Source organism: Hordeum vulgare, chromosome 3H, assembly GCF_904849725.1.
Source record: "Hordeum vulgare subsp. vulgare chromosome 3H, MorexV3_pseudomolecules_assembly, whole genome shotgun sequence".
Lineage (NCBI taxonomy): Eukaryota > Viridiplantae > Streptophyta > Magnoliopsida > Poales > Poaceae > Hordeum > Hordeum vulgare.
The window spans coordinates 589445176-589517264 of record NC_058520.1 but is presented as its reverse complement, the minus strand read 5'-3'; the positions used below and the strand labels follow the sequence as shown (position 1 = coordinate 589517264).

Genomic DNA, 72089 nt, shown 5'->3' with positions numbered 1-72089 from the left:
TGACTGTTGTTGTGGGGGTCGCTTTTCCTTCTTCTCCTTGTGCTAGATATTTGTTATGCACAAGGGGAAGAAGGAGTAGCGACCATCATCGATGGTCGAAAAATCAGTGAGGGAGTGTCCATCATATATGAGAGAAGAAGAATGCCGACTGTTGTTGTGGGGGTCGTTTCTCCTTCTTCTCTTTGTGCTAGATATTTGTTATACACTAGGGGAAGAAGGAGAGCGACCATCATCGTCGATCAAAATATCAGGTGAGGGAGTGTCCATCATATATGAGAGAAGAAGAATGCCGACTGTTGTTGTGGGGGTCGCTTCTCCTTCTTCTCTCCGTGCTAGATATTTTTTATGCACTAGGGGAAGACGGAGTAGCGCCCATCGTCGATGGTCGAAAAATCAGGTGAGGGAGTGTCCACCATATATGAGACAAGAAGAATGCTGACTGTTGTTGTGGGGGTCGCTTTTCCTTCTTCTCCTTGTGCTAGATATTTGTTATGCACAAGGGGAAGAAGGAGTAGCGGCCATCATCAACGGTCGAAAAATCAGTGAGGGAGTGTCCATCATATATGAGAGAAGAAGAATGCCGACTGTTGTTGTGGAGGTCGTTTCTCCTTCTTCTCTTTGTGCTATATATTTGTTATATACTAGGGGAAGAAGGAGTAGTGACCATCATCGACGGTTAAAAAATCAGGTAAGGGAGTGTCCACCATATATGAGAGAAGAAGAATGTCGATTGTTGTTTTGGGGGTTGCCTCTCCTTCTTCTCTTTGTGCTAGATATTTGTTATGCACTAGGGGAAGAAGGATTATCGACCATCATCGACGATCGAAAAATCAGGTGAAGAAGTGTCCATCATATATGAGAGAAGAAGAATGCCGACTGTTGTTGTGGGGGGTCGCTTCTCCTTCTTCTCTTTGTGCTAGATATTTGTTATGCACTAGGGGAAGAAGGAGTAGCGGCCATCATCAACGGTCGAAAAATCAGGTAAAGGAGTGTCCACCATATATAAGAGAAGAAGAATGCCGACTGTTGTTGTGGGGGTCGCTCAACCGAACCGGGACTAAAGGCCCTTTTTTTACTAGTGTGCATGCCCGTCTAGCTAGCTAATGCAATGCACACGCGGACTAACGCCGCCAAATTCGAACTAGACCTAGTCATGTACACCACGGAGGCGTGGTTTATTTCTAACAGAATACGAAGCTGCTATACAATGAACGTGTCCAAATGTCCTCGACTTCACCAATTATTCTCAAAATGCAGCGACCCCGGCTCTGCCGCCAGTATTGACCCTGAGAGAATGAATATGTGGTTGCACAGCGACTGCGCCGACCGTGTCAAATAAGAGTGGCCCCAGACGTCGCTCACAAGGACGAGAGATTTCAACGTCCAGCAATGGATCGTTCCCCGATGCCTCATAATCCAAGCAGCAAAGTACATATCACACTTCTCGTTATTGGGCTTTCTCTCTTTATCTAGTATTCTATCCACGGGTGAAACTATTCCGGAGCGTTACAACAACTAGGGAATGGTAAGCAGCCTACAAGCATGCCAACCGAATATATTGGACTAAGGCAAGATCCAATGCTCTTAAATAAGGAAAATATGGTTGGTTGCATTTGGTATCCATCCAACAAACGTCAAAACCTGTCTATTGAACCAGGCCGGATCCCACCATCCTTGTACTTTGATTTAACGTTCTCTGGATGCCCCTGGCCTAAGCAGAAGAGTTATATTTTAAGTAACATGTGATACAAGTTAACGTGTGAATCGAAGCTAGTCAACTAACAAAAAATATGTTTAACGCTTCACATTCATATGGTGTGAAATAGATTAAAGCCGTGTAAATTAGGAATAATAAAAAACAGTAGAACAATATCGATTTGGGGACAGTTCAACTGTTAGACCTCAAAGTATGCCTAACGGCAAGACAAGGTGTTGTATTCTATGGCTTCACCTTTTTGTATTGCATGAACAATAAAAGTTAGAAGATGGGTTGATGACATGTGTTAAGACTGTTATGCTCATTTAGATCTTATAAGTGTGAGGTTAACATGAATGGTATTTTGGCTAGTATGTTGGTAAGACATTGAATTTGAGATATCTTGACTCTAAAACCATACTAAAGATTTTAATACATCAACAACCAGTTTACACATACCAGATAATGTACTTAGTGTCATGCATACACTTGTGAAACCTCATCAGAATCTAAATATTTTCTTAACAGGTCTAAACACTAAGGATCGGGTACGGAATGACGATATACGAGAGAGACTTGGGGTAGCACCGATTGAAGAGAAGCTGGTCCAGCATCGTCTCAGATGGTTTGGACATATTCAACGGAGGCCACCAGAAGCGCCGGTGCATAGCGGACGGATAAAGCGTGCTGAGAATGTTAAGAGGGGTCGTGGTAGACCAAACTTGACATGGGAGGAGTCCGTTAAGAGAGACCTGAAGGTTTGGAATATCGACAAAGACTTAGCCATGGACAGGGGTGCGTGAAAGTTAGCTATCCACGTTCCAGAGCCATGACTTGGCTTCGAAATCTTATGGGTTTCAACTCTAGCCTACCCCAACTTGTTTGGGACTGAAAGACTTGGTTGTTGTTGTTGTTGTTGTTGTCTAAAAACTAGATTGATATACTTGGACGGCCATTGCAACTAGTAATATATGCCGGCAATGTCAGTGGTCAGCTCAACCATTCTTTCGTGAGAAGTTAGCAAGAGAGCTACGAAAATTTCATTGGCCCATAGACTAGAAAGTACAGAAGGAAACAAAACCATATCTAGATGATGCATAGGTAGTTAACTCTTGAAGGAAAGAAATCAGTTCTCACTTTTGCTCCTTCGGCACATCACTGGACTTGCGACTATTCAGGTCAGGTTAGAGCAGGTAGCTGAGTAGTTCTCCAATAGCCATTCAGCAAGTCTGCTGCATGTTCAGAACTGTTTCAATCTTGCTGCAGAGTGAGTCATTGCCATCTGCAACATTGTAACCGCAATGACCGAGAGGATCCCTTTGTCACCTGAGTGATCCCTCTGCTAGATACAGTCATTGAGTTTCCCTACTCCGTTTCTGAATTGTATTGTTAAAATAATCTTGACATGTGATGCACGCATGCGTGTGTGGATGATCGGTATGTTCGTGTATGGTTAGTGGCCGAGTGATTTGGCTAAGTTGGTTAGACGCTGGAGTGGCTTTGCATGCGTAGAATTATTAGCTACATGCATGGAGTTAAGTTGTTAGTAGTGGACGGTCAAGTTAGTGGCCGAGCCATCTGGATCTGGAGTGATTCTAGGAGAAGTGGTCATGTTGTTAATGGTAAGTGCAACGTGGCGTGAGAGCCGGCAAGTTGTGACGTCCAAGTTGTGCGTGAGTGCCTTGTCCCTTGTATATATACTACTACTGGAGAACGAAATAGAAGAGGCCGTGAGGGCGAGCTCTTGGCAAAGCTGGTGCTGGTTTCTTCCTTGGGTGTGTGTGTGTGTGTGTGTGGAGTTCTTCTCCCCCCTTGTGTGTTCTTGTGTGAGACAACGCATGAGAGGGAGAGATTGTGAGGAAGAAGAAGAAGCGTCGCTGCGAGATGGGGCGCCAACACCATGAGCATGAACACCCAATATACGGAATCTGAACCATGTACCAGCTGATTGTTCCTGGATGCCTCCTAGTCCAAGCAACAATGCAAGTATCCTATTTCCCGTAATTGGGACTTATTTCTTTATCAAGAGTATCATCTATGGTCAACTATTCTCACAACAGATATGACAAGTAGGTGGTATATATGATAAACATACTACATGCATATCGAGTGAAAATATTGAGGTAAGGCAAGATGTCATTTTTTTAAAAAGGGATGCGGGAGGCAGGGCCATGTGGTTGCATTAGCTATCCATCCACCACACATTAAAATCTTTACATAAGAAAGAACTCGAATCTCACCATCCATGTGTTTCGATTAATTCCAACAGTCTGCTCTCTACATCTGCTGGAAGCCAAAGAGCTATATTTTAATGAAAACCAAAGCTACTGATATGAGTACATGATTACATTAGAGCTTACTGCATGACATTCATATGGTATAATGTAGATTAAAGAAAGGTCAAGTGTACTTTTTTTCCGGGTCAAGTGTTAACTATGAGTTACTAGAAAGTAAAACAAGACATCCTTAAACCAATTCAGCATGTAGAGCTCAAAGGATACAAGTAAAATAAGACATTCTTATAACGATTGAGATTGTAGAGCTCAAAGGATACCCCAATTCACCCGCAAAAAAATATATTCATACACCACCTGCAAGATCAAGTGTTGCACACCCTATAGGCTGAATTATTGAATTGCATAAACAAAAAATTTAAGAAGGGTGGACGATATGTGTTAATACATTAAGCTCATTTATTAGTTCTAAATATATTATCTACTATCTGTCTATACCTCCATACCTTATACTAATTAGAGACCATCTACTCCCTCGGTCTCATATTATAAGAGCGATTTTGACACTACACTATTGTAAAAGATGCTCTTATATCATGCTATAGAGGGAGTACAACTTAATTACCATGTTAAATAGAAATTATTAGCTAGTCATCTGGTGGACGGAGTTCTTATGATGGAGATTAACCGATATAATTTTTGCTTAATTGCATGCTTAATTCGGCCACACAAAATAACCCTTAAGGCCCACCTTCTTTTCACCATTATTGTACAAAAATAATCCCTTTGCCTTAAGGTTGTCTAAAAAAAGGCCTTTCATCACGGTTGCTAAAAAAAAGAAGTCGTTCACCTGTATCCGTTAGCTAGTGTCACATGTACGGATTTACATGGAGTCATAGGGTTTGCACAGGGGAAGAGAGAAAAAGCTGAGCAAAGAAAGACCCAAATAATTAATCTCCCCACTCAAAATCACAAAACATATAAAAGGCTATCGAGTGATCCCTGGGAAACAATTTATCAGGTAAGCTATGAAATTTACAAAAGACTACTGTAAACTTTTCAGTAATAAGTTGTGCATCCAAATCCAGCCCAGCCGAACGACCAACCTAGTAGCCAACTTTCCCCTGCACGCCTGAGGCCTCATGGATTCCAACTGCTGTCCATCATCTCTAGTCCAACCACATGGCGGCCACGAGCCCCACGGCCGCCACCCTCTCTTGTATTCACATCCTGGGCACATCACCTCCAACGCCATGTATCTCAGCGTGTGGCAGGAGTATGAGATCAAGAAAGACAACACTAACATTAAGAGCGCTTGGTGCCAACTCAGTATCGACAAGGAGAGATTCTGTGTCTACAAGAGCGTGCGGAAGGAGGAGATGGAGCAGAGGGAGAAGAAGAACAAGGAGTGGCTGGAGGAGATTGAGTCGGAGGAGCAGGAGATTGTGTCCAAGGAGCAGGAGCTTCTGGAGCTTCACGCGAGAGAGGTAGAGCTCACTCAGCATGATAAGCGTCTTGTGGAGCGGGAGTCAGCTCTGCTCAAGGACAACGAGGAGAGGGAGGATCTCACCAGGCAGGAGAAGGAGGTGGAGAAGACGCTGGAGTAGCTTAGGGCGAGGAACACAGAGCTTGAGGTGGAGGAGGACTTGAAGGCATGGGAGAAGGAGCTCACCAAACGGTTGAAGCGTCACTCGAAGCTGGAGAAGGAGGGTCAAGCCTATCTGTGTTCGAAGGGCAAGGGAAAGAAGCTCTAGGAACATATCTCGTATTCGGCCAACCCGAGTTTCCCAACTCATACCCTCAGAACACATACCCCTGAAACTGGATATTCCCTGGAAGAACCAACTGTGGAGACTCCTACACAAATGAAGTCACCGAGCATTCTTTAGACACAGAGACCCCTGTTTCACACAGAACACTAGCCATCAGCCCGCATGTGTTGTTCCACGAGAGCTGCGTCGGCCTTCTAAAAGAAGCGCACCAAAACACACCCAAGGCCAGGCGGTTTAATTTTGAGACCTGGCAGCAGATTGTTCGTGGATGCCTCCTAATCTAAGCAGCACAACACGGTTCCAACTTGTCGCGATTGTTATTTCTCTCTTTATCGGGTACTCCATCTACGGGTGAAACTACCCTGACGAACACGAGCTACGACAAGTAGGAAATAGTAAGCAGGCAGGACACAAGCATGCCAAGCAAATATAGAGAGCTAAGGCAAACATCCAATTATCTTAAAACAAAGGAAGGATGGTGGTTGCATTAGGTACCAGTCGAATAAATGTTAAGAGCATTTACGTTTTGTTTGAAAGAATGAACCCGGCAGGATGCCATCATCCATGTACTTTGATTCAAAAGTATCTAAATGCTCCTCGTGGAGCAGAAGAGCTACACTGTAATTTTGAATGAAATGTTAGTCGAAGCTAATGAAATAACAAAACTTAAGTTTACCGCTTGACATTCACATTGTGTGAACTAGATTAAATTAATGTAAACTACAAGTAACTAACAAAAATAAAACAATATAAATTTGGGACCTCAAAGGATGCCTGACTGCAAGACCAAGTGGCGCATATTCTCTCGCAGCACGTTATCGAATTGTATGCTGAATAGTAATGATTAAAAGATGAGTGTATTGCATGTGTTAAGACTTTTATGATCATTTAGTTCTTATAAGTATGAGGTTAATGTGAACCATGATTTTTAATGGTATATTAGTAGGACATTGCACTATTGAAAAATGGCTTATAGGTGAATACAAATGACTGAAGGATGGGACTTGCCACACGCCACAACTATTTTGAAAACCTAGCAGTGGCGGGCAATTATATGTGACCGCCATTACTATTTCATCAGCTATGGCGGGCTTATCTCCTCGCCCACCACACCTAATGTCTTTCGAAAGTTTAAACTTTTCTGCATATCATACCCGTGAGAGCAAGAATAGACATCCGCCAGAAGTATGTGTCACATGACTGGTGGGCATCTCGTCTCATACGCCACTAGTTGTCCTTTTGCCCGGTTGCCATTGTATTCAGAATATAGTTGTGGCGGGTTCCTAGATGCGCCCGCGACAGCTAGACTCGTATTATTAGTTCCCCCCCCCCCCCCAAACTACCCCTTTCCTCCTAGCGAAAAGTCAGTTTCCAAATTCTCCATTCTTCCCCGCCCTCGCCGGTGAACACCGTTCCTCACCGCCGCAGTGCCCCTCCTCCCACGTCGCATCCTCCTACGATGCGTCTGCCCTCACCACCACCCGTCGTGTCCCCCTCTTGCCGCGTGGACCTGCCCTAAACCCTAGTTGAGAACCTCCTCTGCCGCACCTCCCACATTGTCGGAAACCTCCTCTGCCACCCGCCGTGTCCCGTTCTTGCCGCTGTGGCCCTGCCCTAAACCCTAGTTGGGAACCTCCTCTACCGCACACCCTCATTGCCGAGAACCTCCTCTGCCCCCCCCCCCTCGTTGTCGGGGCCCTCCTTTGCCGCATCCAACTCATCACCGTGGCCGTCTAGTCGTTAGGCATCTCCTTCGCTGGCAAAACCACACCATGGATTCCTCCGCCAGCAGCGGGGGCATGACACCTCCGCCTTTAACCGACTCCTCAACCTCTGAGGCTACTACTCATCCATCCTCCGCCTTGCGCTAAAGCAGTGCACACGTAAACTAGCCGAAAATGTGTCTTATATTTTGAGACAGAGGTAGTAAGATATGTTTTCTTTTTATTGTTGATTTAATGACCATAAATTAAGTAGTACAAAATAACTTCAGAGTTGAATTTGTAGCTTCTCATTTTTCCCGAAACAATGAAAAAATGTGATGAGTTAATTCGAGAAACCTAAATTAAGTACCAGCAAACCTCCATGCCCCCCAAGTCACATGCATTTTATAGTCTCTCCTTTCGAATTTTCATCATCTAACAAGTATCAAACATTACATCCTTATTAATGGTACTTACCAATATCAACAAATTGGTCCAAATTGGCGAACATTTGATGGTTCATAAATTGTTAATGTAAGTGCAAAGTTTAGGTCCAATGCTATCCAATATTTTTAATCACTATCCCAACACTAGTAGAAAACAGGGCTTCAGTCCCGGTTTCAAAGGTCCTTTAGTCCCTGTGCTGCAACCGAGACTAAACAATCAAGGCAAATGGCCGAAAGTTTTAGTCCCGATTGTGTTACTAACCGGGACAAACAGTGGTTCGCATGGCCGCCATGGAGCGCGAGGGAAGGAGGACATTTAGTCCTGGTTTGTAACAACAACCAGGACTAAAAGGCAACCACGCTTCACCAACTGCTAGACGCTGGGGTCATTGATTTTTTGGAAGGAGAGGTTTAGTGGTTTCATATTGTGTTTTACCTTTTTATTTTTGTGTTTACCCATTAATTATTTTACATTTATGATTTCATTTCATTTTATGTTGTTCATTCAACTCAAGGCTAGGTACTACATATAGCAATGAAGGGACCATTAATTACACAACATCGCCATGAACATATATAGAAAGAAGTCACATCTCTTTCTCCATGCTTGGTCGAAAAACTTGACGGTACTACATATAATACACGATCATGCATATATACAATATATAACATCTTTGCGATCCCTAACTAGCTAATATCTATCCACCAAAATCGATAGGGAAATCCTTATGATATTCCCCGTTTGTACGTATGGCATGCTCAACAAAGAATACCGTCAATTCCTCTTGAATTTCTCATATGCGATCAGTTGGTATGGATTCTTCCAGCTTCCACATAATCTAATTGAAATAAGGGAGTCAATATATACATATGAATGAAATTCAACACAATTGATGGTAATAAAATAAAAATATGAATATTGTTTATGTACGTCAAGTTCTTTAAAAGATCTGTCGTTCTCACAGGTCGTGTGGTGAATCCACTCGCAAACGTAGTATCAACATAAATTATTTCCGGCTTCCTTCCTCAAGCAGTACTTTATGAGAATAGAGTTCAATCAAAATAATAATCAAGCATGGTAATAGTATTGAAACTAGAATGAATGAGAGATGCGCGGAACTAGGTAGTATTACTTACTTTGAAGAAGGAAAATGGCAACTCTTTATTCTAGTTACCGCCAGCGGTGTGGGTGAACTTTTTCCAAACCCTGCATGACAAAGAAAATGATTACTTGATATTAGGAGATGAATGAAAGTTGCCGATATGGAGCAATAATGATTGAACTTACTTCCGGAGCATTTCAATAATAGCCGCCAACTCTGTATGGTATTTACGTAGCGAGTCCAAGACAATTACTAGTCCCTCGTCAAGCCTAATGATTAGCAGAATAAAGTGAAACTTGCGCATGCATAACTTATCAATTACACTTAATCTCGAGTAAGTGAAACAGAATATACAGAAGACAACTAGTAACACTCACCCTATAAGTTGTAAGGAAATAGTATTTTCCTTCTGTCATGTTGTCGAAGTAACGCAGTTAGCAACGATTTCAATGTATCCGCGGGCATATTACGTACCGTATGTGCATTTACGGTATTTGGATTAATGAACCCAATGTCATATATTTATCCTCTTTTGCATTCAAGGATCTTCAATCTGCATAATATAGTAAGGATAATTGTACATGCTATGAATGAGCTGAGCTAGAGACATAATTACAAAAATAATACTTAAAGACAATAGCAACTGACGAGCGTCCTGTCGAGGGCGTCTTGATTGTATAACTGAAAGAATTCATCAAATTCAATGTACAACGACGCATCTCCATTGAAATAGTGGTCATCTTTAGTTCCCACGTAGATACTGTTGGTCCCATCCTTGCAGGTTTTCAAATACCAGTCATGTAGTCTTCACGTCATCGTTGATAGTTCCGTCAACTGCTCAGGTTTGACGAGAGGCTTCCTGCACTCATATCTGAGGGCTACTACCGGGGCAGTTTCGAACTGTACATCATCGCTTAAGAAATCACCAAGAGTGAAACCAGAATTAGAGGCCACTACCCCCATATCAATATTAGGGACATTGGTAAACACCTTGAGCGGGGGCACGATTGCTTCTCCTGTTCGTCGAGCTGTGGAATTGTTTTCCCGCTTCTCGCCCCATTGGCATTTAAGCTTCCCGACTGCTTCGCCTGAGCATATGTCTTTTGAATAGTTTGCTCATAGTGTGATTGCAGCAGAGGAGGTGGTGGCTACTTAAGGGCATCCAGACAACAACGCTTTGCTTTTATCGAATCAACTTTCTCCTTTGGAGGTGAACGTTTTGGAAAAAAGACCTTATTATAGTCATCCACGATTTGCACGTTTCCTGCTTAGTCATGTCGTAGGGTCCCTTGGGAAGAGACTTATGGACTCTTGGGAGTGCTTTGTATTTCTTTCTTGTTGTACTGCTAGCCGCCAGTGCGGCGGCGGGTCTCTTCGGTTGTTGCTGATGAGGCGGAGGAGGCGGAGTCTGCTGACACGGCGGGGATAGCTCAGGCAAAGGAGGATTCTGCTGAGGGGACTCCTCCGGCCGAGTCTGTTGACGTGGTGGAGACAGTCGGGTCTCCTCCACCTGAGTTTGTTGACGCGGCAGAGACAACCGAGCGGCCTCCTCCGGGTGAGTCTGCTAACGCGGCAGAGACTTTTCAGTTAATCAATCCACGTTTTACCTAAAACAAAATTATCCATATCTTTTAGACCGTAACTCCGATTTTAACATGTTATATATAAAATTTGATTCAAAAATGTGTAGAATCTAAATAGGATGTTATTTTTAGTTGTTGAATACTTCTTAAATATTATTTTTGGTGCAAACTTAATCTGTAGTGTACGATCCTTTTTTTCTCCCTTTCCGGCGATGATACGAATTGCAATAAACATCCATTAAATTAAAACCAAATTGAGTGGAAAGAAAACATCGTTAACCACACGTGCACACCTTTGAAAAACCTCATGGGGAGAAACAACATATTTCTCATCTTATTCCGAGTGACTCATTCAAACGCGTTTTCGTTGTGTGAGCACTGAGGCCATCGTCGGCAACATAAATGTGGTGCCATGTGAAAATATATTGCGTTCAGAGCGCGCGTTATTTCCTTTTCCGTTGCAACGCACGGGTTCTTTTGCTAGTATACAATAAAGAGCTTGAACAAAGAAGAAGCAAGATACAAAGGCGCTCGAAAGAAGCTAACTAAGCTTCGAGCACTTCACGCAGAACACATAGCTGAAGAAATTGAAATCCTCCACCGCAACTACACATGGTCGGAAGGAATGACGACTCTGGAGAAGGAATAAAGCTGCACCTACATGACCTGCCTTCACCATACCGTAAGGGCATCGACACGACAGATCCATTGAACCCCATCTTCAAAGAAAGCCACAACCTTCTGGCCAGGATCGCAAGGCCCTGAACTATTGAAGAACGGGAAGTTCCCCCGAATATGAATGAAAGCCGCTGGAATTCACGACGGATTGCAGCTATAGTCAATCATCCACACATCCACTACACCAAGAACATTGTGTCCACGAGCGCCACGGCTGGCAGGGCCGCCCACGCCATGCGCGGCGCTGTCGCAGAGGGCTGGGACCGACGGCGGTAACGGGTGCGATGGAGCCAAAGGGCGTGGACACGGAGGTCGCTGGGGTTGGTCAGGCACTTAGGATCGCGCTACATGGGATGGTGCCACTGCGTTATACACCGCCGGTGGATCGTCGCCCAGGCCCAAGAGCAGCGACATTATATCCGGGGAAGCAAGAGCGACAAAAGGAGCACAGAGGGGGCGCTCGGGTGGCCTTCTTCAACAACTGGTACGGCGACGGCCACGGGGAACATCAACACCCACAGCGCGCCTGCTTCTGCCACAGACGTGCATGCGACGAGTACGAGGACATGGCGCCGACCGCTCCATTTGTTGCCATCGTGAGCTGTGTGTGTGCACGCGGATTGGGGTCAATAGCCCCTGTGCGACGTATTTGATGCGGAATGAAAGCAGTGGGACGTTGTTGATCAAAATTGCTCTGGTGCGACATCTTTGAAGCAAACAATAGCTGCAATGCGACCCGGCTCTGTTTAACCATGAAATGCAAAACTCAAGGGGTTAAGTTATGACACGCGGGACCCACCAGTTATCCACGTCAACATGAGACCCACCACTTACTCGAATGTGTGCGAGACCCACAACTTATCTGTTGGAGTTAACCACGATGATGTGGTGTCCGTACGCGGAGGCAATTACCGTCTAGGACTTTGTATATGGAGTAGGACTGCCATAGCTAGCTATTAGTGCTCCTATATATATACTTGTAACCTGCCCCTGTAATCAACTAAGCAAGATCAAAGCAAACACGCACCTGGTTTAGCCAACAAATCGTCTGCGTATTTGTGCTGTTCCGCCAACATCAATCCATCGAGTCACCACGTACATATTGTAGCTAGCTAGCTTTTGCGTATCCATCCAGCTGCTTGTCTGCTTGCTTATTACCACTGTTAAGTGTGTCTACATCCTCGACGGAAAGTACTTGTACGAGGTATGTCGTACGGACCAGTGCCAACAATTGGTATCTAGAGCTTGGTTTATTGGCGTGATTTTCGGAAAGCAATCGAAGAATCATGTCAAACCCGGGCAAGGAGATCGTTGTGGCAGGAGCGGGAGCACCGATGCCGATGGTGGGGGTGTCGCAGTTCCCCCAGCTGGATCGAGAGGACTACGCACTATGGGCGATGAACATGGAGGTCGCGATGGAGGGAGCGGAGTTCTGGGAAGCTGTCGACCCCGGCGGCGCCGAGTACGCGAAGGGTGCGGCAAAGTACCGGACGGATCGTCGGGCGTTAACGGCGATCTACTCCGCCATGCCGAAGGATGTGCTGCAACACCTCGTCGGAAAGAAATCGGCGAAGGAGGCATGGGAGACCATCAAGATCCTGCACCAGGGTCATGAACGTGTCAAGGAAGCACACCTTCAGTCCTTGATGAGAAGCTACGAATGCCTGAAGATGGAGGAAAGCGAGACGGTTGATCAGTTTGCCTCCCGTCTTAAGACCCTCGTCAATGGCATACGGGGCTATGGTTCAACCCTAGAAGAAGTTGCGATCGTTCGACGATTTTTGCGCTCCGCCGGCACGCTACATCCAGATCGTCACGTCGATCGAGCAATGTCTCGACCTAAAGACTCTCACGGTCGAGGATCTCGTCGGAAGGTTCAAGGCCCACGATGAGAGAATTCGTCTCTGTTTCGGCGACGCAGAGGCGAGTGAGCACCTGATGCTGACAAAGGCACAATGGATTGCCCTGTCAAAAGAACAACAAGGCGGATCCACGAGCAGCAGCAAGAAGAAGGGGAAGGGGAAGCAGCGCTCGGCGAGAAAGAACTTCGCCGACTCGGATGACAAGGATGCGCCTGCACCACCGAGGAGGAAGTTTGACATCAGGAAAGTGAGATGTCATAAGTGTGGCCTCCTCGGTCACTTCAAGGCTGACTGCGAGGAAGCACCGAAGCAACAGGCGCTCATGGCTGAGGAAGGAGACGACGGGGATATGATTCTGATGTGCGAACTAGTGGACGAAGATGATCCAGATGATCATGATCTGGACATGAGTCCGGTGAGTGCACCCACATCAGTACACCCAGGCGAAGTCGTGGCACCAGAAGTCCATGACACAGGACGTGATGGTGTGGTCACGCAAGAAGGCGAAGACATGGCGCCTAAAGACCATGACACGGGGCGTGATGGTGTGGTCACGCTAGAAACAGGTGACGTTATGACGCCAGAATACCATAACATAAGGTGTGGCAGTGTGATCACGCTGGAAGACGGCGAAGATGTGTCGCCAGAAGAACACGGCGTGGGATGTGATGGAGTCGTCGCGACAGAAGAACATGAAATGTCGCGACCTTCACTTAGCCCACACGAACTTGGCACATACGTGATGTTGGAAAATGCAACTTCGTGTTGTGCGGACATCCTGAGCACGGACGCATCTATTGCATTAGAAGATCGACCGGACGAGGAGAGCCCATGTGGACAGCATGCCCGAGCGCACGGAGCCGACGTTGTACCGAACAAGCAAGTTGATGCGGCTATTGGTCGAGCATCGAACAGAGGTGGGAGCAACCCAAGTTGTGCAGGCACGAAAGCGGCTGATTTGCTCACTAGCTTGTGTTGCACAGTGGAGAAGCCAGATGGTGTTGGCCAGTACGAGCTGTATACAGCAGCTCCAGGGCTAGGGCTAGAAGGGAAGCAAATCCTAGAAATTTTGCAAGGGGCACTCCGCCTAGAAAGCAGCGTTGGAGGAGGGGCAAGTGTGTTCTCTGAAAGTCTTGAAACGCCAGAAATTAGAACTTTGGCAAGTTTAAAAGAATATGTGGCTTCTCCAGTAGCACATGAACGACGCGTATTTAATCTCTATCCAGAGGAAGTGCTTCAAATAAATTCAGTGAAGATGAAAAGTAAAGGGCAACGATGCTTGCACATCGAGGAACCGGAAAATTTTGAAGAAGCAATTATGGAAGGGTGTTGGCGTCATGCTATGGATGAAGAGTTGAGGTCGATCCGAGACAACAAAGTATGTGAGCTCGTGGATCTTCCCAACGGACATAGTGCCATAGAGCTCAAGTGGGTGTACAAAGTAAAGAAGGATGCCAAAGGGAACTTGGTGAAGCATAAAGCAAGGCTCGTGGCTAAAGCAAACGTGCAAGAGCAAGGTGTGGAAATCAAAGAAGTGTTTTCTCCGGTTGCAAGGATGGACTCGGTGAGGCTACTTATTGCTCTCGCGGCTCAAGAATGTAGGACGATACATCACATGGATGTGAACTTCACGTTTTTGGTTGGGGAGTTAGAAGAAGAATTGTATGTGAAGCAACCACCGGGATATATCAAAGAAGCAGAGCAACACAAGGTATTGAAGCTACACAAGGCGTTGTACGGGCTACGACAAGCTTATCAGGCATGGAGCATCAAGCTTGACAGTACATTGATTTCTCTAGGTTTTGAGAAGAGTCCACTCGAGCATACGATGTATAAGCAAGGTAATGAAAAGGATCGTCTCTTAGTGGGCATCTATGTGGATGATCTGTTGATAACTGGAGCTGACGAAGAGGTGATTGCAAACTTCAAGCTACAAATGAAGGAGCTATTCAAGATGACTGATCTAGGGCTCTTGTGTTACTACCTTGGAATCGAGGTACAACAAAAGCCGGACGAGATCACACTATGCCAGCATGCATATACAAAGAAGATACTTGAAAGCAGTAGCATGGAAGATTGCAACCCAAGTTATGTTCCAATGAAGCCTCGTCTTATACTAAGCAAGAAAAGTGAAGCACCCGTGGTTGATGCAACGGAGTATAGAAGTGTGGTCCGAAAGTTGAGGTATCTCACGAATACAAGACCAGACTTGGCCTATTCCGTTGACATAGTGAGTCACTTCATGGAAGCACCCACGACGAAATACTGGACAGCTGTGGAAAATATACTCAGGTACATCAAAGAGACAACAAACTTCGGTTGTGTCTATTTGAGAGAGAAGAAGAAGGAGATGATGAAGCTACTGGGCTACAGTGATAGTGACATGTCAGGAGATGTGGATGACCGTAAAAGTACCTCGGGCGTGGTATATTTCTTGGGAGGAAATATAGTGAGTTCGCTATCACAAAAGCAGAAAGTGGTCGCATTATCCTGCCGTGAAGAAGAGTATATTGCAGCTGCAACCGTGCTGTGTCAAGGTGTGTGCCTAGGAAGACTACTCGGTGACCTCACAGGTAAGGAACCGGAACGAGTGGTGCTCAACATTGACGACAAGTCTACAATCTCTCGGTGGAAGAATCCAGTGCGTCATGATAGACGCAAATACATCGATACAAGGTATCGGTACCTACGAGAGTGCGTGGAAGAAAGCAAGATTGACGTCAACTACGTTTGCACTGATGACCAGCTTGCAGATATCCTAACCAGATCTTTGGGACGATAGAAGTTTATGGAGATGCGGAGAAGGATCGGTGTCCAAGCTGTAAAGTGAGGACATCGTGTTTAGGGGGGTGATTGTTGGAGTTAACCACGATGATGTGGTGTCCGTGTTCGACTAGTACGCGGAGGCAATTACCGTCTAGGACTTTGTATATGGACTAGGACTGCCATAGCTAGCTATTAGTGCTCCTATATATATACTTGTAACCTGGGCATGTAATCAACTAAGCAAGATCAAAGCAATACACAAACAGGTGCGACACGCACCTGGTTTAGCCAACAAATCGTCTGCGTATTTGTGCTGTTCCGCCAACATCAATCCATCGAGTCACCACGTACATATTGTAGCTAGCTAGCTTTTGCGTATCCATCCAGCTGCTTGTCTGCTTGCTTATTACCACTGTTACGTGTGTCTACATCCTCGACGGAAAGTACTTGTACGAGGTGTGTCGTACGGACCAGTGCCAACATTATCCACATCAGCATGGCCGTGCTCATCTGCGTGCCCGGACCCGAGCCAGCCCATCCTCCCCCCATTGCTTGCCCTTCCTCCTTTCCCCCACCTTCTTCTTCCTCTTCTCCGGCGAGGAAGCGCGTCGCCGGCGAGTGATGTCCAGCTCGAGCTCGGCCTCCCGTCAATGGAGGAAGTACGGTCCAGTGCCGCTAACAAGATGCCCCGATTGCCCACGCATGGAGCCTCTGAAGCGTCTGACTTGTATGAGGAAAGAAAATGGCACCGTGGGCGCGACTTCGTGAAATGCTTGAGCAGGCCACAGTCGGGGCAGGTTAGATCTGTCTACTTCACCAATCATATGGTCTATTTCTCCCAATTTTTTCTTTTTTCGTCAGATTTGGGCGATGGAGCTAGGGTTGGATCTAGAGTTCATGTGTTGCCGACCCCTGTTTTTCAGGTTCTGCAGAAATGCGGGTATTTTGAGTGGCTCGATGAGTACATTGAGAGGTTGAAACTGGAGGGATCAACCGAAGGGCTCAATTTTGGGGCACCGCTTGCTGTGAAACACGCCCCCCATTTGGCGGACAAATCAGGTCATTGTTATGGGCAAGCTGAACTGGGGTGTGAATTGAAGAAAATTGGCAAGCAACTAAAGCAACTGATCGATTTGAAGCAGCAAGCAAATATGATGGCTGGAGCATTTTATTGTTGTGTCATTGTTATGGGTTTCTTTTACTTGATGTTCATCAATCGCTAGAAATTGTTAGAATTTCAGTCAGTGTGTCAATCTAGTTTCATTTGTTAGCTGAATTTGAATTTATATGAAGCAAAACCTGCCTGTGTTTGTAATGGATTATTTTAAAATGCAGCAATTGATGAAAAAAATGCAGCAACTCATAATGTGCAGCAATTCTTCAGTTAACAGAGTGAAGGTGCATCTCGTTCAAAAAAAACAGAGTGAAGGTGCAGAGTTCATGGTAAAAAAAACGTTATTGGGTCATGGGCTGATGAGGACTGTGAGAAGAAAAAGCAGACCCAAATAGAAAACAGGCCTATCCGCTTGGTGCAACCATGTTGCTTCGATAAAAAATAGTCGTGCCCATTTTGTGATGGATCATTTTTTGAGACACAGATGTAAATCGATTGTTGCTTCGATAAAAAATAGTTCATCCAACAATAGATAGCAACAGATAACAGATAGCAACAGATAGCACCAGAAATTTAGCTTAGCTTACATCCATACCTGCAGCAAATAGATGAAAAATAGTTCATCCAACAACAGATAGCAACAGATAACAGATAGCACAGATAGCACCAACAAATAGCTGCAACATCAGTTCATACAGGGGTCATTCATACAGCCAACACTAGCAACAGAAATTTAGATTACATCCATATCAAAAGTAGTTCTAACTTATATGCAATTTAGATTACATCCATACCAAAAGTAGTTCTAACTTATATGCTGACATATAGCAGCATACCTAACCAGTAACAGCCCCTGACGGCGCACTTCAGTTGTTCTTGAGGTTCTTCAGGCGCTCTGAGCGGCGCACCACTGGCTTCTTCTTCTTGTTTCCGCCAGTGAAGACTGGCGGACTGATCTGCACTTCAGGGTCGAGGACGGCGGCCGACAGCGTGAGGACAGCATCGGTCACCCTCTCCGTCCTCGAGGCAAGACGGGTAGGATCCGGCTGCGGTGCCGTCATCCTGGATGAGCGGTACATCCACCATCTTGCGCGCTGCGTCGGGTCGGTGGTACGCTGCACCTCCCTCATTGCCTAAAGGAGGACAGAGGAAGGTGGGACGCAGTAGACGGGGGGGGGGGGGAGGCACGGAGCTTCTCGTCCTCTCGCATCACCTTGATCAGGCCACGGGCGTGGTTCCGCATCATCTCAATGCTTGGGAACCAGCCCGTGATTTCACGAAGCTGCTCATGGATCTCTTGGTTGTTGCCGGCGAGATCTTGCACGACCTTCTGCCAGGCAATGCTCTGGTCCACGGCGCCGGCGGTTGCGTCGTGTGGGAGAGAGGAGATGGGGGAGAGCGAAGAGATGGAGGGCGGCGGTTTCTGTGTAGGAGGAGATGGAGGAGTGGTGCGAAGAGACGGTGGGTGGGTGTGTGGTCTTTTAATCAATTACACCAGCCTGCCTCGAAAACCGAAATGGCCACCACTTGCAAAACACGCTAACACTAAAGACAGAGGGTACCCAAATACACAAGTAGTATTTTTTTACGGGAACGCGAGCATTTAGTTGCATGCACTAGATAGAACTAGATAGGACATATATGAACTAGATAGAACATAGATAAATAAGCACGACCCATAGATATATAGAACATATATGAACACGACATATATAGTACCATTACATAGATAAATAAGCAAGACATAGACATATAGTACGATTACATAGATAGATAAGACCATAAACCCTAACTAGATAAACTCCTCCTCCTCCCCATGGCACCACGGGGTGCTCCAAGCTCCAAGGCAAACTCCTCCTCCTTCACTCGTCGTCGCCGTCGGTGCGGTACGGGAGAGTGTGCATGCTGTCGTTGGGGAAGATGCTGTCCAGATCCATGAAGATGTTGTATGTTGTGAATGCGATAAATTCGCATCCACACCAAAAAAACACAACCGAGGAGGTTGTAAGCATCGATGTGGTTGGTGAACCTCACAGTAAGGCCGATAGGATAGCCATTGTTGGTCAGCTCCTCCACGTGGAACATCACCGGAGAACCCCTGGGGAGGTGGCGGTAGCCGGCGGAGAGGAAGAACTCGGTGAGCGCCCTTGCACCCCTCCACCTCGAGATCGCCCACACCCGTAGGGTGTTCTCCACCTGGACTTGGGAAGGGTAGAGCATCTCGGGGACGGTGGGCGGCACACGATAGGTCATCCCGGTGTAGTTCATCTTCCGGCGTGAGAGGTGGAGAAGATGGACTAGGAGATGAAGAAGAAGGCCGGGTGGGAGAAGATGATGTTAGGGGGTGCTTAAAACCCGTGCTTAAATAGGGGTGCTAGCCATGGTGTGCATCGAGTGTGAAACGGCTACCGCATGGCATCGAGGAGGCATCGAGTGTGTACACACCCCACGTAGCACAGGGTCAATTAAAATAGGGTACACGGCGCACATGAGCGATTAAAACGAGCCGAAAGATGACTGTTGCGTCGGTCGGGTTGGGGGACGAGCTTCTGCATGACTGAGCCGCTGCGTGCCTCTGCTGCGTCGGTCGGGTTGCTGCTCTCTATGGCGTCGGGCGTGCTCCCGCTCGATCGATGCGCATGCATGCAGTGTCGGTCCAACGGGCGAGCGAGGGGAGGCAGGGCTACGCGCATGCATGCAAGGCTGGTACGCGTCTTCTCGTCCAACGGATAAAAGGGTGGGCCGCCTTTAATTAAGCCCAACAACGCATGCACGCGTCTTCTCGTCCAGCAATAAAAAAGAGGGCTAAAAAGGCCAGCCAATCAGAGTGAAGGCCACGGATCGCTGCTGACGTAGCCCTAATGCGCGATCCAGACCGTCCATTCACGGCGATCCAATGGTCTGATGGGGTGCTGGGTTTTGAGAGGTTTGGACGGGGTTTTGAGGGGTTTTGATGGGGTTTTGAGAGGTTTTCAAGGGCTAGGGTAGAGCATAACTAATTCAAAAAAATCAAAAAAATATAAAACTTGTGCCAATCATCATTATATGTGACTAGGTTGCTAGGAAAAATAATAAACTTGGACTATGAAGTATTTTATGAAAAACCCTTTACAAAAGTGGCTATCACGTAGGAGGTTGTACGGTTTTAAAGGGTTAGGGTAGAGCATAAATAATTCAAAAAAAATCAAAAAATATAAAACTTGTGCCAATCATCATTATATGTGACTAGGTTGCTAGGAAAAATAATAAACTTGGACTATGAAGTTTTTCATGAAAAACTCTTCACAAAAGTGGCTATCACGTGCGAGGTTGTACGGTTTTCAAAAGTTAGGTTGGCTATAACTAATTCAAAAAAATCAAAAAAAATATAAAACTTGTGCCAATCATCTTTCTGTATGACTAGGTTGCTAGGAAAAATAATAAACTTGGACTATGAAGTTTTTCATGAAAAACCCTTCACAAAAGTGGCTATCACGTACGAGGTTGTACGGTTTTCAAAAGTTAGGGTTGGCTATAATTAATTTAAAAAAATATAAAACTTGTGACAATCATCTTTCTATGTGACTAATATGTCAAGTTTCATTTTTTGGCTGATTTGGAGAAGGTCAAAAAAAAACTTGCTTACAAATGGGGCTTTGCACGGGGGCTTGGAAGGGGGTTTTGGAGCTCATTTGGAGCACATTTTTCATGTCCAAAGTTTCACATAATAAAAGTTCTCCGATTAATCACCTAACATGTGTAATAGTACATAAAGCATTGTAACATCATATGACATAACAAATAACTTCAAATTTGAATTTTGGCTCAAATTTGAATTTTGTCTCAAACTTGAAATTTGTCTCAAACTTGAATAGTATTACACAGATACATTTCATATGAAAAATACAACACCATACCACATACCAAATAACTTCAAATTTGAATTTTGTCTCAAACTGGAAATTTGTCTTAAACTTGAATAGTATCACACAAATACAATTTCATATGAAAAATACAATTTCACGCAAAGTTTTATTCTATAGCATAGTACAACACCCAGTTCACTTCACTTCAGCTTCTTCTTCTTCTTCTTTTTATCAGTACTTCTCTTTACCACTATACCCAGTTCACTCAAGCTCTTGGTTTCCATCACTGCATCAGCTGGAATATCATCAAGCTCAGTTGGCAACAGAACTTCCAATATAGGCTTAGTTGGCACCACAACTTCTGGAAAAACAGGGTTAGGCAACACAACTTCTAATATAGGCTCAGCTTGCACAACATGAGCTGGAAGATAATCATTTGGCACCAGATCCATATCTTGCTCATTTTGCACCACATCTTCTGGAAAAACAGGGTTAGGCAACACAACTTCTAATATAGGCTCAGCTTGCACAATATGAGCTGGAAGATAATTATTTGGCACCAGATCCATATCTTGCTCATTTTGCACCACATCTTGATTTTGCAGCACATCCAAGTCTTGTTCATTTTGGATCACATCTTCATTTTGGAACACATCCAAGTCTTGTTGCTCATTTTGCAGCACATCCAAGTCTTGCTCATTTTGCTCAGTTTATATTGCTTCACCATAACTTTTCTTTTTTCTACAACCATTGGCTCTTTTCTTTTTCTTTGGCCAGCAATCTTCAACAACAAGGGGCTCAGCTGCACACTTCCTCCTAAAAAATTTAAGCATGTCAATTGGTTTGTAATTGAAAAATGCAGCCAAATAGTAAACATAAAAAACATTAGCACACATACTTTGGCCTTTTTGGAGTGTAACAACACTTGGAAGATCCAGCTCGGTGCCCAAGTTCCTCGCACAACTTGCATCTATTTTTGTTACCTTTTTGGGACCTTTTTGGTTTTCCATCCTTCTTTCCCTTCCCTTTTTTACTACTCCCACCTCTCTCAAACCATGCCTTGAATCTGCTCTCTTTCGGCCTACCAACCTTTCTTTTTGTTAGGGGAGGACACATGGAAAATTCTATGTCCACTTCAGGCCACTGAGACTGATCTGTAAGTACTGGAATTTGAGTTGCATATGCAGCCTTGAATTTTTCTACTGAGTAAAATTCGTGCAAATAAGGGTGCATGTTTATCTTTGGCCGGGAGGCCAAGAAAAGTATGGCATGATCACATGGTTTTCCAGTGTGTTGCCACTCCAAACAAGTGCACTCATGCATTTCAGTGTTAACAACATGCCTTCTACCACTTTTGGTATCTCTAACTTCAGCACCCCACACAGAAGATTTTTCAACAGATAAATGTGTAAGATTTCTGCTCCTGTTAACCACCTGTTGTACCACTGCAGGAAGCTTGTCCCCTTGCAGACAATCACCAATCCTTCTTCTCAATTCCCACAAGCGCATGATCATGATCCTGATTTGGTCAACCATGTCATGCACAGGCATGTTTTTCAACTGCTTCACCTTGTTGTTAAAACTTTGTGCCAAGTTGTTGTTGATATGATCACACTTGATGGCAGTGTTAAATCCTGACCTATACCATAATAGAGAATGGTAGGTGTTCACCCATGGACCAAATTCAGGGCATGCTGTCATTATCTTATCAAGATGATATGAATATGTCTGTTTAGTGTAAGATCTTGCTACTGGACACATGCGATCAAATTCTTCCCCTCTGAACTTTTTGATCATATTCATCCACATATGGCCGAAGCACTCTCTCTGCTCACAATGGGGGAACACATTCTTGACTGCATTTTCTAGCCCTTTGCATGCATCTGTGTGGACTGCCAAAGGTGACACTGGACCTATGCATGTCTTCAACTGCATCATGAACCATGTCCATGAGACCTCTGTTTTTGACTAAAACAAGCCAATAGCAACAGGGAACATCCAGTTGTGTCCATCTAAAGCATTGCAAGCTGTCAATTGACCATTCCACTTGCCGGTCAAAAACGATGAGTCTATGCTCAAATATGGACAACAACCTGCCTTGAAGCCATCGATGCAAGGCTTTAAAGCCATAAAAAACTTTGAGAAAAGGAATCTTCCTTCCTCTGTTACCTCAGTATCTATCTCCACAACACTGCCAGGTGACCTCTTCTCCACATCTGCTTTGAAATTATAAAGCATCCTAAATGTATTTGCCTAGTCACCATATAATTCTTTCATTGCCCTTTGTTTTGCCTTCCACACTGTGTTATACTTCACCTTATTTGGGTACTGCTTTTCCAAGTCTACTTTAAGTTTCTTTGCACTAGTATTTGGTTTCTTGGCTAAAATAGGAGTGATCTTTTCTGCAATCCAAAGCTGTGATGTCATGGTTGATACTCTGTGTGAACTTGTAATACAAGTATGTTGGTGTGGGATTTGATTGACCCTAATGGTACTTCCATCAGGTTGGCGTCTAGCAGATATGTACCACTTGCAAGGCTTGACACTTCCATCAAAACCTCTGCATCTTGCATAAAACTTTTTTCTGTCAGTCCACTTTGTCTTGGCATCAAACTCATGTTTGATGGCATAAGTCTTGAAACACATTCTAAATTCATCCATGTTTGGGAACAACTTCCCTACTGCAATAACAGGGTTTTCCTTGTCATAGACATTTACCAACTCATCATCATGTGCATCATCAACATCATCTGCAGCATCTTCCATCAGCTGTCCATCCACATCTTCACATATATCTCTTTGAGTATCAATAAGTGGGTTAGTAGTTTCATCATTCTCTTCCTTATCTTCATCAGGTACTGGAATGCCAATTTTTTTGGCCATCTCAGTGTCTTCCATTGGTGCAATGACTAAATTAGTTGGTTCATTTAATTCACCCGAATTCCAATCAACAGAAAGAACCCTTGCAACACCATCAGAGCCCTCTTGTGCATCTGCATCAGCACCCTCATGTAATACTGTCACCTCACCCGTACACATGGGCATTATCTGCCTCTCTGAAGCCCAATCATCATCTACCATTTGTGCAGCCAATTTTGAGGGAACATATCCAACCTTAGAATCTGATTTCAGATCAACCAGCTCTGCACGAAACGTAGTTTGTTTGGTTGTCCAGCCATTTTGTCGATCGATTTCATCAACCATCTCTTAGCCATCCTCAATTCTCACATACTCTCCTTTCCAATTATCAAACCATAACAACGCTACCTCTTGCTCTGGACCCGAAAAAATGCTCTCCCCAATTTTTGCCACCACATTCCTCACGACCTTCTCTTCCATGCTCTGTAGTTCTTGTGGATCAATCTCTGATAATTCAACCTCCCATTTCACAATAGTATCTCCCTCTATGTCCTGCAAGCTACCATCACCTAGCTTCGCCTTAGAAGGAAAGAATTCGATAGTGAATTCAAATGTCCGAGCATCATCGGCCCTGTTTTTCAATGGCGCGCACTGTGAGCTAGCGGAAGCAGACGAGGCATCGCATAGGATGGAAATGATGCACATATTACCTAGTCAACATTGTTGTTGTCTCTGACGGCTCCATCACCTTTAGCCCCCCTCCGCCCCACCCAAATCTTGATCAAATCGACCAAAAAATAATAGAGGAGGGAAACAGGAACTGCAGTGAGATCTAACTCGACACAGAAGGGAACGGGCTGGACAAGGGTTCCGGATTCACTCAACACAGCCGCCGCCGTCACCAAGATCGAAAGCTCCGCCGCTGCAACAAAAGCGCCGCCGCCGTCTTCGGGTCACCGCCGGGAGCAACAGAGCTTCAGACGGGCGGTTCAGACAGACAGGCCAGGCACGGGGACACGTCTCACCACTGCCAAGTGGGGCCCGTTAGTAGATGCACTGTCAAGTGGGGCCGTAAGTTGACGATCTGCCAAGTAGGACCCACATGTCTTAAACATAACCTCACTCCCGTTGACAATCATTTTAATCGCTCGAGTGGGCCTTTGGCTATTTGGGCCAGAGAAACGTCGCACAGGATCCAATTCGCATCAAATGTGTCATACAGGATCCAATTCGCATCAAATATGTCGCACATGAGCTATTGACCCCGCGGATTGGCACAGAAAGCATGAGGATTGCTGGATGAGTCGTGTAAGTGATGCGTGTTAGGCAGGGTCTCTTTCTCGGCCGAGATTTTCGAAAACCGGTCGAAAACTGGCCCTTTCGTTGCCCATCAAAAATTTGGAATATCAACCAAAAACTTTGAGTTTATATGGCTAATATATGGGAAATAGCTCGAGCATGCCTTTCTATAAAGAAGAAAGCTCGTAATACGATGGTCCGGGTCGCTTGATTAGCTCTAGCGGTCAAAAGATAGAATTTCAGTTTTGCCAACTACAATAAATATTTAAATAAGATGTATTTAGGACCCCTGTTCGACACAAAACACAGACCACCAGCGCGCAGATGTGGTTACACAAGGGCTGCGTCGGCCTTGTAAAAGAAGCGCAGCCAAACACACCCAAGCAAGGAGGTAGAATTTCGACCCAAAGCAGCTGATTGTCCCTGGATGCCTCCCAATCCAAGCAGCACAACACGTCTCCAACTTCTTGTGATTGTTATTTCTCTCTTTATCTGGTAGTCCGTGTATGGGTGAAACTACTCTGAATAACACCAGCTACGACAAGTAGGAAATAGTAAGCAGGCAAGGCCACAAGCATGCCAAGCGAATATATAGAGCTAACACAATATCCGATGCTCTTAAACAAGGGAAGGATGGTTGTTGCATTAGGTATCCGTCCAACAAAAATGAAGAAAATTTATGTTTTTTATTTAAGGAAAGAACCCGGCCGGATGCCACCATCGATATACTTTGATTCAACAGTATCTAAATGCTCCTGGTGGAGCAGAAGAGCTACACTATAATTTTGAATGAAATGTTAGTGGAAGCTAATAAAATAACAAAACTTATGCTTAGTGCTTCACATTGATCTGGTGTCAGATAGATCAAAGTAGTGTAAACTACAAGTAACTAAAAAAACAAAAAATATCAATTAGGACCTCAAAGGTTACCTGACTGCAAGACCAAGTGGCGCATATTCTTTGGCATCACCTTATCGAATTGTATGATCAATAGTATTGTTTAAAAGATGAGTTGATGGCATGTGTTAAGACTTTTATGCTCATTTAGGTCTCATAAGCCTGAGGTTAATGTGAATCATGATTTTTAAGGGTATACTAGCAAAAGGACCCGTGCGTTGCAACGGGAGAAAAACAATTATCATCTCCAATGATGCTGATCATATTATGTCTTTAAAATTTTAGGACATTTCTTAAAATGCATGAACATTTTTTGAATTAGCAAACACTTTTTTCAATTGCACTAAAAAATAACACACAAACTTTTTTTCAAAATCATGGTCTTTTATTCTTTTCACGAACATTGTTCTCAAAATTATGAACATTTTTCTGAATATGCGAATATTTTTACAAAAATCCTGAGCATTTTTTGAATTCACAAACATTTTATATTTTCTTCAAATTTTTATTTCAAAGTTTTATAAATTGCAAAAGTTTTTCAAAGTTCTAAATTATTTAAACTAAAAAATGGAACAGAAAAATGAAAATAAAAAATAAATTGCAAAAGGTTTTCAAAGTTCTAAATTATTTACACAAACTTTTGTTTGAAATCATTTACTTTTTTATTTTATGGACATTTTCTCAAAGTTTAAACATTTTTTTATATGCAAACTTTTTTCAAAACTCCCGAGTAGTTTTTGAATTCTCAAAAAAAAAAGTTTTTTTGAATATTTTATTTCGAAATTCTCAGTTTCTTAAAATTGAGAAAAGTTGTTTGAAGTTCTAAATTATTTAAAGTAAAAAACAAAATGAAACTGAAAAGAAAAATAAAAAAACTAAACTAAAAAAACCGGCGCCCACGCATGGGCCGGCCCAACCAGGTGTGCTGCATCTTTTTCCAACGCATAGAGCGTAATATAGGAGGTGCCGACATGGGCCGGCCCAGTACGGAGATTTTTCTGTTTGAAATGGTTTTTTTTGACTTATAAGTGGCATTAGTGGGTAATTTTAGTCAACTTTAAGGGCAATTTGGATGACATACGGAAGTAGCACTATTTGCTTTATTAGTAGGTAAGATTAGTAGGACATTTCACTATATATTGGAAAGGGCAGCGCTCCGCGCCGATGCGCCAGCCGAAACTTTCGTCCGGCCGCATGCAGGCCGCTCGATCTGTCGGCCGCACGCAGGCCGCACAGTCAGATCTGTCCTTGCAGCAAAATTCCTCGACGCAGTAAATTTCGACCACGATGCAACAAATTTCGGTCATGGTTGCAACAAAAATATGGTTTTAGCAAAAAAATATCAACGTGATAGTAGTAAAAAAATTAACGTTGATGATGCGTGGTAGCAAAAGAAAATATGGGTTGTAGCAACAACAATCTGGTGAACTCGGTTGCAACTCTGACGAACATGTATGCAACTTTTTTAGTGAACGGTTGCCGCAGAAAATGACCCTGGTTGTAGAAAAAATTAACACGATTGTAGCAAAAGTAAGAAACACCGGTTGTAACGAAAAATCTGACGAACTGGAGTTGCAACCAAACGTATATGCAGCTTTTTTACTGAAAAAATGTAGCAAATAAAAAACGCTTGTAGCAATTATGAACGCTGGTTGCCGCAAATTTAAACGGCAAAAAAGCTGCATGCCTAATCAACTGCATGCGCGGGTCACGCGCGACCGACCGGTTCGGCCGGCGCACCAACCACAAGTGTTTCCCTATTGGAAATGGCTTATAGGTGAATACAAATGATTGGCAGATGGGACTTGCCACACGCCACAACTATTTGGATAACTTAGCAGTGACGGTTAATTATATGGGACCGCCATTACTATCTCACCGGCCATGGCGGGCTAATCTCCTCGCCCGCCACACGTAATGTCTTCCGTATATTTCTACTCTCCTGCATATCACACATGTGGAGAGCAAGAATAGACGCCTGCCACAGGTACGTGTCACAGGAGTGGCGGGCATCTCGTCTCAGCCGCCACTTATTGTCCTTTTGCTCGGTTGCCATTGTAGCTAGAACTAGGTGAATGCCCGTACGTTGTCACGAGATAATAGACTTAAGTATGAGGCATTGCTAAAAAGAAATCAAATATAATTTCATATAGATATATTTTGAAAATAGAGTTGTAGGTGCCATCGATATATTTGTTGCAATCAGTTCAAAATAAATCAAACACATTTCTCTACCATGTAGTTCTTTGGGGAGTCAATTAATTGCATGCTAGAGTATTAGAAAGTCCATGTTTTGCTTTTCTATTTTTTGTGAATGGAGGGGATTCTGAAATCGCATGTTTCAATTAGTTTTTTATCACATCGCTTGAGTAGCACTTGTTGTTATTGTCCCAGTTGTTCTTTCATATAGTCTACCTTGATATGTTGTGTAAGATACTTCATATAGGTGGTCAAGCTTGAAAAAGGTACAATTCTTGATTTGTTGAGAATCATGTCAACAGGATGACAAAATTAAGCCTTTAAATGAAAATAAAATCAGTATAAAATACTTAAATTGTTCAACCAGTGTTCGTTTATTTATTTTCTTCGTTTCATAGCATTTTACTTATGCCAACCGGGAGGCCAGTGAGAATACCATATAAGCGACAAAAAAATCACTCAACAAACTTATTGTCCAGAGATTTCAAAGGGCATCATGGTTTAACTCATGATACTTAGCTTAATTTTTTCCTCTGCACTATACATTAAATTAAAAGGACATGAGAAAAATTTCAATGCTTGGTACATCCCAAAAGATTATTATTATAGTTGTCCTTTCCTGACAATAATTTGGGTAGTATCATGTTTTTTATTAATGGAGAACTAAGAAGAGGTTACAATATACTCCCTTCATATGGAAATACTTGTCATAAGAATGGATGTATCTAGATGTATTTTAGTTCTAGATACATTTATTTTTATTCATTTGTGCGGCAAGTAATTCCGGACGGATGGAGTATTATGCATGTAGGTATTCAATGTCATTTAAAAATTCACATGCCTTGTTTTCATCCTTGTAAATATATAGGGTACCAAGGCTTCATGGATAAAACATGGTGCAAAACCAAGAGAAGGGGAAAACCATTAACTGGTTAATATCAAGTTTCGCAAAGATTCTTTCCAGATACTAAGTGTATTGTGTAATGGTTTTACAATGAATGATGCTACTGTCTGGATTATTTGGGGTTATAAATTCCTACATGATGTGATAAACATTTTTGAGTATCAAGAACTTCAGCACACCCCCAAAGACTGAATAATACACTATAACCAAAAGCAGACAAACGGCAAACAATGGGCCAATATTTCTTTGTACTCACATTGACACCTTAGTAGCCAAATTTCTATTCCTCTACTTCTAGGTTCCAACCACAATCTACAAATTACCACGCTATTGCTACAGTGTTTCTATCTCTAATAAAGCATAACAAAACAAGTACATCATAATGTACCATCCTTAAGATGGTTACCTCTCAGAGTTACGTACATATGCAAAACAAATTGTGGGATGTAGTACCTGAGCCTAACCCGAACACACTTCTATTCTCTCTCTTCTAAAAGATATACGTACATATTTAGTAACCTGCAACAGAAAATGATGACAAGAAAAAAGCCAACTTAATAAAATGGACTGCTGCTTATAAGCAACAAGATAGCTGGTATGTGGAGTCCATATTTCTTGAACGAAAAACAGAACAAAGTTATTTATTTGCAACTCAAATTAGAACCCAACAAGCAGATAGATCATGTACTGGAACAGGCGCACATAAGGCATGAACGATGAACCAAATTGATATTTTTCTTTCCTTTCTTTTTACACCAGACAATTTACAAACATCAATTATGTACAAGGAGCTCCATGGTAGGCCAACATGCTAATACCTTGTACCTACGCGAGAATACACCCGAGAAGGACACCATTCATCGTGTTTCGTCGAGCTTTGGTTCAAGGACCACAACGATCTTCTCCTTCTTATCTCCGCGCAAGACTTCCATGGTCACCTTCAGAAGAAACATTCACCCGTATGCATCTCACAAGACTAAGTGAGTAACTTAGCAGCTTGGGAAAAAAAGCACAACAAAATTGTTGTGGGTAAACACAGGTGAAAGCTTACCGTCTCCCCCACTTTACACTGATCCAAGATATGGTACAAGTCACTTCCATTCGCTACCTTCGTACCGTTCACCGAGGTAATTATGTCCCCGACGATAAGCCACCCGTATGCATCACATTTTGTTGATTGCAGACCCTGCACATGACATGGGGATCAGAAATATTTAGTTGCACAAGTTCTGTACTGCAGAAACATGTTACATGTCTAACAAATGCTTTTTACAATCATATGGAGGGAAAAGGAAAGACGAGTTTCTTCTACACATAAGTTTGGTTCCTATCAAATGAATTGCTGCTGTGTTTCTTAAGCTATTCTTTGTTCTGACAATTAGAGATGTCACAAGAGAACATTGTTCAACGGATGCTATAATGTACTGGAGTGACAGTACAAGGTTTTCTCATGCTAGGTGTAAAAAGATTGTTAACTGAAACTGAAACTGAAACGAAATAAGAATTTGACTACTGTATAAATATTTGGTGGTATACAATCAAGTTCCATCGAATTTGCATCAAACATGTGTATAATATAGATGGACAGTACCGCTTTGCCAGCTGGTCCGTTTGGGGGAGCATCCAAGACAAGCACTCCACTCAACCCAAGCTGCTCCACAGATTGGTCAGGGGCAAACTTTATCCCCAAAATGGGTCTCATCACTTTCCCGAATTTTATAAGCTGATCCACAATACCACCAACCTGAATATGGTCGAAATACATGCTATGTTATAAGCAAGAAAGAAAAGAAGACCCAGAGCAAATCTGAAATTATGAATTAAGGTGAGTGACATACTGTATCAACTGGAATGGAGAAGCCAACCCCAGATGATGCTCCTGAAGGTTAGTATATAGCAGTATTTACACGTATCAGGTTTCCAGAACTATCAAGAAGTGGGCCTCCACTGTTACCAGGGTTGATAGCAGCATCTGTCTGTATTACATCCTGTATAGGACGTCCAGTTGCATTTGAACTAATTTCTCTTCGCAATCCACTGGGAGAAGTCAGCAGAGAGCAAAACAAAATTGTCTCGGTTTACCAAAAAACCAAGCAAAAGAATCAACCAAAACGAGGAGTTAATTTAACCAATCAATAATACTACACCTGATAACACCTGTTGTAAGTGTGTGGTCAAGGCCAAACTGTAAATATATAAATTGCAAATGTTAGACAGTAATCATTGGTTTCTTAAAGTAATATGCACATAATCAAAAGAGGACACCAAATAACTGAAGTGTTTAAATCAACTCTTCCCATCCATGAACTATACTGATAATTTACAAAAGAATGTATGTCATACATAGTTGCTTAGCATAAAATCTGTTTGGCATTTCGGTGGTTGGACACTTGGACATGGTTAATTGTGTTATTATTATTTTTTGATGCTTTGTAAAGTATTTTCATTTCCAATGCTATTGCTAACTCGACATAATCAGGATCTGAAACAAGCTGGCCCTATTAAAAATTCAACTCAGGTTCGGGAGTTGAAATGAAAACAAATTACCAAGGAACACAAAATACCAAGCTGGCATACACTTTCTGACCAACGAGTAGGTTTGCTGACACACCAACTGGTAAAGGTCTTAGTTTATCCTTTGGTGCTTCTATACTCAAAACAGCGACATCCTTGTCCTGGTCAAATCCGACAACTTGCGCTTCGTACACCGACTGATCAGCAAGCGTGACCCTACGTAAAACTAAAACGGTAATTTCACTTCGCCATGATACAATTCAAGACAACCCTGTCATAAATATTCCAAAAGATGGTAGCATACTATCTGCAGATCTGAGTAAATTGACATCATCTGACATTAGCAAGGAAGCACACAAAGCATGACTAACATGTAAATGTGGTTTAGCTGAAACCAAAGCGCATAACATGGGTCATTGTTAGCATTTTTTATTCTAGTCTCGGATGTAGCATTAAGTACTTGATGAAATTATGAAAAATGGAATGCAAAAATATAGTCACTCTAAAGCTTCAAAGATGTGTCACTGTGTCAGGCTAAACATCTACTATATCTAGCCTACAGGCTACAACCTAGAACATATGGACATATTTAGCTAGCACAATGATGTAATTGATAATGAGTCGTTAGCACCGATCGTTGCTGATAAAACTAAGCAACCACGTCCACATGGCCCATGCTTATATTACCAATATACAATTGCAGTTCTGCAACTCTCATTTCCCCTGTCTAATGTTCAATTACACCATTCTATGAACCTTTGGATAACCGTTGGTTCTACAGAGTTGGCATGCTGTGATTTGAACTTTGCTGAAGAAATATATGGGCAACGAGCAGGTCTGTTAAGCGTTACCCAACCTGAGGTCGGAGGCGCCATGGATGACATGGAAGTTGGTGACAATGTGGCCGAGCTTGTCCCAGACGAAGCCGGAGCCGGATCCCTGTGGCACCTCGAGCACGTCCAGCGTGAAGGCGTCCTGCCTGCACAAAGAGCCAAAATATAAACCCCAAGCTTCTTCGCATCAGGCGACGGCCAAGGCGAGAGCAATGGAGGCGCCCAGGGAAGGGGGCGGGTGAGAGAGAGAGGGAGGGGATCGGCCCGGCCGTACCTGACGACGAGGTTGGTCCGTTGGTGATGTAGACGACGGAGGGGGTGTTGTCCTTGAAGAGGCGAACGGTGGGGAGCTCGTCGGCATGCAGCTTCCGTGGCGTGGCGACGACGTACGCGGACGCGCTCCCGGCGTCCTTGAGGATCAGCATGGCGGAGGCGAGCGCGACGACCAGGGGCCCCGCGGCGGCCGCCAGCGCCCGCCACGCGGCCTCGGCGACGGGGCCCGCCGCCAGGTCGCGCAGCGCCAGGTCTCGGAGCGGCCTTCGCGGGCTTGACGAGGCAGGGGGCGCAAGGGGGGCAGCCAGCGGCTTGGCAGCCGCAGCGCGTGCGAGGTGGCGGAGGGAATGGCACGGTCGCGGGCGAGGCGGGCGGGCGAGCGGGAAGGGTGCGACGAGGAAGGAGACGGCGCCGGGGGAGAGCAGAGCAGCGGCAGCCGCGGGCTGGAGCTCCCGTGGAATCTGGATGGGTGGACGCGCTGCGCTCCCGTTGGTGGAGAGCAGAGCAGCAAGCGACTGGAGTTCTTCCCCACCGGCTGGCTGATGCATCCCACACCATACCCAAAAGGGTATGAATCTGGTCATTAGCAGACATAGACCTAGCCACTTGCCCGGCTATGAGAGATGGGAGGAAACCAATCGTGCGAAACTGAGCTGCCTTGCTAGCCGCGCGCGTCGAGCAGGGACGAGGGCCATGGTCCCTTGGTCAGGACACTTGGCCTCAGCCGCATCTGGTCGCCGTCCACACTCTCCACACACACGAAGATGGATGGATCCAGGCTCGACGTCGAACGAATCTGGAGGCATCTGGGCGACATGTCGGAAGTCCGCGGCCATCTCGGCGCTGGTGGGGACCATGTGACGGCGGCATCGCATGGAAGGCGGCAACGCGCGTCCGGGGTGATCCGTTGGCGGCGCGACACAGAAGTGACGTGGGGAGGTAGGTAGTGGAGGGGTGGAGAACGCGCAGTTTTTTCTCTCTATGCTCGGTCGTGGGATGTGGCGGAAACAACTACCGAACGTAGGGTGAGGTCGAACCATCGCTGGTTGAACCATCACGACGGCACATCCTGCTTTAATAGTAGAGATGTTGCAATGGTGAAAACAAGTTTGGCCGCTCGATGCGGTCAGATCCAATGGTTCGTGATCCTGGACGCATAGCATGCCCCACATAACTTTATTCCTGGGTGCTTTGCCCCTCCCACGCTTATTTATTCATCGAGCAAATACCAAGCTTCATTACTTCTTCTAGAATCAGGGTCACAAAGCACAGAGCTTTCGTGCGACAGCGATGGATCCATCCACCAAATTGCGGTAAGACTCGCCGCTCCTCCGCATCTACGAAGACGGCCGAGTGGAGCGTCTCTTCGGCACAGAAACCACCCCCACTAGTGGAAAACGGGACTTTGGCCGGGACCATTTAGTCCCGGCCCGCCTCTGGGCCGGGACTAAAGGCCCGGCCACGTCGCCCCAATTCTCAATGCCTCCCTCGAGGCTCTAGTCCCGGCCCGTAAGGAGCCTTTAGTCCCGATTCGTGTCCCAAACCGGGACTAAAGGGCTACGCGGCGAGCAGTGGTGGTGGCAACCGTTCGTATCCCCCTTTTTTCCCGGTTGGTGGCTCAACCCGGGACTAAAGGACTAACACGTGGCCTGCCGTAGTGCTGGCAACCATTGGTATACCTCTTTAGTCCCGGTTGGTGGCCCAACCCGGGACTAAAGACCCAAACGGTTTGCATCCCGCGTTGTTTCGGGCGATGAAAAGCACGAACCGAAGCAAAGTCGCCATTTCTCTGTTTCTTCTTCTCTCTCGCTATCCCTCTATGTTCTTCTCCTCTCTTCTTCCCTTCTCTTCTTCCACCATGCCAAGTCGCTTTCTTAAGGTGCTCGCACATGGTACGACCAAGCTCGATGTCGTGTACACGAACGAGAGCAGGGAGGTGCCGTTTTTTCTTGAACAGTTGAAGGAAAAATGGTTTGACGACGCAATGGAGCATGAGAAGTTCTTGGGGCTTGATCTAGAGTACACGGCCGATCAACGCGGTGTTGCCGTCATCCAACTATGCTTCGCACGCCATGTCTTGATCTTCCAATGGGCGAGGTAAGTTTTGAGGCTTTCTTTGATCCAAGATAATGACATTGTAAGTTTATTTGTTTCAATCATAGTTGGTTCCCTTCAAATAGTTGTAGTGAAACAATTTTGATTAGTTGAAGGGGAACTCAATATAATTGGAATAGTGTTCCATAATCTGAAAAATCGTATTAGAATCAACTAGTGGTTAATATGTTCCATTGGAATCATAGTTGGTTCCCTTCAAATAGTTGTAGTGAAACAATTTTGATTAGTTGAAGGGGAACACAATCTGATTGGAATAGTGTTCCATAATCTGAAAAATCGTATTAGAATCAACTAGTGTTTAATATGTTCCATTGGAATCATAGTTGGTTCGCTTCAAATAGTTGTAGTGAAACAATTTTGATTAGTTGAAGGGAACACAATCTGATTGGAATAGTGTTCCACAATCTGAAAAATCTGATTGGTTCAATATGTTCCATTGAAATCATAGTTGTAGTGATACAATTTTATGCGGTGTTCTTTGATCCAAGGTTATGAAAATTGCATATAGTTAGTGATCTCTCTAGGTTCCATTGGATAGCAATATGATATGTCATAGTCATGAAAATTGCATATAGCTAGTGATCTCTCTAGGTTCCATTGGATAGCTATAGTGATCTCTCTAGGTTCCATTGCATATGTTCTATTTGAATCCTAAAGATAATTTTCTCTTTAGTTGTAGTGAAACATGTTTCCTTATTGCAGCAGTATGTAACATTTGTTCCATTTTAATTTGTTTCTGTTGCAGGAGTGACAAGCATTGTCCAGAACTCATGGACTTCCTTCGCAGCGCCATCACTTTTGCTACCGTTGACATAAGGAACGACAAGCTGAAGATGAGGCACAGCTTCGGTATTGAGATACCAGCTGGTTGTCTCGTTGATCTCCAAACGGTATTCAGGCTTCGACATGACAGGACTTCGATGGCTCATATGGCAGTTGCCTTGATCGACGAGGAATATGGTGATATGAAGACCAGTTTCCCAAAGTCTCAGCACAAACTTTGGGAGAAGGCCCCACTTGATCCTATCAACATTGAGTATGCAGCAAAAGATGCATACGTTTCATACGAGTTGTACCGCAAGATTCGAGTCGTCAACTATGGCCAGCGTCACCTCGAGGAAGGTGGACATTCTGATTCAGACGATTCAGACGAGTAGTGTTCTAAACGTCGAACACTTGTATATATATCTATGGTAGCTATTATTATGTACTGTTTGGACTAGTATCATGTACTTCTTAGACCAATTTATATATGTCTAGTTTCTGTTTGTGCCATTATAGTTTCGAAATTTGAATAGTTTAGCCCTTTCTAACTTCATTTGCTACTTTTGAATGGTTTAGCCCTTTCTAACTTCATGGTATCATGCATTTCGACCACATATATATACAAAAAGTCTTCAGTTCAAATAAGTTCAAAAAATGAAATACCTTTTGTAACAGATCTGTTTTTGATTAAAACAGTCATTTAAAAATGAAAGACCATTAGTCCCACGTGGCGTGCAGCGGAACCACGTGGCGTGCCGCGGAACCACTTTTGTTGTGGGGGTCGCTTCTCCTTCTTCTCCTTGTGCTAGATATTGGTTATGCACTAGGGGAAGTAGGAGTAGCGACCATCATCGACGGTTGAAAAATCAGGTGAGCTAGTGTCCACCATATATGAGAGAAGAAGAATGTCGTCTCTTATTGTAGGGGTCGCTTCTACTTCGAAAGAGATTGTCCATTTTGTGATGTGCCTTTGAATGGTGCATTTTGAACACACAAAAAGTATGGAGTTCAAATAAGTTCAAAAAAAAGAAATCCCTTTGTCAGAGATGAGTTCTCGTTCGAAAGGCTGCTACTTCGAGAGAGATTGTCTGTTTTGTACATGAAGTGCATCCAGTTTTTGTCGTAGCCCTCTCAACTTTTTAACACATGCTATGTGGGTGAAATGATGATAGCATGCCAACTTTCAACATTTTCAGAGTTCATTTGTAGTGCTTTTCAATTTCAGGGTCAACTAGCTCAAAACAAATAAGTAAATGCACGAAGAATACCAAATGAAGTCAGAAATTGTTGCCATTTTGTGATGTGCCTTTGAATGGTGCATTTTGAACACACAAAAAGTATGGAGTTCAAATAAGTTCAAAAAAATGAAATCCCTTTGTAAGAGATGAGTTCTCGTTCGAAACGCTGCTACTTCGAGAGAGATTGTCCGTTTTGTACACGAAGTGCATCCAGTTTTTGTCGTAGCCCTCTCAACTTTTTAACACATGCTATGTGGGTGAAATGATGATAGCATGCCAACTTTCAACATTTTCAGAGTTCATTTGTAGTGCTTTTCAATTTCAGGGTCAACTAGCTCAAAAAAAATAAGTAAATGCACGAAGAATACCAAATGAAGTGAGAAATTGTTGAAATTTTGTGATGTGCCTTTCAATGGTTCATTTTGAACACACAAAAAGTATGGAGTTCAAATAAGTTCAAAAAAAAGAAATCCCTTTGTAAGAGATGAGTTCTCGTTCGAAACACTGCTACTTCGAGAGAGATTGTCTGTTTTGTACATGAAGTGCATCCAGTTTTTGTCGTAGCCCTCTCAACTTTTTAACACATGCTATGTGGGTGAAATGATGATAGCATGCCAACTTTCAACATTTTCAGAGTTCATTTGTAGTGCTTTTCAATTTCAGGGTCAACTAGCTCAAAAAAAATAAGTAAATGCACGAAGAATACAAATGAAGTCAGAAATTGTTGAAATTTTGTGATGTGTCTTTGAATGGTGCATTTTGAACACAAAAAAAGTATGGAGTTCAAATAAGTTCAAAAAAATGAAATCCCTTTGTAAGACATGAGTTCTCGTTCGAAACGCTGCTACTTCGAGGGAGATTGTCCGTTTTGTACACGAAGTGCATCCAGTTTTTGTCGTAGCCCTCTCAACTTTTTAACACATGCTATGTGGGTGAAATTATGATAGCATGCCAACTTTCAACATTTTCAGAGTTCATTTGTAGTGCTTTTTAATTTCAGGGTCAACTAGCTAAAAAAAAAGAGTAAATGCACGAAGAATACCAAATGAAGTCAGAAATTGTTGAAATTTTGTGATGTGCCTTTCAATGGTGCATTTTGAACACACAAAAAGTATGGAGTTCAAATAAGTTCAAAAAAATGAAATCCCTTTGTAAGAGATGAGTTCTCGTTCGAAACGCTGCTACTTCGAGAGAGATTATCCGTTTTGTACACGAAGTGCATCCAGTTTTTGTCGTAGCCCTCTCAACTTTTTAACACATGCTATGTGGGTGAAATGATGAGGGCATGCCAACTTTCAACATTTTCAGAGTTCATTTGTAGTGCTTTTCAATTTCAGGGTCAACTAGCTCAAAAAAAAAGTAAATGCATGAAGAATACCAAATGAAGTCAGAAATTGTTGAAATTTTGTGATGTGCCTTTGAATGGTGCATTTTGAACACACAAAAAGTATGGAGTTCAAATAAGTTCTTGTCCGTTTTGTACACGAAGTACAAATAATTACTTTTGAAAATAGAAAATAGTTTTGCATTATTTATTCAATTTCAAACACTTTTCATTATGATAGTTTTGTCAAATTCTCAAATATGCAAAAAGAATTTTTAATAAACATAGTTTTTAATTTAAAATAACATAATAGATAATAGTTTGGATAGTCAAAATAATTAATTATGAAAATAGAAAATAGTTTTGCATTATTTATTCAATTTCAAACACTTTTCATTATCATAGTTTTGTCAAATTCTCAAATATGCAAAAAGAATTTTTAATAAACATAGTTTTTAATTGAAAATAACATAATAGATAATATTTTGGATAGTCAAAATAATTAATTATGAAAATATAAAATAGTTTTGCATTATTTATTCAATTTCAAACACTTTTCATTATCATAGTTTTGTCAAATTCTCAAATATGCAAAAATATTTTTTAATAGACATAGTTTTTATTTGAAAAAAACAAAATAGATAATAGTTTGGATAGCCAAAATTATTAATTATGAAAATAGAAAATAGTTTTGCATTATTTATTCAATTTGAAACACTTTTCATTATGATAGTTTTGTCAAATTCTCAAATATGCAAAAAGAATTTTTAAAAGACATAGTTTTTAATTGAAAATTATAAAATAGATAATAGTTTGGATAGTCAAAATTATTAATTATGAAAATAGAAAATAGTTTTGCATTATTTATTCAATTTGAAACACTTTTCATTATGATAGTTTTGTCAAATTCTCAAATATGCAAAAAGAATTTTTAATAAACATAGTTTTTAATTGATAATAACAAAATAGATAATAGTTTGGATAGTCAAAATTATTAATTATGAAAATAGAAAATAGTTTTTCATTATTTATTCAATTTGAAACACTTTTCATTATGATAGTTTTGTCAAATTCTCAAATATGCAAAAAGAATTTTTAATAAACATAGTTTTTAATTGAAAATAACAAAACAGATAATAGCTTGGATAGTCACAATTATTAATTATGAAAATAAAAAACTAGTTTTGCATTATTTATTCAATTTCAAACACTTTTCATTATCATACTTTTGTCAAATTCTCAAATATGCAAAAAGAATTTCTAATAAACATAGTTTTTAATTGAAAATAACAAAATAGGTAATAGTTTGGATAGTCAAAATTATTAATTGTGAAAATAAAAAATAATTTTGCATTATTTATTCAATTTCAAACACTTTTCATTATCATAGTTTTGTCAAATTCTCAAATATGCAAAAAGAATTTTTAATAAACATAGTTTTTAATTGAAAATAACAAAATAGATAATAGTTTGGATAGCCAAAATTATTAATTATGAAAATAAAAAATAGTTTTGCATTATTTATTCAATTTCAAACACTTTTCATTATCATCAGTTTTGTCAAATTCTCAAATATGCAAAAAGAATTTTTAATAAACATAGTTTTTAATTGAAAATAACAAAATAGATAATAGTTTGGATAGTCAAAATTATTAATTATGAAAATAAAAAATAGTTTTGCATTATTTATTCAATTTCAAATACTTTTCATTATCATAGTTTTGTCAAATTCTCAAATATGCAAAAAGAATTTTTAATAAACATAGTTTGTAATTGAAAATAACAAAATAGATAATAGTTTGGATAGTCAAAATTATTAATTATGAAAATAGAAAAAAATTGAAATTATGTTCGAAATCATAGAGAAAATTCAATCTAAATTCTCATTTGAATTTAGATTGAATTTTCTCTATAATTTCTAATATAGTTTAAATTTTCAGTGAGTTTAGGCCCTAAGCCTGCTTTAGAGAGGAGCTCGATGGAGAAGCTGCGACGAGGCTTATAAACAAGTGTTAGTCCCCCTCGCTGGGCGAGGTGGGACTAAACTTATTGTGCAGTCGAGGAGGGCTTTAGTCCCGGGTGGAGCCACGCCCCGGGACTACAGACCCCCTTTAGTCCCGGTTGGAGCCACGTCCCGGGACTAAAGACCCCTTTTCGGCAGGCGAGGAGGCGGGAAACGAGGGGATTTAGTCCCGGGCCATGGCTCCACCCGGGACTAAAGGGGGTCTTTCGTCCCGGTTCGAGCCACGCACCGGGACTAAAGATCCACCTATATAAGCGGGACTTCGAAAAATTCCAACCCAAATCGTCCATTTCTCTTCTTCTTCCTCTCGTTCTCCTGCCCGGCGCGGCACAGCGACGAACTCGACGATGCCGTCAGGCTGCCCGACGTCATGCTCGCCGCCGCCTGCCGTCCTCCTCACCGCGCGCCGCCGTCCTCCTCGCCGCGCGCCGTCGACACCTCCGGCCGGTAAGCCCCCCGCCCCCTCCTCCCCAACACTTCGGCCAGTAGAAGAAAAGAAGAAAAAGGAGAATAAAAGGAGAAGAAAAGAAGAGGAGGAGAGGAGAAGAAGAGGAAAAATAGAAGAAGAAAAGAAGAAAAAGGAGAAGAAAAGAAGAAAAAGGAGAAGAAACGAAGAAAAAGGGAAGAAAGGAAGAAAAAGGAGAAGAAAAGAAGAAAAAGGAGAAGAAATGAAGAAAAAGGAGAAGAAAAGAAGAAAAAGGAGAAGAAAAGAAGAAAAAGGAGAAGAAAAGAAGAAAAAGAAAAAGATTTTTTTTTGTCATTTAATTCCTATTGTTATTAGGTTTGTGCTAGATTATTAGGGTTAGTAATATTTAGAATTAGGTTAGGGTTACAAGAAGAAGAAATATGAACAAAAATAAGAAAATAAGATTAGGAAAATAAAAATAAGAAGAGGAGGAGAAGAAAATAAGAAAAAGGAGAATAAGAAGAGGAGGAGAGGAGAAGAAGAGGAAAAATAGAAGAAGAGGAGAAGTAGAAGAAGAGAAAAAATTAGAAGAGGAGGAGAGGAGAAGTAGAAGAAGAGAAGAGGAGAAGTACTACAAGAAGAGGAGAAGTAGAAGTAGAAGAAGAAGTAGAAGAAGAGGAGACATATTGTATAGTGTCATTTAATTTTGCTATTGTATAGTGTATATGCTTAATTTTGCTATTGTATAGTGTAAATGCTTAAGTGTTAATAGTGTTTCTTAGATTATTGCTTAATTTTGCTATTGTATATGTTTAAGTGTTAATAGTTTAATTTTCCTATTGTATATGCTTAAGTGTTAATAGTTTATTTTTAGCAAGAAAATTAATATAACTAGTTTATTTTTTAGTTCATTTTACGATGCCTATCCCGCATCCTCGTCGTCGACTCGGCGGAGGACACCTGCTTGATCAGAGGGGCCCTGTCCGGGACTGGGCTCCGCCCGGCTGGTATTGGGAGGTGCTACCTTCCGGGGGGCGTAGGTTGGTGAGGAGCCAGCCCGTCGTTGACTCGATCCTTGTTTGGTGGCGGTCGCGTGGGCCAGTGAGGGTGCCAAGGCTTCCGGACACCGCGGAGGTGGTACGTCACCGTGTCAGCGAGGAGGATGAGCACGTCCGTCGCTACATGGTTGCGTTGGAGGGCAGGTTCGAGCATACCTGGCAGGTTCTTCGGGGGTCTTTCGTCCCGGTTCGAGCCACGCACCGGGACTAAAGATCCACCTATATAAGCGGGACTTCGAAAAATTCCAACCCAAATCGTCCATTTCTCTTCTTCTTCCTCTCGTTCTCCTGCCCGGTGCGGCACAACAACGAACTCGACGATGCCGTCCGGCTGCCCGACGTCATGCTCGCCGCCGCCTGCCGTCCTCCTCGCGGTCGCCATCGTCCTCCTCGCCTCGCGCCGCCGTCCTCCTCACCGCGCGCCGTCGACACCTCCGGCCGGTGAGCCCCCCGCCCCCTCCTCCCCAACACTCCGGCCAGTAGAAGAAAAGAAGAAAAAGGAGAAGAAAAGAAGAAAAAGGAGAATAAAAGGAGAAGAAAATAAGAGGAGGAGAGGAGAAGAAGAGGAAAAATAGAAGAAGAAAAGAAGAAAAAGGAGAAGAAAAGAAGAAAAAGGAGAAGAAACGAAGAAAAAGGGAAGAAAGGAAGAAAAAGGAGAAGAAAAGAAGAAAAAGGAGAAGAAATGAAGAAAAAGGAGAAGAAAAGAAGAAAAAGGAGAAGAAAAGAAGAAAAAGAAAAAGATTTTTTTGTCATTTAATTCCTATTGTTATTAGGTTTGTGCTAGATTATTAGTGTTAGTAATATTTAGAATTAGGTTAGGGTTACAAGAAGAAGAAATATGAACAAAAATAAGAAAATCAGATTAGGAAAAATGAAAATAAGAAGAGGAGGAGAAGAAAAGAAAAAAAAGGAGAATAAGAAAGGAGGAGAGGAGAAGAAGAGGAAAAATAGAAGAAGAGGAGAAGTAGAAGAAGAGAAAAAATTAGAAGAGGAGGAGAGGAGAAGTAGAAGAAGAGAAGAGGAGAAGTACTACAAGAAGAGGAGAAGTAGAAGTAGAAGAAGAGGAGACATATTGTATAGTGTCATTTAATTTTGCTATTATATAGTGTATATGCTTAATTTTGCTATTGTATAGTGTAAATGCTTAAGTGTTAATAGTGTTTCTTAGATTATTGCTTAATTTTGCTATTGTATATGTTTAAGTGTTAATAGTTTAATTTTGCTATTGTATATGCTTAAGTGTTAATAGTTTATTTTTAGCAAGAAAATTAATATAACTAGTTTATTTTTTAGTTCATTTTACGATGCCTATCCCGCATCCTCGTCGTCGACTCGGCGGAGGAAACCTGCTTGATCAGAGAGGCCCTGTCCGGGACTGGGCTCCGCCCGGCTGGTATTGGGAGGTGCTACCTTCCGGGGGGCGTAGGTTGGTGAGGAGCCAGCCCGTCGTTGACCCGATCCTTGTTTGGTGGCGTTCGCGTGGGCCAGTGAGGGTGCCAAGGCTTCCGGACACCGCGGAGGTGGTACGTCACCGTGTCAGCGAGGAGGATGAGCACGTCCGTCGCTACATGGTTGCATTGGAGGGCAGGTTCGAGCATACCTGGCAGGTTCTTCGGGGATCTCACTGGAGCTATGATCCTGTGATGGTTTCTTCTCTTTGGGTGTCCACCGCCCGCGCCGATACCCGTCGGGCGCTACGGTTCTAGATGTATCAGTGATGCTAAATGTATGATAGTATTCGAGGAGTATTAGTGATAATATTCGACGATGTACGGACAAAAGTGATGATGTATTAGCTTATAATTGAATGCATGCTAATTTGAATACTACTTTATTTTACGATTTGGTTTTGCTTATTGAATGCTCAAATTGGAAAAGTACTCCTACTTTGAATACTATGCGGAAATCTAGGAGTCCCGGGTGGAGCCACGACCCGGGACTTAAGTTGTTTTGGAACGGAGTTCCTGATAGAATAATTCTTTTTTGGTACAAAGGTTAAGAGAATCCGTTTTTTGCAGAACTATGGATCCACATATCAAGAACCTCGAAGAGGAAGAACTTCTCGAAGATATAATCAAAGACGGCCCCGACGTTGAACCAGCTGAATCTCCGTCGTCATATCTAAACCACGATGTTGGAATGGAGGTCGAGCGACACGAAGATGAAGCCCATGGGGCAGGAGATAGGTCCAATGACGGAGAAGGTGATAGCTCCACTGATGGAGAAGCCGGTGAAGAAATAATAAAGTCCGGCGAGGTATACATATGAAGTTCGACAATCACTTGTAATATGTGAAAAATATTGGAGATAGCTCTATATTGTATACATATACATTCATTTGACGAATGTTTCTCCCTCTTAGGCCTCCACATCGAGCAAAACTACGAAACGAGGCCCGGCTAGAAAGTTGGACGCACGGACGCATTACACCTTTGAGGTGATATTTCTTACGGGCGAACCCAAGCTTCCTAAGAATGCTGCTGACACATTCAAGAAGCAATGCGGAGTTCTCGTTAGGGATCACGCCCCGATCAGCGTTCGGGAGTGGAACAAGCGCAAAGGGGCAGCCGATAGTGACTATGTCGCTGAAAGGTACAAAGATAATCTTTGGAATGATCTCATGTCACATTTCAACCTGCTAGAATGTGAGAATGAAGACGCCGCAGACAAACTGAGGCCCAAAGTCAAGCAGTGGACTCTGAAGAAGATGGCCGAACTGTTCCGTAGCTGGAAGAAGAAGCTATGGAAAAACTATTTGAAGACAAAGAAAGTGCCAGTATTCGAGGGGTATCTAGCCAAGCAGGCGAATCACTGGAAGGCATTTCAAGAGTACAAGGAGTCAGAAGATGCCCAGGCATTATCAGAAAAGAACAAGATAAATGCCGACAAGAAGAAATATCACCACAAGCTGGGGCCAGGGGGGCTATGAGACTGCCATCCCAAAGTGGGATAAGAAAGAGCAAGATCTGATAGATAAAGGCATCTTACCTGAACCACTCCGTGATGAGTGGGAATTGAGAGCAAGAAATTGGTTCCTTGCGCATGGTGGGTCGTACGACGAAAAAACAGGGGACCTCATCTGCAATGACGGTCTTAGGATACCCAGGGAGAATTGGAAAAGGATAGTGAAAGAAATTAAGGAGGGAAAAAGAAAGTTCACTGCAGATAGAGATAAAGATTTGCTCACACTGGTCCTCGGCAATGACGAACATGGAGGACGAACGCGAGGCTTCGGTCCTTCTTACCCGTGGTGGCTTGAGTTTGCCAGAGACCAAGACACTTACAGAAGCCGAGAGAGAGCAAAGAAGCGGCAGCAGGATGAGGAGAATGACAAGTTCAACCAGTTGCTTGCCAGGATTAACGAGCAACAGAAGCAGATTGATGAGCTTAGAGGAGTACCGCGCCAGGAAGATCCTGCACTTCATATTACCGGCGCCCCATCTAAGCGGAAAAGCAGCGTGGCTGAATCTGAGGCCCCGCCCGACGATGCATGAAGAATGATAGAGGGCGGTCCCGGCTACCCCATGGATGGAATCAAGGACTCAACATCATGTGAACTCCATCAGAAATTCAAGAACATATCCATGAAGGTGGCCGTCGGACAAGCTTTACCTTCTGGCCTTGATGCACGCTGGCATGGCCGTGAGATTCCAGCTGGCTTTGCTAAAGTCGGGGTGGATGAAATCATGACGGGGTTTAATGATCTGGAGCTCGACATAGCTGGACCCGAAGATGAGAGGACACTCGGAGAAGTACTGGGTGGAGTCATCCTATGGGACAAGAACTACATCAAGCTTCCAAGCTCGGCCCCAAGGACAACACCGCCTCTGAGTCGTCGCAGGTCACCTACACCTCCATTACCTCCAAGCCCTCCACATGATGTCGGCCAGCACAACATGAGTCCATCTCGATCACCGCCGCCGGACTTGGGTCGTCCGTCTCCGCCGCCGCCCGCACAGGATACTAAGCGGAAGCGTGCCACCAAGAACGCTCCGCCGACATTTCCTAAGCGACGGAGCCCCCCAAAGCGCAAACGGTCGCCCCTCCCAAAGGTACCTCATGCTAATCTTCCTATCAGACCTTATGATCGTACCCCCGATGAAAACGCCAGGATAGCAAAGGAACAGCATGATGCGCAGATGAAAAAGAAGGAACCCGAGCCCCGCCCAGAATACACCGAGAAGCAAATAGCATGGGCAAAAGACTTCATAACCCTTCCATCACAGTATGACTTACACTATAAGCCTGATGACTATACACGCACATTGTAGAAGGAGTTGAAAAAGAGCAGCTCACGTGCAAGTGCAAGTGGGAGCAAATCAAGTTCAACTACAAGCAAGAAAAAATCAGACGTTCCTCAGCTTGGACAACAGGCCAAACAGTCGATCCCACCCCTCAAGGTGTTAACCGAGAATGTTCCCCCTCCGGTGCAGGGGCAAGCTTTTGAAAGAGCAAAGGAGTTGGCGGCTGAATGTGGTATCTCGATTGAAGATTTGCTGGCTACCCAAGACGACAGGATACCCAAGGCTGTGGTAGCCCCTAAGCCACAATTTATCATGGGAGAGCCTTTGGTCAGCAAAGATGATCTCCCAACAAATATGCGTTACTTGCATCAATGGTACTTAAGTGAATCAATGAATGGGAGAACGATGATCGTGCTGAGTGTCCCACGGGAGTACTACGGCCGCTCTAAATAAATCCATATCGACTTTGATGAACTCTTCCAGATGTACAATGGCGACACCCTCAACAAACCGCTTATGAGTTGCTATTGTCTGTAAATTTTTCAATTCGTTGTCTACATATAACTTGTTTAGTTATTTCAATTCATTGTCTATATATAACTTGTACTCTATTATGCAGAATGAAGATTCTGGATTGTAAAAGTAAGAGCATCCTAAATATTGGGTTTATTGACCCAGATAAAATACATATAGCGACGCTAACTGATAAACCGACGGAGGAAAACCTTCTAAGGTTTCTAATAGATCAAAATTTATGTGACCACATACTGTTTCCATATAACTTCAGGTGAGGGTCTTTACTCTGTTGTGTCCATTCACTTATAAGTGTAATTGATAAGTTACTGACACACATATATATATATATATATACATGTGCAGCTTCTATTGGATTCTGTTGGACATTCAAATTGATAAGGGAAGAGTTGATGCCTTCGACCCTTTATCGAGACCCTTGGAACAGTTCCAAAGCCTGCAGGACATGCTCCAAGGGTAATTTCAATCATTCTTGCGCTCTATCGGTCTCTTTCGATGATTTTCTGATATATCAATTAATGAAAAACTTAGCAAATCAATATCCTTGTCGGGCAGGGTTTGGAAGCGGTTCAAGTGCGTGACTCTCGGTAACTTTCCTGAGAAGCTGACCTTTAGAGCGGCTCAGGTAAGTAGTAGTATGATATACTTCTATTAATTTTCAATACATTTATGATGCTAGATTATTATTTTGATTATATATATTCTATTCTCGTCAAGTGCGACCAGCAGCCACGGGGTACGCATCTATGCGGATACTATGTTTGCGAGACCATTCGCACGTTTACCTCCGAGCTCAAGGATCACAGATTCGACGTAAGCAATGAACATTCACACCTCTATTTTTACCCGTCATTCTTTGTTATCATGATTGATATTCATATTCATCTCCTCTTCTTATATAGCACACGACCATGAGGACGAAGGTCCTACCAGAGCAACGCGCGATTGCTGTTGCAGAGGAGCTTGCGGGATTTCTGAGGACGGAAGCTATAGAAGACAAATGACGATTTAGTGTAGCTAAGGGCCATTATTGATGTTCGTCCATGTAATCGAATAGACATGCTCTAGTCCCGATAATTCAGATCTCCATATAATTATATATATATGATTGCTTGTAAGATAAGTTAATCTTATATATATATATATATATATATGCATAATTATTTCTATTTAAATTATATGAAAACTAATTTCCGAACACCAAACGAGGCATCACGTTAATCTCCCGAACACCTAAACCCTAAAACCCTAAAACCCAAAAATAATTTCATTCAAAAAAAAAATCCAAAAACCAGCAAAATCTGAAAATCTTTAGTCCCGGTCCGTCTAACGAACCGGGACTAAAGGACCTGCCGGGCGCTACGAGACGCCCACGTGGAGCACCTTTAATCCCGGATTGTAACAGGGCCGGGACTAAAGGTTAGGACTTTAGTCCCGCCCCTTTAGTCCCGGTTAGTGAACCGGGACTAAAGCCCTTTACGGACCGGGGCTAAAGGCCCCGTCCCCACTAGTGCCCGCCGGGCTTCGATGCTGCCACCGGCGTCACCTCCAAGGACGTCGTCATGGACGGCGCCACCGGCGTCTTTGCCCGCCTCTACGTCCCCGACCTCGCCGCCGCCGGCTCCGATTCCCAGCGCAAGAAGCTCCCGATCCTCGTATACTTCCACGGCGGGGGCCTGGTCCTCGCCTCAGCCGCCTCTCCGACGTACCACAGGTACCTCAACTCCGTTGCCTCCAAAGCCAACGTCCTGGCAGTGTCGGTCAACTACCGCCTCGCGCCAGAGCACCCGATTCCCGCAGCCTACGACGATTCCTGGGCAGCGCTCAGCTGGGCCGCGTCGAGGGATGACCCCTGGCTCTCGGAACACGGCGACGCCGGCCGCATCTTCCTGGCCGGCGACAGTGGAGGCGCGAACATCGTCCACAACATAGCAATCATGGCCGGCACCCGGGATGGTTTACGTTTACCCCCAGGTGCTCTGCTAGAGGGGGCGATCATATTCCATCCTATGTTTAGTGGGAAGGAGCCAGTCGACGGCGAGGTCATCCACATGAGAGAGAGTGTGGAGAAGCTTTGGTCCATACTATGCCCGGAAAGCACAGAAGGGGGTGGATGACCCATGGTTCAACCCGATGGCTCCTGGAGCGCCGAGCCTGCAGAAGCTGGCATGCCGGAGACTGCTCGTCTGCTCCGCCGACGGAGACTTCGCGCTGCCGAGGGCCGCGGCGTACTACCAGGCCGTGAAGGCGAGCGGGTGGCGCGGCACGGTGGAGTGGCTGGAGTCCAAGGGAGGAGAGCACGTGTTCTTCCTCAACAAGCCGGAGTGTGACGAAGCTCTGCAACTGATGGATCAGGTGGTCGCCTTCCTCGCCGGGAATTGATTCAGAGGACACCGAGGTGCTCGCTGTGTTCCCCTTTGTGTTGCAAGTGTAATCAGAGCTCGAAAGTATATTCATTTATGAATTCAGAACCATGGAAATAAAGGACAAGATTATCTGCTCCTGAGCCTCTGTTACTGAATCATTCGCCGGGCGAACAAGAGAAAAAGACTCAACAACGCCTTACGAAGTCGGCCACGACGGCGAGCTCCTTGGCGGCGGTCTCGCAGTCGGGTTTGCGCAAGAAGTAGACATGCCCGTCGCCCTTAGTCTCGTAGAACTCGAGCTCGCCGCCCCACCCGGACTTGACCCCCGCCGCGTAGGCGCACGACCTCTCCACGAACCAGCAGTATTCGGCCGTGGCGACGAGCACACGGACGCACCCGAGCTGGCTCAAATCCTCCGGCGACGCCGCGGGGTTGATGTACGGGTGATCGAGGCCGAGCTTACCGCCGCAGGCAACATGCCACACCTGGTCAATGCCGCCGCGGAGGGCGGCGTCGGTGGGCTCCCCGCCGACCGGTTCTTTTCCCCAGAAGTAGGTGTGCAGTAGCGCGATGCCGCTGACCTTGTCGCCGTATCCCTCGATGCGTTCCTTCCGCAGCCTGACGGCCGTGCGGTGCGCCATGTTGGCCCCGGCGCTGTCGCCGGCGAGGACGACGGGGACGCGTCGCCGTGCGCGGCGAGCCAGGGCTCGGCGCCGCCCGGCCGGCACGAGGAGACGACGGCCTTGAGGGCCGCGAAGGCGTCCTCGTAGGCGGCTGGAACAGGGTGCTCCAGGGCGAGGCGGTAGTCGACGGAGACGACGACGGCGGGGGCCGCGGCGGCGAGGGAGGCGGCGTACTTGTGGTAGAGCGGGGAGGCAGCGGTGTGGATCATGAACGCGCCGCCGTGGAAGAACACGACCACAGGGAGCTTCTTGCCGGGCTCCGCCGCGACGGCGGCGGGGAGGTAGAGGCGGGCAGATATGTTTGCGGCCGGGTCGAGGACGACGTCCTTGGAGGAGACGCCGTTGGCTGGGTCACCGCACGGGGAGGGAGGCACGGTGTCGGTGCCGTTCAAGCGCACGACGCGGCCGCTCTTGTGCACACGCACGACGGCGGGTATCTCGTACTCGATCTCGGAGCCGGGGTCGTCCATGGCTGGCGTTGCGGCCGTCGGCAGCGACATTTGGCTCGAGATCACGGCGCTTGAGGCCGTGATCCGAATCTGCAAGAGCAATGCGGCAAGCGGGGCGTCGAGGAACACATGCACATCATTGGTCCACCCATCGCCGCGTCCACGGTTCACCGATGCTTACTTTAAAAAGAGCAATGCTACATCTACGTATGCTGCTTCTCCTGCGAGGAAGAGGAGGAATAGAAGGGAAACTGAACTCTCTCGAGGAAGGGGGGCGGTGCTGCGTGCGTGCGTGCGTTAGTGGGTTTGTTGTCAACTGTCATGTTGATCGTACGAGGTGCGGTATTGAACCGGTTTATAGAGGGTTGGAAAAAAATCGGTGAAAGGGTCGCCTGGTTTATGGAAGGATGAATAAAAATCGGTGAAAGGGTTAGCTCTAGCGACGGGGGGTCTGTCGTGGTCGAACCATCACGACGACGGCAGATCCCCTTTAATAGTAGAGATATAGCTGTGGCGGGTTCCTAGATGCGTCCGCCACATCTAGACTCGTCTTTTGTGTTCCCCCCAAACCACCCTTTTCCTCCTCGCAAAAAGTCAGTTTCAAAATCCTAGATTATTCCCCGCCGTCGCCCTTGAACACCTTTCCTTGCCGCCGTCGCTTCCCTCCTCCCATGTCGCGTCCTCCTACTTTGCATCCATCGTCGTCGCAAGCCGTGGTGTCTCCATCTTGCTGCCGCGGCCCTGCCCTAAACCCTAGTTGGGAACCTTCTCGACCGTGCCCCCTCAATACCGGGAACCTCGTCTGCCTCGCCCCCTTGTTGTTGGGGCCCTCCTCTGTCGCGGCCAGCTCATCATCGTGTCCTTCTAGTTGCCAAGCCTCTCCTTGACCTCCACACCCACACCATGCATTCCACCGACAGAAGTGGGGGCGTGACACCTCCGCCTTTTACCGACTCTTAAACCTCTGAGGCTGCTACTCATCTGTCCTCTGCCTTGTGCTAAAGCAGTGCACACGTAAACTAGCCGAAAAATGTCTTCTATTTTGAGATGGTGGTAGTAACATATTGTTTCTTTTTATTATTGATTTACTTACCATAAATTAAGTAGTACAAAATAACTTCATAGCTGCACTTGTAGCTTTTCATTTTCCTGAAACGTTGAAAAAATGTGATAAGTTAATTCGACAAACCTAAATTAAATACCATCAAACCTCCATGGCCTCCAAGTCACTTGCATTTTATAGTCACGCCTTTCGAATTTTTCATTATCTTACAAATATCAAACATATTACATCCTTTATAATGGTACTTACCAATATCAACAACTTGGTCGAAATGGGTGAACATTTGATGGTTCGTAAATTGTTAATGCAAATGAAAAGTTTAGGTCCAATGTCATCCAATATTTTGAATAATTATCCCGGTCTTGCGAATGATGCGCACGCACTTTTCACAAGAGACACGAGAATCGGTAAATCAGCCCAGACCTATTTTGGGCTTTCACCTGGGCTTCCAAGATAGAGTATTTTCTCTGATTAGAATATTTTAATTGCCCTAAAAGGCTTGCTTGTGCGTCCGATGGATTCAGCCAAAACAATTTACATAATTTGTATAGCCTTTTATTGTATACATGTCTTTGTGTACCAATATTCATATACATATTTAATTGGAGTACTCCAACAATACAGGGCTTCAAAAGAGTATTGAAAATTGTGAAACATTGATAATTTTTCTGTTTTACGAGAGATTTCAAACATTGATAAACATTGATAACCTACCTGTGGCTGACTGGTGGCTGCCGTGGGTCTGTGCGGTGCGGCCGTACCCTAGCTGCGCCTCTCGGTCTCACGATCTCAAAAGACTATACATGTCTGCAGGGGCAGAAGTCTCGATCATTCACAGGTTTATGGCCCACGGGCATGGCCACATGGCCCATTATTCAATCGGCAGTAACTACCTCTCAGCCCAAAACCTTAAATTATCTTTAAAAAAAATCCTTAAATTATGCTGGCTAATACTAGAGTTTATATATATGTATCTGAACGTTCTCGCAAATATATATATACACACGTGTTAGGATGACAGTTTAGGCATGGAATTTGCCAAACCACGACAGATAGCTGGCTTCGCCTCTGGACCGGACCCCAGAGATGGTTGATGCTCGAAGCGCTCTCACGTAAATAGTTGACGCTCATGCTGGGACTAGTAACTACTCCCTCCGTTTCTAAATATAAGACCTTTTAGAGATTGCACTATAAACTACATGATGTATATAGACATATTTTAGAGTATAGATTCACTCATTTTGCTCTGTATGCAGTCTTTTAGTGGAATCTCTAAAAGGTCTTATATTTTGTAGGTTGATCGGAACGGGGAAGCAGGTGAGCAGAGCGAACATTTTATTGGTCTCTATACAAGAGCGGGGAATCCTCGACTAAAAGTTCTCATAAAACTCGCCTTTTCTTTTACGCCGCGAAGGTGAATATGTTGAAAGCAACGATTGACGAACGATCACAAAAGAACACGAGGAGACGAATTTTACCGGACGACAAACGCCTGCGGCCGGCGAAGGACGCCCTCCCGGCGACGAACGCCGCGACCTTTTCTTTCCTATATTCGGCTCGGCTCAGCTTACAAGAGTACAAATGGGTTTTTTTTATACCAGACTAACACCGGTGCCCATACACACACGACGCTGCTCGCATGCCACGATCCGCTTGGCCTGGTCCGCGCCCCACACGCGCACGTCGCGGACCTACCCCAACACAAGGCCAACGGCCTCTCCCACAACCTTGGCCAACGGCCTAGCCACTACATCTCTACTATTAAAAGCACGAGAGAACAGATCCAACTCATCATCTCAGTCATCTAATTACATCATCAACGATCAAGATACGTTGTTAACGAAACTAAACAATTTTCGTTAGCGCTAATCGCCCACCCCCACGTCGTCTCGCGGTTATCTCCCGCTCGCCCACCTCCTCCCGGTCCCCCGCTCGCCCACCTCGCCCCGCTCTTAGCGCCTCCTCCCGGTCGCTCCGCCCGCGCGCCTCGCCCGGCCGACCGCGCCGCCCCCTCGCCCCGCCCGCCCGCGCCGCCCTCTCGCCCTGCACCCCGTGCGCCCCGTCCATGCCGCCCCCTCGCCCCGCCCGCGCCGCCCCCTCGCCCTGCCCGCCCGCGCCGCCCCCGCGCCCCGCCCGCCTGTGCCGCCCGCTCGCCCTGTACCCCGTGCGCCTCGCCCATGCCGTCCGCTCGCCTCGCTCGCCCCTACACCTCTCGCGGCCGGTGCGCGCCTCCTCCTGCCCGAGCTGCAGCAGCCCGCGGCTCGTCCGCCCCCACCTCCGGACAGCCTCCACTGGCGTCTCCTCCTCGCCCAGCCGCAGAGGCCCGCGGCATCTTCGCCCTCCTCCTCCGACGGACCACCATCGACGCGCGAGCACAAGGTTCGTTCCTTCCTTCCATTGTGGGATATAGGGTAAACATACATCGAGGTTGGTTCTCACTGACTTTGGTCGTGGAACAAGGTTCGTTCCTTCGGTTGTGGGATAGGTAAACAGACATCCAGGTCGGTCTGACTTGGGTCGTCGAACTAGGTGTAGCAGTAAGAGCGATGGACTCGGGGAAGAAAAACTGAGTGTTAGCTACAAAGAAATTAGGAGAAAGGAAAGGGTAATGGGTACTATAGTATAATTAGAAAAGACAAATAATTAGAATTAGGGTGCAAAGAGGGGCAACCAAATGTGCAAATGATCAACTTTCTCTTCCATTAATCCTGTTAAACTTCTCATTCGGTGCACACAGCTCTGCTTGATTTGAGTGCCATGGATATTATTATGTTACCGTCCTTTTTTATATATATACAAAGGCTCATTTTTAATCGAGGAGTTGGGTGCTTTAGGTGATACAGGAACAGGTGTGTTGATTATACCAGACAGAAGGAAATGGGGAAATGAGTAAGGCTGAGAACATGTTCTCGCTTCTTAATCTGGATGACGAAGATGATGGAGGGAATGATAGCTAAGTGACCCAAACATCTTCTACCAGCGTAGAAGAAACTGCTGCGAGCAAACCTGGTTGGTACATTTCTTCTAGGATGAAGCTCCAAAGTATTAGATTACTTCAATTTTGTTCCTTTTTTCTGCATAGAGAATCGAACTTTCAGTTGAAGCAGTTAGTTCCTTTGTAGTTTACCTTGGTTCACTGAGCATGTTTTAACCCGTATTGAACAAATTACTGCTTAGCTACTATTGCCAAGAACATAACCACCTTATGACGTGATACTACCTCCCTGGGCTCAATTAATGTTCTGTTTTATGGCCATTCACTGTTTAATTTCCTGGAGTGGGAATATGCCTCTACTATTAAAGGGCAATATGTCGTTGTGATGGTTCGACCTCCTTCACCTCCTTCATACGTGCTCCCTCCCACCTCCTTATCTTCCATCGAAGGAAAAAAGCAGCCGCACTTCCTAAAACTGTCATCACACCACGTCCCACGTCTCGTCTCTCCCGAACCCCTCGCCCCCGATCTCGTCTCTCTCCCGAGTAAAATCGCCCCCGCTTTTGCTCGCCTCATCTGATCGGAAGTCTCATCCCTTCTGCCCGTCGTGAAGAGAGATAAGAGAGAGGGACGAGCGCAGCCGCGGTGATGGCCATTCTCCTCTTCCCCATCCATTCTCCTCATCACCTGATCCCATCACAATCATCAAGGGAGCCTCACGCGAGCTGTCGTGTCTTTCCTGCCTGCAGGCACCACACGATGCGTAGTCCAGCGCTCATGCATCTGCACGGTTCATTTGAACTGCAGACACTGTTGTTTATCCATTTGGTAAAAGCATCAAAATGGTACTGCAGTAGTGCTTGTTTAGTTAATCTTACTCTAGGCATGATAATGGCAATCCTGATCAATCTGCTTACCTTTTCAGTATTACCTACTTGATCACTTTAGTTTGCTCCATCATGATTTGTAAATACTATGCACGTCGTGTCATACTACCCAGCGAACTATCCTTCCCACTATCTGAAACATAGCACATACTTTGGTTACTTAGACATCCCCAAAACTACAAATCAAACTGTTTTTCATTGCACTGATGTATATTTTCCGGGCATTAGCTTAATTTCTTCTTGTGACAGTCGTCGAGGGGAGTTTTTTCAATAAAAATATGTTTTTTCCTTCTTCCCTTTGGACGCATTTTGAACTCTAAAGTCAAATGCAGTTGCACTGATTTCATGGCGGAGATTTCAGTTGTGGTATCTTATGGTTGTTGTGGGCTTGTGGCATGATAAAATTATTGTTCTCTCGCACCAATTTATTCTAGATAATTGCTTTTCTTTTGGTTTGCTTTCAATATTAATCGAGTTGTGCTTAACTCATATCACAGGGCTGGACCAGTGATAGTGATGACAATGACAAGTTCGAGTGGGACAGTGATGGTGAGGTTGAGCCCTCATTGACTCCGACCATGAGGAACTTCGATGCTCCTGGCCCATCCACGCTCGTAAGTCAGATATAAGTTTTGTATTTCAGCGCAAGAGCTATCCATGATTTGTTATAATTATGGTCATGGTGTCATATTTATTCATGTAACTGCCTAAAGAGTTCCAAGGGGTGGATCAACGGGGAAGCACCGCCTACTTCTTTGATCGAGGGATTTGTGGCAATGGGCTTCCCAAAAGAGATGGTCGTGAGGAGTATTAAGGAGATTGGTAATATAAAAGTAATCAGTTCCATTTTATTTATCATGTTTGTGTTAGTACCTTTTTTTAACGCCTTCTGATTTCACGACATAGTGATGCAGATGCGTTGCTCGAGCTACTCCTCACGTATAAGGTATTTGACTATTTATATCCATGTGCTTTATTACTGAATTTATTCGGTAGCACTCTTGATTCATGCAAAGGGTCGTTTATTCCGATTGAGATGTGAAATGCAGGCACTAGGTGATGATGATGCAGTGGGCAATCACTCTACTTCTGGCTGCAACCCACCTATTGTTGAAGATGACAATGATCTTGATTTTGAGAACTGGGATGGTGACTATGATGCTGGTGGTAGAGAGTCAAGCTCTGATGATTCTGGTGGTGAGGAAGTTGCTTAATTATCTTCAGTTCAGTAGCCAGGAATTATTTCATCATATGTATGTTGATATTTGTGAAATCTTTGCTATGCACACCTTGAGCACCCCTGGTACTTACTGCTTGGGGATTTCATCAATGTAGTAGCATTTCGTCTTGAAGTTTGAGCTCTTGATTTTTTACATAGAATTTTCACCATGTTAAAATTTTATCTTATAAGAGCGTAATATAAGGAGTGAGTTTTATAACGTTAGACAATACCTCCCACAGGGCAATCAAACAAACTGGAAAACAGTAGAAACTGAGCGTATTGTTGTCGTGCTTGTTTGTGATTTTCATGAATCAGGAAATTTATTTCTGTTAGACACAATTCGTTTTCTCTTCAGTTCTTATGCGTTTGAATATCAGTAACATGGCTTACAACTTGTGGATTTATGTTGCTACAAGCAAATTATATTACAGCTGCTTGAGCCAAGAGAAGATATTACACATGCTACAGCTGCTTTAACCTGCAGAAATCTAAATTCATGCAACGGTTATGGTTTTTGATGTATTTTGTAGTCCAAAATATAGTTTACAATCATATTGAGCTCAGAAGAGTTCGGAAAAAACAGAAGCTAAACTTGAATGCTCAATATTCCCTCCGTCCCAAAATTCTTGTCTTAGATTTGTTTAGATATGGATGTATGTAGTCACATTTTAGTATTAAGATACATCCATTTTTAGACAAACTTAAGACAAGAAATTTGGGATGGAGGTAGTACTATAGAAAGAAGCAAGAATATAGCTAGACCTAAATAATTCTATCCTGCACTGTTGTAAAGTTTGTGCTGCAACCCAGCTCCTTGCTTCTCCATAAAGGTGGGTTGAAAACTAGCATGCAGGTTGGGACAAACGAGGCCTTTAAGATTTAAATGGCAATAGTTCAAGATTCTTCTTTTGACTTTCAGCTACGCAAAATGATCATAATGCTGGAAAAGAACATCACTTACCACATTAGTTGCATCAAACTGCCCTCCAAGACCAACCTCAGGAAAGCAACATCTACCTGTTAGATCTGACATCTAATCTCGGCTTTTGTCGTATCTTTGTGCAGGATTTTCTACGAGAGATGTCAGAGAAGGACGAGAAGATAAAATCATTGCGAGGCATGGGCTTTTCTGAAGATGAAGCAAACATGACAATTCTGATATGTGGTATGCCCCCGTTTGACCGTCATTCTTTCATGGTCAAGGGATCTTATGCTATATACTTCTGTTTGAATTTTCCTAGGCATGGATGCTGATATTTCTGTATTGGTTGACTCAATTACTGCATCACAAGTTGAAGAAGCTTGTCACTCTAGAAACTTATCGGACCGTCAGGTAACTTGTGGTTTGATGTGCATTTGAATAGGAAAATGATTTCGCTCTTTTAGTTTGTTGAAGGACACTGGAATCTGTGTACACTGGCAGGTTACAGCTGGATGCTTCGATTCCTTTGGAGGGATAAAGAGAAATAGATTGACTGAAGAGAGCAAGAAAAAGAGGAAGAGATATGGAGGTGGAGCACAAGGGAATCGACCTTCCTTGGATGGCAGCGATGAGGAACCAATGCCTCTCCCAAATCCAATGATTGGGTTTAACCTTCCTGGTTGGGGACTATCAATGACCCGAGTGCTTCCTGAACTGGCTATTGGACCACCTTATTTCTACTATGAAAATGTGGCCCGAGCTCCAAAAGGTGTATGGGCGAAAATTTCAAGATTTCTGTTTGACATTCAACCAGAGTTTGTGGATTCTCTTCATCTGTGTGCAGCTGCCAGGAAAAGGGGCTACATCCACAATTTGCCAACTGAGAACAGATCGCCGATTCTCCCTCTGCCTCCAAAGACCATATTTGAGGCATTCCCTCATTACAAGAAGTGGTGGCCATCCTGGGACCAGAGGACGCACCTCAATTGCTTGCAAACATGTATGGCAAGTGCAAAGGAAACAGAACGGATCCAGCAGGCTCTTTCAAGCTCAGGCAATCCACCACCTCAAAGTGTGCAGAAATATGTCAGGTGTCAGTGCTCAAAATGGAATCTTCCGGGGACGAATGATAAAAAGTTACAATTTTTTTAGTAACAAAAATTACATGATAATAAGTGCGTTGCACGTGCAAGCTTACTAGTCACAACTAACACAAGCATGCCCGTCTAGCTAGCTCTCCATGCATGCACATCAGTCTAGTTAGCTGATGAGATGCACACGCGCACGAACGCCGCCAAACTCGCACTAGACCTAGTCATGTACACGCAGGCCACCACGGAGGCGTGGCTTATTTCTAACAGAATACGAAGCTGCTACACAATGAACGAGTCGAAATGTCCTCGACTTCACCAATTACTCTCAAAATGCAGCGACCCCGGCTCTGACGCCAGTATTGACCCTGAGAGAATGAATATGTGGTTGCACAGCGGCTGCGCCGACCATGCAAAATAAGAGTGGCCCCAGACGTCGCTCATAACGACGAGAGATTTCAATGTCCAGCAATGGATCGTTCCCGGATGCCTCATAATCCAAGCAGCAAAGTACATATCAAATTTCTCGTTATTGGGCTTTCGCTCTTCATCTAGTATTCTAACTACGGTGAAACTATTCCGGAGAGTTACAACAACTAGGGAATGGTAAGCAGCCCACAAGCATGCCAACCGAATATATTGTACTAAGGCAAGATCCATTGCTCTTAAATAAGGAAAATTTGGTGGTTGCATTTGGTATCCATCCAACAAACGTCAAAACCGTATCTATTGAACCAGGCTGGATCCTGTTAGGTTGATCTCTTCCGCGTGGGCCCAACGGCCCACCGGGCCCTTGATCTATGCGCCCTGATCAGGGGCGCCTAACCCGTTATGGTTGGTGGGCCCCTGTGACCTGTGCTATATATAAAGTGATGGGGGCCGGGGCGCACGGTACGAGGTTCACCGCGCCGGCAGACTCCCCACCTAAATCCCCTTCCGATCTAGGGTTTGCGCAGTGCTCACGGGAAGCACCACCCACGACCACACCTCCTCCCTCACGCCACCGACGACTACACCGGCACCAATGGCCGGAGCAGGGAGTTCATCGGGCTCGGGATTAGGTGAGTACATGGTAACTCCGGATCTATCTATGCCTAGTCGATCTACGGCTTCAACAGATCCCACTATCCTTGTACTTTGATTCAACGTTCTCTGGATGCCCCTGGCCTAAGCAGAACAGTTATATTTTGAATGACATGTGATACAAGATAACGTGTGAATCGAAGCTAGTCAAAATAAAACGTATGTTTAGCGCTTCACATTCATATGCTGTGAAATGAATTAAAGCCGTGTAAATTAGAAGTAATACAAAAACAGTACAACAATATCGATTTGGCGACAATTCAGCTGTTAGACCTCAAAGTATGCCTAACGACAAGACCAAGTGTTGTATTCTATGGCTTCACCTTTTTGTATTGCATGAACAATAAATTTAGACGATGGGTTGATGACATGTGTTAAGACTTTTATGCTCATCTAGATCTTATAAGAGTGAGGTTAATATGAATGGTACTTTAGCTAGTAGGTTGGTAAGACATTCAATTTGAGATATCTTGACTCTAAAACCATACTAAAGATCTTAATACATCATCAACCAGTTTACACATACCAGATAATGTACTTAGTGGCATGCATACACTTGTGAAACCTCATCAGAATCTAAATATTTTCTTAACAGGTCTAAGCACTAGATTGACATACTTGGACGGCCATTGCAACTAGTAATATATGCCGGCAATGTCAGTGGTCCATAGACTAGAAAGTACAAGGAGGAAACAGAGCCATATCTAGATGATGAAGAGGTACTCCCTCCGTTCCTTGATATAAGGTGTACATATTTTTGAAAAAATAATCCGAAATATAAGGTGTATTGCGTTTCACCACTCCTTTGGATATTTGTTTTAGGGATTTTATAACATTTCCTTATATCAGGCAAGCTCCTCTATTTTCTGATGTCAATTAGTCAGGTGTAATCTCATCCAAAACTTGTGAAATTTTCCCTCCACCTCCGTTCTTTAATTTCTGTGCCAAAAACTATACACCTTATATTTAGGAATGGAGGGAGCAGTTAAATCTTGTAGGAAAGAAATCAGTTCTCACTTTTGCTCCTTCGGCACATCACTGGTCTTGCGACTATTCAGGTCAGGTTAGAGAAGGTAGCTGAGTAGTTCTCCAACAGCCATTCAACAAGTCTGCTGCATGTTCAGAACAGTTTCAATCTTGCTGCAGAGTGAGTCGTTGCCATCTGCAACATTGTAACTGCAGTGACCGAGAGGACCCCTTTGTCACCTGAGTGATCCCTCTGCTAGATACAGTCATTCAGTTTCCCTACTCCGTTTTTGAATTGTATCCCATGAGCATGAACACCCAATAGTTGAGCTTTGCCACTTGCAAAATTGTAATGTACGGAATCTGAACCATGTACCAGCTGATTGCTCCTGGATGCCTCCTAGTCCAAGCAACAATGCAAGTATCGTATTTCCCGTAATTGGGACTTATTTCTTTATCAAGAGTATCATCTATGGGCAACTATTCTCACAAAAGATATGACAAGTAGGTGGTATGATAAACATACTACATGCATATAGAGTGAAAATATTGAGCTAAGGCAAGATATCGTTTTTAAAAAAAAAAGGGTGCGCGGGATGGAGTGCCATGTGATTGCGTTAGATATCCATCCACCACACATTAAAATATTTTCATAAGAAAGAACTCGAATCTCGCCATCCATGTGTTTCAATTAATTCCAACAGTCTGTTCTCTACATCTGGTGGAAGCTGAGGAGCTATATTTTAATGAAAACCAAAGCTACTGATATGAGTAGATGATTACGTTAGAGCTTACTGCATGATATTCATATGGTATAATGTAGATTAAACAAAGGTCAAGTGTTCTTTTTTTGGGTTAAGTGTTAACTATATATGAGTCACTAGAAAGTAAAACAAGACATTCTTAAAACAATTGAGCATGTATAGCTCAAAGGATAACAAGTAAAATAAGATATTCTTATACCGATTGAGCTTGTAGAGCTCAAAGGATACACCAACTCACCCGCAAAAAAAAATCATACACCGCCTGCAAGATCAAGTGTTGCATACCCTATAGGATGAATTATTGAATTGCATAAATCAAAACTTTAAGAAGGGTGGACCATATGTGTTAATACATTAAGCTCATTTATTAGTTCTAAATATACTAGTGTATCTACCATCTGCCTATACCTCCATACCTTATACTAATTAGAGACCATCTACTCCCTTCATCCCATATTATAAGAGCGATTTCAACACTACACCAGTGTAAAAGATGCTTTTATATCATGGTACAGAGGGAGTACAATTTAATTACCATGTTAAATGGAAATTATGAGCCAGTCATCTGGGGGACTGAGTTCTTATGATGGAGATTAACCAATGTAATTTTTGCTTAATTGTGTGCTTAATTCGGCCACACAAAATAACCCTTAAGGCCCACGTTCCTTTCATCATTGTTGTACAAAAGAATCCCTTTGCCTTAAGGTTGTCTAAAACAAAAAGGCCTTTCATCATGGTTGCTCAGAAAAAAGAAGCAGTTCACCCGTATCCGTTAGCTAGTGTCACATTTACCGATTTACATGGAGTCACACGGTTCACACCGCTCAAAGAAAAAGACCCAAATAATTAATCTCCCCACTCAAAATCACAAAACATATAAAAGGCTATAAAGTGAAGCTCCTGGGAAACAATTTATTAGGTAAGCGATGATATTTACTCCCTCCGTTTCTTTTTAGTCTGCATATAAGGTTTGGTCAAAGTCAAGCTTTGTAAAGTTTGACTAACTTTATATTAAAAATATATCAACATTCACAACATGAAATCAATATTATCAGATGCACCACGAGATGTATTTTCATACTATATAATTTTAATATAGTATATATTCATATTTTTGATATAAATTTGATCAAACTTTATGTTGTTTGACTTTGATCAAATCTTATACGCGGAGTAAAAAGAAACGGAGGGAGTACAAAAGATTACTGTAAACTTTTCAATAATAAGTTGTGCATGCAAATCCAGCGCAGACGAACAACCAACCCTGTGGCCAACTTCCGCCTGCACGCCTGAGGCCTAATGGGTTTCAACCATAGTTTTAAATAGCCCGCTATAGCCCCGCTATAGCCTTGCTATAGCCTTTTCAACAAGATGTCGTTAAATGGTATCATGTACAAATATACCGCTATAGCCCGCTATAGCTGATTTAGAGGCTCACCGCTATTTGCCGTAGCCCGCTATTTAAAACTGATGTGCCTCAGTCACTACTCCAACCACATGGCAGCCACAAGCCCCACGGCCGGCACCCTCTCTTGCATTCGCATCCTGGGCACATCACCTCCAACGCCATGTATCTCAGCGTGTGGCAGGAGTATGAGATCAAGAAAGCCAAGACAAACATTACGAGCGCTTGGTGCCAACTCGGTCTCGACAAGGAGAGATTCTGTGTCGACAAGAGCGCAAGAAAGGAGGAGATGGGGCAGAGGGAGGAGAAGATCAGGGGGTGTCTGGAGGAGATTGAGTCGGAGGAGTAGGATATTGAGTCCAAGGAGCATGAGCTTCTAGAGCTTCAAGCGAGAGGAGCGGAGCTCACTCAGTGCGAGAAGCATCTTGAGGAGCGGGAGTCAGCTCTGCTCAAGGACCACGAGGAGAGGGAGGATCTCACTCAGCAGGAGAAGGCAGTGGAGAAGTCGCTGGAGAAGCTTTGGGCGAGGAACACGGAGCTTGAGGAGGGGGAGGACTAGAAGGCATGGGAGAAGGAGCTCAACGAGCGGGAGGAGCATCACTCGAAGCTGGAGAAGGAGGGGCAAGCCGATCTGTGTTCAGAGGTCAAGGTAAAGGAGCTCCAGGAACATCTGGTATTCGGCTGACCCGTGTTTCCCAACTCGTACCCTCGGAATACATACCGCTGGAAGTGGAGGCTGCTATGCAAATGTCGTCACCGAGTAGTCTTTAGACACATCGACCCCTGTTCCATATAGAATACGGGTAGTCAGCACGCAGGGGCCGCGTCGGCCTTGTAACAAAAGCGCAGCCAAACACACCCAAGCTCAGGCGAAAGAATTTTGACAGGCAGCTGATTGTTCCTGGATGACTCCCAATCCAAACAGTACAACACGTATCCAACTTGTCACGATTGCTATTTCTCTCTCTGCCGACGAACACGAGCTACGGCAAGTAGGAAATAGTAAGCAGGCAAGGCCACAAGCATGCCAAGCAAATATATAGAGCTAAGGCAAACATCCAATGTCCCTAAAACAAAGTAAGGATGGTGGTTGCATTAGGTATCCGTCCAACAAACGTTAAGACCATTTATGTTTTCCTTGAAAGTATGAACCCCCGGATCCCACCATCCATCTACTTGGATTCAACAGTACGTAAATGCTCCTGGTGGAGCCAAAGAGCTACACTACAATTTTGAATGAAATGTTAGTCGAAGCTAGTCAAATAACAAAACTCATGTTTAGCGCTTGACATTGACATGGTGTAAAATAGATTAAAATAGTGTAAATTACAAGTAACTAACAAAGATGAAACAATATCAATTTGGGACCTCAAAGGATTCCTGACTGCAAGACCAAGTGGCGCATATTCTCTGGCAGCACCTTATCGAATTGTATGATGAATAGTAATGATTGAAATATGAGTGTATTGCATGTGTTAAGACTTTAATGCTCATTTAGTTCTTGTAAGTCTTAGGTTAATGTGAATCATGATTTTCAATGGTATATTAATAGGACATTGCACTATTGAAAATGGCTTATAGGTGAATTCAAACGACCGGCGCATGCGACTTGCCACACGCCACAACTATTTTGAAAACATTGCATTGGCGGGTAATTATATGGGACCAGAATTACTATTCCATCAGCTATAGTGGGCTCATCTCGTTGCCCGCCAGACCTAATGTCTTCCATAAGTTTTTATTTTTCTGCATATCACACACGTGGAGAGCAAGAATAGACATACGCCCGCCACAGGTACGTGTCACAAGAGTGGCGGACATCTCCTCTCAGCCGTCACTGGTTATCCTTTTGCCCGGTTTCCATTGCGGATTCCTAGATGCGCCCGTCACAGCTAGAATCGTCTTTTTAGTTTCTGCCCAAACCACCCCTTTCCTCCTCGCGAAAAGACAGTTTGAAAATCCTCCATTCTTCCCCACCCTTGCCCCTGGACACTGTCTCTCCGTGCCGCCGCACCCCTCCTCCCACGCCGCGTCCACCTACGTTGCGTCCACCCTCGTAGCCGCCCGCAGCGTCCCCCTCTTACCGCAACTGCCCTGCCCTAAACACCAGTTGGGAACCTCCTCTGCCGCACCCCCTCATTGTCGGGGCCCTCCTCTGCCGCAGCCAGCTCATCGTCGTGGCCCTCTAGTTGTCGGCCTCTCGTTCGCCGCCACACCCACACCATGGATTCCTTTGCCAGCAGCGGGGGCGTGACACCTCCGCCTTTAATGACTCCTCAACCTCTGAGGCTACTAGTCATCCATTCTCAGCCTTGCGCTAAAGCAGTGCTAACGTAAATTAGGCGAAAAATTTCTTATATTTTGAGACCGTGGTAGTAAGATACTCCCTCCGTCCGAAAATACATGTCCTAAAAATGAATAAAATAGATGTATCTATAACTAAAATAAGTCTAGATACATCCATTTCTAGGACAAGTATTTCCGAACGGAGGGAGTATATTCTATTTTTATTATTGATTTAATTACCATAAATTAAGTAGTACAAAATAACTTCATAGCTGCACTTGCAGCTTCTCCTTTTCCTGAAACATTGTTAAAATGTGATAAGTTAATTGGACAAAACTAAATTAGATACCAGCAACCCTCCATGGCTCCGAACTCACTTGCATTTTATAGTCTCCCCTTTCGAATTTTCATCATCTTAAAAATATCAAGCATTACATCCTTAATAATGGTACTTACCAATATCAACAACTCGGTCTAAATTGGGGAACATTTGATGGTTCATAAATTGTTAATTGAAATGCAAAGTTTAGGTCCAATGTCATCCAATATTTTGAATCATCATACCAATCTTCTGGAGGATACGCACGCACTTACACAAGCGACACGAGAATCGATAAATCAGCCGAGGCCTATTTTGGGCTTTCACTTGGAATTCGTATCTAGAGTACTTTCTCGGATTAGAATATTTTAATTTCCCTAAAAGGATCGCGTGTGCATCCGTTGGGTTCAGCCAAATCAAATTACATAATTCACAGCCTTTTATTGTATCCATGACTTTGTTGTATCAATATTCACATACATATTTAATTGGAGTACTCCAACAAAAATACATGGCTTCAAAAGAGTGTAGAACATATCGTGAAACATTGATAAATTACCGTCTCACGAGATTTCAGACATTCATTGTTCTATTTTCTAGCATGCCCAATTTTTATGCCCATCTATAGTCTTTACTCTTATTTGATGTTTAATATGTTAACATAATTGGTAGTCCTTTATTATGTACATGTCTTTGTCATACCAATGTTCACATTCATATTTCCTTTCTTTTTATATCGATGTCCTATCCGTATAAATACTCACATACATAATTATGATTTGTCTCACACACTCAATGTTTTATTTTTTAGCATCAGTCATATCCAATTTTTTCATCCGTACTTAAACTTGTAAAATTATTCCATAACATGAACATAGGCAATGAACAATGGATGCCACTTCTCTGGCAGCTGGACGTCAGGTGCATGTTACAAAGTTGACCTAACTTGCAATGAGATCTGTATCGATATTCATGGGACTTTATGGAGTGAACAGTATATTCCATTTAATTAGTGTTATAGTTTGTGGTTTGGTAAGGTTGCGCCCAATATTGCCAAATTTCTGTTTTCTTTTTATCATACTCAACATATCCCTTTTTTGGGAAGAGAGAAGTTTATGTGTGTGCCCAACATGGTCATCGACGAGGACTCACTTGTCAAGAAATGGCTAGGCACAATTCTTGTTGGTTGCGCACCATTTTCAAATAGTGTTATCGTTGGCTAAATTGGTATGCCAGCTGTAAATGGTCAGTGCTGGCATGGATATTTTTGGATATGCTATAAATTTGTTGGCCCGCCTGTACTCACCATCTGGAAGATAGTGGTGGCGTTCCATTTTTGTGTACGCCGTAGATAATTAATTAGTGCTGACGTGCCAGATTGTTGTACCCCATACATTATATTTTCACTTAAACTAGTATTTTAAGTATATAAAGATTATTTATGTAGTCAGAAAATAGAAAACATTTTATTTTACATTTTGGACATCATTACTGTTAACAGTTCTAATTGTGTATATTTAATTATGTTTAGTCTTTCATCTATAGTTATACTAATTTATGACTCCCAAGAAATTACCATATTAATTAAAATTTACGAGCCGTTAATTTGGTGGGGTCAAGTTATAACGGTGTAGATTAACACATGTGAGTCCTCCGCTGAAACGATGAGATATTTATTAAGTTGTCAAATAACCATATGACATCAAGTTATTTACACGCATGTTTTGGTTCTTTTACAATCTGCACGCATCTGACTTACCCACTAGCTATCTCATACTAGGACTCACGTAAATTATACAGTAGGTTTCTATCCCTCATCGACTCTCTAATTTGTGACTCCCAAGAAATTACCATGTTAATTAAAATTTACGAGCCGTTAATCTAGTGGGGTCCAGTTATAATGGTCTAGATTAACACATGTGAGTCCTCCGCTGAAACGATTAGATATTTACTAGTCGTCCACCCGTGCGCTCGCACGGGCTAGCTATAGATATTTCTATTGTTTGCATAGGTGATCGAGGTCAAATTTATTGAGAAGAGAATAATGTTTGCAATTGAGATAAAAAAATCTGGTTCCTACCATTACTATAATGGATGAGCACCAAATTAATTAGGAATGATAAGACATTACACAATAACAAGTTATGTGACGACTTTGGATCATATGAAACGGCTTAATTTGTCCCTAGATAATTTGTGTTTATATTTCCTTGATAGAAATCAGTGGTTACTTTATAAATAGTTGACTGACTTAGGAACTTTTGTTTATAACTTATGGCACTTTTCATATCAGCAAGAAATCTATAAACATTATAATGTTGTGTTATCTAATATAAAATAAATGTCTCACTCATATTGAAAGATAAAAGAACTATATATTTCATCTTGGAATTATTGTATCCCAAACTATTATGTGTAAATAAAGATTAACATAATAATTCAAATACGCAACTCACTTATCAAGCAATATCTCATAATTGACCCGATTGCCATGCCTTTGATCACTTTGGGTGTTGATGTGTCACTTCAACCAATTGTTGTCCCTAACTATATCTTAACATTTACATTATAGAATCCAGTGAGTCGTTATAATAGATCTAATTATTTCCAAAAAATAAAAAATAGGTCTTACACCTTTGCTCGCTAAACCTTTATTGCATGTAGCAAGAATTTTATCTTATGCTGGAGCTACAAATAAAAACCTTGATTTGTTCTAAAGTAGATTAGTTCTTAGGAAGCTCGACGTCATACTTCTTTCACAATGCTCATACAAAATATTTAGGTTAGTTGAATGGAAAAAATATTAGGTAACTTTCCATTATAATATTCTATAATTACTTTTTGATTTTCTTATGATTTATGTTCATACAAATGTAGTGATAAAGGTTAAATATTAGAAAACATATGAAGTTTGAAACTTCAAATATCCGTTTTTCCCTTTTTTTCCAATGCATACAGATAATTTTACTAACTACATATAAAATATGATTTATAGAAATCTTGTAGTAAATATGGTAATCGGGAGTAGGGTGCATATCATGAACAGGCATATCATGTATTTTGCCCCTCCTCCTCCCTCCAACATGTACGACATGATGAATTTGCATCTGATGTACCCTTATAGAAACCAACTTATACTTCAGTTAATGCATATACTTTATTTTGTGGGAAATGCATATTAATTCAGTCGATGATAAACATAGGTTCAGAATGAGTACATACCTCGACATGCATGTATAAATATCTATATGCCTGCATGACATGGCTAATGCAGTTCATGGAGACAAACCATTTTTTCTTGAGAGTAGATGTAAATGATACCGGTGAGTGAGGCATCAAAATAATGTCAAAGTGATATTTTTTTTGATTGCATCTTGAGAGCCCATTTTTGTTGCATGTTGGAGAGTACTTCATGTGCTTGCCAATATTGCAACGTGGCTTACAAAATGATGTGTGCATCAGCGTCACCTTGACCATGCTTGTACGTCAATATCATGTACCAAGTGACCTTCACGGCCCATACATCCGTGTATTGCTTCGTTAGGCTCCAAGCATATGAAAACCCATTCATGTACTTGGCTTAAACGGACGATCAGTAGAAGCTATATCCTCACACTTCCATTGTCGAACCCTTTGAGCCAGTTTCACTTCAGAAACTATTTAAAGATTTTCAAACAAACATAAACAAAAGCCCCATGATATCTAGAACTTCGATGTTGGAAAGATAATGTAATTCTTCCTTGAAACTGATGGTAAATAGGCAAAATAGTAAGGGGAACGCTACGCATCCGTCGGGTGATTTCTAAAAATTATCCTTCACCTAGCTAGCCGTCGGATGACGATCTAACGCCCTGCATCCCCGCCGCATGGTTCTGAAACGACGCTCGAGTTGCGGAAACTTTCGCTTTGTTGCAAGAAATAAACTTTGGATCTGTTAATTCCTGAAACAACGGTCGAGTTTCAGAAACAATTTGCTTGTTGCAGGATTTTTTTCTTCGTTTTTGCGGGAGAATTTTTTGCAACAAAGGTCATGTTTCAGGAATTTTTTGCAACAAAGGTCAAGTTGCAGAACCACTACCTAGCGAGCAGGGAACTCTTGGCGGCGGGGCGGCCGGCGAGCTCTAGGCGGCGGGGTGGCCGGCGGGGCGAAGGGGCTGCCGGCGGGAGCGGCTGGCAGCAGTGTGCGTTGGGCCGCCAGCGTCGGAGGCGAGCGGCTGGCGTCGCGGGCGGTGGGGGTAGGGAAGGGCCGGCCGGCGTCGTGGTGGAGGGACTGCGGCGGGAGCGGCCGACGTCGGGGGCGAGCGGCCGCGTCGTCGCCCTTCCAGATCCGGTAGCCGCCGCCTCCTTGCAGCGAGCACGAGCGTGCCCAGCTTCAAAACCGTTTCCTGAAACAATGCTCCAGTTTCAGGAAACGGTCTCGCTAGGTCTCTGCTCCGTTTGCGCGCGGATACGATCTGGGCTGTCGGTTGAAACAAGATCAATGGCCGAGGAAGCAGTGGATAGATTGCTCGGATCAACCGGCGGGAGGTAAGAATTTTCCAAATAGTAATCTGCTATTATTGAAGATTAAAGTGACAAAATCAGGTTCTCTGGATGTAGCTTGCAAACTGTAACTCAATATGAATTAAATTACATATATAGTTAGTGAACTAACAACGTGCACTATGAAAGATGTGTCTATGTGCATAAACATTGCAGCCTCTAGAAACCAAGTGACACTCAAAGGCTGCGTGTGGAAAGTAACACTATTTGTCATATGCAGGGATGAAAATACATATGTACGTCAATTTATGCCTAGACAGGTTACTTAGATGAATGGATGGAACCCAGTTGCACCCAACGTCCATCATCAAAAGTTTACATGTTTGCTATAGTTTTTATTCCAAGCATCAAACAACCTGCAATATACAACATAATTTTACATGATCTCAAAGCAATCATGCAGATCCATCTTGCATCAAATTTATGAACGTAAAATTTTAGAAATTTTACCCATCCGGGATAAGATAGAAGGTTTCAGTGCCAGGGCATAAAATATGTGTCCCATGATACGACAATTACTCAAGACATCCAAGAAAAAGATGAGATCCACGAAAAATCAAACAAAATATAGAATTCCTTGGCCTGCTCCAGAAATCGTAGCGCCACACACTTTTACGGCTTTAACCAAGCGAAATAAACACATACAGTTTGGAGAGAATATTGATAAGAAATAATTTGTACATAGTTTTAGCCTACAAATATCGGCAAACATTTTAAAGTATTCTTCACACGGTTAAACATTTGTATAGTATTATACACTACTGTTGATGGCTCTTGATGGCTTACCATTTTTCTCAGCAGTACGTAGTATGTTGTGCCCCCTATATCTTCCCTATACACACACTCCAACTTGTTTATGAATTAAGAAGAATGCAAGAATTGGTAAAGGGGGACGCTTAAAAATAAGAATAAAGTAGTCTCGAACAATAGAAATATGATGGCTTCCTGAAATAACAGATTAAGACTAATCATTAGCGGGTGGAGGGCAGAATTGTGCCGATCAGACGTGTCTATTTCTAAAAAATAGAGAACACATAACTAATTACCAAGACTGAAGAGAGTATGAAATCAGACTGAATATTAGAATTTAAGAAGACAATCGTTTGTGTTGATCAAAAATTGATAGCACAACCTAGTTTATGTGGTATGGAACCCCGCATGTAAAGGCGATGGTATATGCACTTTATATTGTTGAAGGATCAGTATAAAGACTTATAATGGTGCTTAAGTTAGTGCAGGAAAGTTGATAGAAAGATTTAACTCGACTGCCAACTTCAACCTAAAACTGCATATAGATACCTAGGCTGGTGAAAAACTAAAAGATTGGAGCAAGATTGCACAGAACGTTTGTGAACTAATTATCAAAACAACAAATAACCTGCTATTTTGAGATAAATCATTGTAATCAAGTACGTAGTTTTGCAACAAAACAGATCTGTGAGCTTAGCCTGCTTGTCGTGGTAGGAGCCTGGCATCTAATCCGTGCATACGCCAAGAACTGAGGAGAGGCCAAGCTCGGGCCAAGTTGTATCAGATGTAGGATAGCACCGTGTTGCATAAACCAATCAACTGAGCGTTCTATTCTGACGGGAAGTAGGAGTTGATCTTTAGCTGGGCGTCCATGGGAGAAAGCAACAAAAAAGAGCATGATCGACTGAGTAGAGAAAGGAGGCATTAATGGAGGGGTTGATTACTGAGAGAAAGGGGGCGAAGGGGCAGCAAGACTCATACCTGAGAGCCGGCCAAAGAAACGGAGGCGATGCAGCGGCGGCGGCGGCGGTCGTGGCGTGGATGGGGATGCGTTGGGGCAGTTCTTTTGGACGCTATCTATGCTAGGAGATAGCTATTTTTTTTTATGCTTGTACGTACAGATTGGATCTTTTTTGGTTTTTTTCTTTATTACTTATTCTAGACATGGCAACCAAATTTTGTTTTATGCTTGTACGTACAGATTGGATCTTTTTTTTCTTCATTACTGGCAACCAAAAAAGGATTTTTTTTCCGTTGGCAAATCTATACAATTTTTTTACCGTCTATTGGCTAATCTACATCATAATAACTTGGTCTCACCAATGAACGGCTCTAATTAGTATAGGTATAGATTAAGCTGTGAAATAACCATATGCCATCAAGTTATTTTTTTTAGAAAAGGAGGCGGCGCCCCGGCCTGTGCATCGAGGGATGCATGCGACCATATATTATTAACGATCTCAAGTCATCGAAAAGTACAAAATAGTCTCCAACGAAAGATAAAAAGAAAAAAAGATACACGACGTGTAACGCGCCACAACCAGGGATGCACATAGGCCTAGATGACTAACCACCTATCCTATTAATATGACGCCATCCAAATCGGTTGAAGATAGCCTGAGCTACTATCTCCCATCGGACACACCCCGTAACCATAGGCTCCCTGGCTTCCACATGAGTGAGTGATGACCATGTGCGGATCAAGGCAGTAGCCCTAAAAATGACCTGCAAAAAGTGAATATGTTGATGTTTGTTAAATACCAAGTCATTTCCACAGTTCCATGTAGCCCACATAAGTGCACAAGTTCCTACTCGGATAAGTAGTAGTTTTAACATCAACCTCCTTTAACCACATCCCAAATAACGTGTTTAAACTGTTAGGTGGCTTGATGTTAATGGCAATAAGAAGCGATTGCCATAAAAGTTTAGCCATAGGACAATCCAGAAAGAGGTGCTTAATCGTTCCATTGTTTTGACAGAAGCTGCACCTAGTATTACCTTTCCAGTTACGTTTTGCCAAATTATCATTTGTTAGAATAACCCCTTTGTGAACAAACCACATGAAGATC

The 72089-nt window shown here is 43.6% G+C and overlaps 1 protein-coding gene and 3 pseudogenes across 1 annotated transcript; 2 read left to right on the top strand and 2 right to left on the bottom strand.

Annotated features, from left to right (window-relative positions):
- Positions 1-29049: 29049 nt before the first annotated feature.
- Positions 29050-33348, bottom strand: LOC123440877 (annotated as a pseudogene).
- Positions 33349-33395: 47 nt separating this feature from the next.
- Positions 33396-48777, top strand: LOC123442141 (annotated as a pseudogene).
- A 38-nt stretch (positions 48778-48815) lies between these two features.
- Positions 48816-50166, bottom strand: LOC123440876 (annotated as a pseudogene).
- Positions 50167-52913: 2747 nt separating this feature from the next.
- Positions 52914-62472, top strand: LOC123442140 (DNA (cytosine-5)-methyltransferase DRM2-like). The gene is made up of 11 exons (XM_045118226.1): positions 52914-53227; positions 54533-54611; positions 55168-55284; positions 55384-55495; positions 55573-55616; positions 55720-55875; positions 56958-57057; positions 57134-57225; positions 57316-57493; positions 57659-57950; positions 62223-62472. The coding sequence occupies exons 1-11, from the start codon at positions 52914-52916 to the stop codon at positions 62470-62472; spliced, it is 1734 nt and encodes a 577-aa protein (XP_044974161.1).
- The last annotated feature ends 9617 nt before the right edge of the window (positions 62473-72089 follow it).

Bases quoted from the DNA above. Each gene is read 5' to 3' on its own strand.
- LOC123442140 (XM_045118226.1), top strand. From the start codon at position 52,914: ATGCCGCCCCCTCGCCCCGCCCGCGCCGCCCCCTCGCCCTGCCCGCCC. The intron at 55,876-56,957 runs GTTGCTTAATTA...ATCTTTGTGCAG, and splicing joins ATGATTCTGGTGGTGAGGAA to GATTTTCTACGAGAGATGTC. The intron at 57,951-62,222 runs GTTACAATTTTT...ACCACATGGCAG, and splicing joins CCGGGGACGAATGATAAAAA to CCACAAGCCCCACGGCCGGC.